This window comes from Amphibalanus amphitrite, unplaced genomic scaffold (genome assembly GCF_019059575.1).
Source record: "Amphibalanus amphitrite isolate SeventyFive unplaced genomic scaffold, NRLGWU_Aamphi_draft 000949F_arrow, whole genome shotgun sequence".
NCBI classification, from domain to species: Eukaryota; Metazoa; Arthropoda; class Thecostraca; order Balanomorpha; family Balanidae; genus Amphibalanus; species Amphibalanus amphitrite.
In genome coordinates this window covers 71062-142388 of record NW_024882443.1, presented here as the reverse complement: position 1 = coordinate 142388, position 71327 = coordinate 71062, and the positions used below count along the sequence as shown (strand labels likewise).

The 71327-nt window shown below is 47.2% G+C and overlaps 5 protein-coding genes and 1 long non-coding RNA gene across 8 annotated transcripts; 4 read left to right on the top strand and 2 right to left on the bottom strand.

Annotated features, from left to right (window-relative positions):
- Positions 1-14056: 14056 nt before the first annotated feature.
- LOC122368471 (adhesive plaque matrix protein-like) lies at positions 14057-15585 on the top strand. The gene is made up of 2 exons (XM_043342414.1): positions 14057-14287; positions 14483-15585. Exons 1-2 carry the CDS (start codon positions 14282-14284, stop codon positions 15398-15400), a joined length of 924 nt encoding a protein of 307 aa, XP_043198349.1. The 5' UTR covers positions 14057-14281; the 3' UTR covers positions 15401-15585.
- A 5599-nt stretch (positions 15586-21184) lies between these two features.
- Positions 21185-22763, top strand: LOC122368470 (adhesive plaque matrix protein-like). Its single transcript, XM_043342413.1, has 2 exons — positions 21185-21472; positions 21667-22763. The coding sequence occupies exons 1-2, from the start codon at positions 21467-21469 to the stop codon at positions 22582-22584; spliced, it is 924 nt and encodes a 307-aa protein (XP_043198348.1). The 5' UTR covers positions 21185-21466; the 3' UTR covers positions 22585-22763.
- An 8576-nt stretch (positions 22764-31339) lies between these two features.
- LOC122368469 (adhesive plaque matrix protein-like) lies at positions 31340-32901 on the top strand. Its single transcript, XM_043342411.1, has 2 exons — positions 31340-31627; positions 31816-32901. The coding sequence occupies exons 1-2, from the start codon at positions 31622-31624 to the stop codon at positions 32713-32715; spliced, it is 906 nt and encodes a 301-aa protein (XP_043198346.1). The 5' UTR covers positions 31340-31621; the 3' UTR covers positions 32716-32901.
- A 7794-nt stretch (positions 32902-40695) lies between these two features.
- LOC122368468 (transcription initiation factor TFIID subunit 4-like) lies at positions 40696-43930 on the bottom strand. 2 transcript variants are annotated; one of them, XM_043342409.1, is made up of 5 exons: positions 43818-43930; positions 43323-43462; positions 42818-42976; positions 41479-42565; positions 40696-41063 (listed from the first exon to the last, which is right to left on the bottom strand). In XM_043342409.1, the coding sequence occupies exons 3-5, from the start codon at positions 42914-42916 to the stop codon at positions 40762-40764; spliced, it is 1488 nt and encodes a 495-aa protein (XP_043198344.1). In that variant the 5' UTR covers positions 42917-42976; positions 43323-43462; positions 43818-43930; the 3' UTR covers positions 40696-40761. The 2 variants fall into 2 exon arrangements, with proteins under 2 accessions (XP_043198344.1, XP_043198345.1); XM_043342410.1 differs by lacking the exons at positions 43323-43462; positions 43818-43930 and having other exon boundaries at positions 41479-42480; positions 42818-42865.
- A 6-nt stretch (positions 43931-43936) lies between these two features.
- LOC122368467 lies at positions 43937-46594 on the bottom strand. 2 transcript variants are annotated; one of them, XR_006254244.1, is made up of 3 exons: positions 46124-46594; positions 45467-45624; positions 43937-44116 (listed from the first exon to the last, which is right to left on the bottom strand). It is a non-coding gene; the product is annotated as an uncharacterized LOC122368467 (long non-coding RNA). The 2 variants fall into 2 exon arrangements; XR_006254245.1 differs by lacking the exon at positions 43937-44116 and adding an exon at positions 44885-44945.
- A 354-nt stretch (positions 46595-46948) lies between these two features.
- LOC122368466 (adhesive plaque matrix protein-like) lies at positions 46949-48368 on the top strand. Its single transcript, XM_043342408.1, has 2 exons — positions 46949-47088; positions 47284-48368. The coding sequence occupies exons 1-2, from the start codon at positions 47083-47085 to the stop codon at positions 48181-48183; spliced, it is 906 nt and encodes a 301-aa protein (XP_043198343.1). The 5' UTR covers positions 46949-47082; the 3' UTR covers positions 48184-48368.
- The last annotated feature ends 22959 nt before the right edge of the window (positions 48369-71327 follow it).

The window sequence follows — 71327 nt, the reverse complement described above, 5'->3', positions numbered from 1 at the left end:
TACAAAAACTATGGCATGCCTTTCTGAAAGCTATTAAGCACCCCCAATGATTTTTGGAAAACTACACCCATGGATATAAGCCTCTCAAAAGCGTTACAGGCCGGGCCGGGCCGGGCCGGGCCGCTCATACTGAGATTTTTCCGTTATATTGAAAAGACTCACTTCGCTCGCTGCGCTCGCTCGCTCGTAATAAAGTGTGGTGGACATCTTATCCCAGCTTGGCGTCTTGCCCCCGTGTTACCCTATAGTTGGGTTCATATTGCAAATGACCCTTTGTGACCTAACGCTGTGACCTGACCTGGTAGCAGTGACCTCTTTAAGCAACATGTGTATTAAGCAACCGATGCTCTTCGATGATTTTCGATAGGATTCCTTTTGCTCGATGTCATAACGCATTCCATAGGCCAGTAAACGGTGATAATGCGACATTTGGCCTGACCTGTGACATGATCAGTTGCAACTAGGTCAATGAAATTTGGTCACAAGGTAGTTCCCCGTTGGGGCTATCGAACGCCGTTTGGATTTAGACAATCTGTCGGTACCTACCTACCTTTCCGAGATCTAAGGGGACCCCCACCACCCCACCCCACCCCAACGGGTGGCAGCGTCCGCCAATAGCCCATCGGAGCGCGGTTTAAAATAAGGCTGAGCGTGACCCTTTCTTGTCAGCTTGTCATCTGAAGTGTCATCTTTTAACGCCAGATGACCCAGGCGAGAAATTGGTTAACTGTTGTCGCTTGACATGGCCTAATTAATTTTCTTTCAACAATGTGAAAATGGAATGAACCTGCAGGCTAATAGCGACTAGCAAGATACAACGTGGATGTGGACTGACACTCATCACCTTATATTTTCCTATGATGAAGGGCTTGTGGCGGTCAGAATTAGGCAACGTTATAATTACCCACTGCTACCGTGCCAAGAAGCAACCGTGTTAGCCGCGCGGCAATTGCCAGACGCGATATTCATCAGCGTCTAGTGGGAGTCTGTTACGGGGAGAGACGTCGGCGGCCGCCCGGCCTCGGTTACCTCCGCTCTCCCCCCTGCGCGGCGTCACACGCCCGGGTCACACCGTGTCAGCCGGGGTCAGCGGAGCAGGGTCGCAGCCGAGTGGCGGGAGCAAAGTCGCCGGCCGCCGCCGCCAACGAGAAGTGTTACAAAAGAGCTGCGGCTGCAGCGGCTGCAAGGGCGGGCCCCGGTCCAGCTGCACGTGACCGATCTGTTGTGGCTCCACTGACAAAGGGGAGGGCCGGCGCGCTATGGGCACGGATGTGAGCTTTGAGGACCGGGACTTGACCGTCTTTGTGTTTTCGTTTCCACAAGTCATGGACGATTGAGGCTGCCTGGTTACGACCCATGTTTATCGGCTGCCAGTGTGAACCCAGGTGCGAACTGTGACGTTTTATTTAGCCGACCTTGATCCGACCACTCGCATTTCGCTTCGATAAGAAGTGAAAGTTCTATTCATAGTAATGGAACCAACGGTTAACTACGAAAATGGTTCCTCCCATAATGATAGGGACGTGGGACCCTTGAGCATGACGCGCACTGCGCCCGTGACGTTGCTGTTGCCCAACGCGCTTGGAGGCCCGTTAAACTGGGTGACCATCGGAGTAGGAGTGGGGAGGACCATGTGTGTCGCACCTCGTCCCGCGCCGCTCAAAGAAGGCACAACCAAGCGTGACGGTCGCGGCCGGCTGGCCCACCCGTGGTCCTCTCCTTGAGCCGGACTGAGCCCCGCGCCGCCACACAGGAGACCATCTGTCCAGACCGGGATCAGTCGTGTTCTTTAGCGGTGATCCGCACTCGGGCGCCGATTCTGAAACGCGCCCATTCATTATCCACTCATTGACGGCGAATGAATCGACTCGAGTCGTGACACCATTCGGTTGGCTGACGAGCGGCGCGCAATTACAACACACCTTTTAATCAGCGCAGGTTAAGTGGGCGGCCGCCGCCCGACCGACTGACATCGGCCGCCCACCGCTGTCTCAATGAAGCTATTCTGAGTGGTCAGCCCTCTGCAGAGTGCAGGGGTATGACACAACCGCGCCATTCCGGCCACACCGTGGGCAGGGGTCACTGGGTGGTACCGAGGGGGTGCCCTGGGGAGAATTCACACCCTCCCGAAGACTGCTATCGTCTCAGCGGTGTTACGGTGGTGAAAAAAACTCAGCCGAAATTGTGTATCATGCGTGAAGCGGTGAGAAAATGCCAAGCGAACACAACCGTTCCAGTTCTGCCCCATTCCGCTCATTGGTCAAGCTTATTTTTCAAATGAGCCCGTGAGGTGAAACAATTAATATTGTTGCGAAAAGTAATAAAAGCACGCCGGGCGTCATTTTACCGCATTATGGCGCATTTTTCATTGCATCTCACGCATATTTGCCTTCCTTAGATCATAGATGAAAATAATGAATTAAACTAACAACAGGAACTGTCGCAGGAGTGCAATGGGTCACCTCAAATGACTCCATAACACTACCCCAATACAGCCTTCACCTTGCCTCCATTTCGTTGCAGAGCTCCGTGACAACCGTCTACCATAAGTCGCCACATAACCCTGTAGTATCCTCCATCGTAACCTTGATCGGAGTCTGCGCCGTAACTCCCGCCCATTATCTGTGGTCGGCGTGTCCCGTTACATTGTGGCGCCGCCGCGGGGGACGCCTCGGACCGGGCGGGTCAGACGAGCGCCCGCGCATTATCAGCCGCCGCGGCCGCGTCACGACCGGGCCCGCGGCCGTTTGCGAGAGCGCCGCCCGGGGCGCGCTGTTTCGCCGATTGGAAATGGTTTTTGGTGGGGTATGTTCGAGACGGTTCGTGAGGCGGTGCCCTGCGCCTGTGCGCTGCAATGGGCAGTGACGCGGGGCCGAGGTGACCGAGTCAGGGCCGGGCCGAGACCTGTCTGGATCGCTGCTGATGGACGCCATAAATTTGGGAGGTGGTGATTAGCGTTCCGCTGTAGTAAATGAAAAGGATCAGATGCGTATCTGGCGCCGAGTAAAAAGTGTTGTGCATGCAGTGAATTAACGACTATTAGCAGAGGCTGTAACAGATAACCTGATTATGTCATATTAAGGCTGTTCAATGCGGGAAATAGGTATCTACAGACAAGACGGAAATTGCATCCGCTAGGCGCTACCAGGCCCATGTCACTCCACTTTTGATGGTGACATCCTAAGGGGGCCTCAAGACAATAATGGCCCGGTGCGCCACAATCGCTTCCAAGCTTCTTGCCAACAGCTGCCATTTTTGAAAATATTATTTTCAAATATTTTCAAAATAATATTTTATATTATATTTTCAAAACAATATAATTTATAGATGGCCGCCCCCCAAGGCCATCTATAAAATATTATCTATAGATGGCCTTGGGCGCTACGATGAAAGCGAATCTAGGGGTATTCCGTATTCGCTGAGGTGAACTGTTGCGATCAATAGGCCAACATAGTGCGAATTCGGCATCCGGAAAATCAGGGATAATTTTCCGGGATCAACGGGATCATTTCGTGTTTTAGGCTGACACCGTGCACAATGGACATGCCAACGAGTAAAAGAGCCATTACTGAAACAAAAACAATATAAAAATATGACCAATTGCATTGATAGTCCCTGCAATACCAAATTATTACCGGTGATCCCGGATAATTATCCATCATTTTCCGGATGTCGAACGCACGCATAACCGAAACTTGAAAAGAAAATCAACCACTGAACGATTGCTGCGTGTTCACTGAAAAATGGATTTGTACCAACGTGTCCTTCGCTACCTTGGCAATGGCGGCAAAATGACCAGTACCACTGTTTTTCATAAATGTAAAAATTGTTGATGTCACTACCAAGCTTTAATTACTGTCTCGCACATCAATTGCAGGTAGATTATCATTAATAGATGTCATTAGCGTCACGTAAATCCTGCTTGCAAACACATTTAAGAATGGAACAGCTGCGTCATTTCTGCCTTTCATCGATTCCTTCCATTTTAGTACCTATCAACTATGCCCTTTTCAACTAACTTTAGACTAAGTTTTAACCTGAGGTTAGTATGTTATTTCTGGTACATATAATTAAAAGTAACTGCTTTATGAATTTTGCTTTCCTCGTCATAATGAACTAGGTATTCTATTTTTTTCCATAAACAAAAATGTATATCACCTACTCTGTAACTCGTCCAGGTAAAATGGGCGCTTTCCGCGTCGTTGGCGTACCCGTTGTTCTATATACCCTGCAGGCATAAGGTGACATAACTAATGGAAGTGCATTTAACAATTAAATGTTCTTGCACGCGCCCACATTTTTTAGGTCACTTTAATTTCTATACAAGATTACCTACTATCTCATACGCCGATGCTTTTCCTTTCCAAAATGGTGAGGACCGATATTGCCATTTCACTAAGAGTCAAGAGACCACCTGAACCTGTTGCGCAGCATAAAAAAGTAGCCGGGCAATCACCGAAATCGCTCGCTGTAGCACGTGATCATCAGAGCTCAGTAGCTAATTGCCATGGCTACACAAGTAAAATAATGGAAGTTGCTATATTTTCTTAAACATAATACATACACATAGGAACAATAATAAATAACAGCACTCACTACCACACATTGTCGCCTCCCATCATGTCGTGCAGCGTTCCAGCCTCTTGACCCACTCCCCGGCAGAAGCTCGCGGCGCACTTGTTGATTGTTCCTGTATCCTTGATCTGGAAGAATTTTGGCATGTTTTTTCCCGAGATGTTCCACGCATGATTTTATTTTCAGTCGAGGGAACAGGAAAAAGTGCAGGGGCCAGGTCGGGTGGGTAGAGCGGCTGTTCTATGATGCTGGTATCCTGGTCCCTCAGGAAGTCGGCCGTAAGGTGCGAAACACGAGGCCGCGCAATGTCTTCATTGAGAGCAATTTTGTGTCGTCTCCTGTCTAATCTTTTCTTTGTGATAGTACCACGGTATATATGATAGCACGTAACGGTTTTTTCAGATATAAAACATACTGTGCAGAGTTTATTGTCTCGCCCTCGGGCAAGAAGTCATTGTACACAATACCTTCAGAATCAAATAAAATTGTGCACAAGCTTCTCAGCCACTGCGCCGATCTTCGGTGTCAAGGGCGTCCTTTCAGCGCTTTTCTTCCACTGCCGGGTTTCCCTCCTGGTCATTGGGTTATAATGCCTCACCCAGGCTTCCTTCACGTTAATCACAGGCCTGAGAAAGCGACCACTTATTTCGCGGAGCTCACCCATATCTTTTTTTGCAGCATGCACCCGGGCTCCCTCTAATCTCCCTGAAGGCAGATGTGATACGCACATGCAGGACACTTTCCTATTAGCAAGGCTCTTGATTATCCCGCGCCCGGCTGGGGGTCCTGGATTTCCACGCCCTGCTGGGGGGGGGGGGGGGGTGTTTGAACACCCCCCCTAGTAACTCGGCTCCTGGGCCACGTAGCGATACGCGGAAGGCGGCGTTCGAAAGAGCGTCAAAAATAATGACGAAATCACTTCGGTCAATTTTTTGCTCAGGTCAAAGGTCAGGTCACCAGAGGTCATTGAAGGCAAAATTTCGCCGATTTCCAGGTCGAATGTCGAAAATTTCCAAGAAGCCAACGCATAACTCGGGAACCAATAGAGCTACAGCGCCGCGGAAAAGCGCATTCGATAGCCCTATTAACGTCCTTTCTGAATAATTCGCTCAGATTTGACCTAACGTCAACGGTTTTGCCTGCAGGGGGCAAAAACTGCAAAAATAGCCGATTTTTTCGGAAACAGTTTTTCTGCAATAACTTTTGACCCAAGCCTTGTACGAGCTTACTTTTACCGGCATCGTGTTTCTCTCGTCAAGACGCATCGAATGAACTATAACTTGACCTTGAAAGGTCAACTTGAAAATTTGACCTCAGGTCAAGGTCATGACCTGACCGGAAAGGGTCATGTTGCATATCAGTCAATCCGTATCGTCGAGCTGAACACATCTAAGGCGTTTTCATTGCTCTAGCATGCCTCTATCAAAAGTTATTTGCGAAAAACTGTTAGATACCTACCATTCGTGACCTAAGATGACCTCAGGGCATAAACAAGGGTCACGGACACCATTTTCATGTTCTGTGTGTCTAAACCACTTGTAATTCGGTGTTTGGGAGTGTTTATAATGTCTTTCGTCCAAAAGAGGAGCATTTCAATTTTCTCCCATTGACTTATAATGGGGAGGTCGCAAAATTGACCTGACCTTAGGTCACCGATATCAAAATTCCGAGATAAACATTTTATAGATACTGTTACCCTTATCAATCGTTGAAAGTTTCAAAGCGATCGGTCACTCGGTGTAGCTATGACAGACATTGAAACTTTTTATGAGGTGAGGTCACTTCAAGTGACCTGGTGACCTGACCTTGAATGACCTTGGTCTGAAATTTTCACAACATGTGTAGAATTGATGTATGATAAGGTGTACCAAAAACGGCGGCGCTCCGCGCCGCCGTTTTTGAGATATTCGCGAAAAACCACAAGGGGGGGTGTTCAAACACCCCCCCCCCCCCCCAGCAGGGCGCGGGTTATCTGACGAGCAGTTTCAAGGGACACATGTTCAATGCTTCAGAGGTAGGTCGTCTGTAGGGAGGCTGCCGTCGCTCCATATACTTTCAAAATACGTTTGTTGATCTCGGCAGGCTTTTAGTTTTTCCCTGTCACAAACTAGGCTCCAAAGACCTCGCGCTCGCGCCCGATTTTGGCCATTTCCCCCACTCGCGGCTCATTTTTATGCTGCGCCGCAGGTTTGAGTGATCTCTATGGGAAAATATCGATAGCTCAGAGCAGATTGCAGAACATAGCTGAAGACATCTGGTCTTCACCATGGGATATAAAAAACAAAGACATCGGTACATGTGATGGCACAAAAAATGGCTTGAAAAAGTTATAATTGGTTAAGTTACTCGCATTATTTAAGTCATCCCTATAGTTGGTATGGGTTGCACAATTATCTGCAATTGATATTGCCGATGCTGTTGTTAAGTGGAGATCAACTTTTTAGTGACGTGTAATTCATTAATCATGAGGTTAAATTTTATTGTTTTTGTTTTTATAATTTTACCAAGTGCGCTGTTGAAATTTCATAAATTACGAGTCCTCGTCATATAGACCAATTTGTATGGATTTGCGCTTTGCACAATACCATGTGGCACTCGGCACAAGGCTATTCGTCAGTGCGAGGCGAGTGCCACCAGAGTAAGGTCTCTGGCCCACATCCCGTGCTCAGTCCACCTGTGTAGCATGTCGCAATGATCCGGCCGGTGCCGCGCCCGCGCCCGTGGACGCCGTGCAGCGCGGCCAGAGGTCAGGCCGTGTCACTGCACTGTGGTCAGCGACCGTCACCAGACGGGGCCGACGCCTCACTCCGGGCATAGTGTTGTAAGCACTACGGCCAACAGGGTGGCCACAACAAAAGCCAGGGCATTGCTCTGGAGAAACATGACCCCCGTTTCTTTTTGTGTCGGAAGGGTAACGGGCCTGTGTAAGTCTGAGGATTTTTAAAGTAATTGGGGTCAGATATGACCTCGTGGACAGGCACACACTGGCTGCAAGCTCCAAGTGATAATTCATGTGATCATTTGGATTGCATCCCCAGCCTTACGGCCACCTAACTCAATTGACATAAGTGGCTCGTAAACCAGCGTTATTATATCATAAACTGTTTGCATAATACCAGCGAAGAAAGCTGGATTGTATGTACGCAGAAATCGTTTTAGCTTCACACACAGTGCAGGAGAACGCAGCGAGGTGATAACACCAGCAAACGATGTGTCCTAGTAGTGCGGAGCAGTGCAATGCGTGCGTGAAAAGTCGTTAAACGTTTCTGGCTGGAGGCACTGCGTTGTTGCGGCCCGATGGATATCTGGTAGAAAATAAGCACCGAAAGTGACGAATACTGCTGCTGCTTCATTATGCCATGGCTGACATGTAACCGAAACATCACAAAACGCATCTCTCTCGCCTCGGTTAGCCAGACAAAGATGCATATTGCATATTGTTAAAGTGCATATAATCAGTAACTCTTGGCTCGTATGCGCATATAATTTCTCTGGTCCCTGACCTAACAAACCATAGCAACAGTTTCTGATTTTTTGGTGGTTTACCTACACAGAGCACTGGCACAACCCTGACCTGGAATTGCATATGGTTTCACTGTAATTATTGGGTAACCGCACATTAGTCGACAACCACCATTGTGCACGCGCTTATAGAGGACTGGACTGAGTGCCCACGAGCAGTGAAGAGGGCTATTTGTATTCTGAGTGGGCGTAGAATGAGATGCGTGATTCAGCCACCGGATCCCGACAGCAGTAGACATTAGCCTGCCAGGGTCTCCAGACAACTTTGTGTGGTTGCATGTTGCCTCCAGACACCTGCGGACCCCCACTAGTTGTCTGGCCTCCAGACGACTGCTAGCTACCACCCTGGCTGGCTATACCTCCTTTGTCGCGAGCAAACTGGCCGATGAGTAATGGGATCTAGGTATTTCAAACCAGCTACTTGTCCTTCTTAGCTTCCATTCTTCTCAGTTGTCACATCAAGCGAATTTTCACAATATTTAGGCATTCTTGTTTGATAAATGATAGCATCCGATTGGTTACCTTCAGAGCGGAGTGCACATGCAGACAAGATGAGACATGCCGTCCCTCTCAGGAAAAGTATAACTTAAGTTTGCAACGGTCAACATTCAAATTGATTTTCTCATCTCCGTTAACCCGCGCAAGACGGGGGGGGGCCTCTACAGAGCCCCCCTCCAGTTTTTCGGCAATATCTTCTAAACCGTTTCACGGATCAGCACGAAACTTGCAGTACCCTCAGCGGCATCTATTTGACACCTTGTGTTAAAATTTTAACTTTCTAGCTACCATAATTTGGCCGGAAATGACGTCTGAATGACGTCATGTCGGCCGATTTTGATGCAAAATATTGAATTACGTCAAACGCTCTCAAGAGCTTAGTTTTAAAGGGACCCTCCCACCTTAACATTAGATTTGAGTTGAGATAGCCAAAATGGGGTCCCTGGCTCACAATTACCGGTTTCGGCACTTACAACATCGAGAAATGCCTTAATTCGGAAATATTGAATTTCAAAATTGCAGCATTTTGATTCAGAGGGGCTAATGCATAGGAATACCCCTCTGAATGTGTGACGTCAGCGCAGATATCTAACGATTTTTAAATGTTTGACTAAAACGTTTTGTAGCACGCGGTGGTATATGCTGCTTTGGGCGCAACAAGTGCCGCACTTTCAGCTGCCAAACTATTGCTTCCAAATAAAGTCGCTAGGAACAGCGGAGATCCCAAAAGGTAAACAAAAGTAAAAGTCTAATATCTTGAAAACCGGTGAATATTTTTCGGTGAAATTTGGTAGATATTCGTTTTCGCTCTTTCTGAACCGAGCGACATCACTTTCATGCCAATTCATAAACTTTTTTGAAGGTGGGAGGGTCCCTTTAAAGCTAGATCCAATTTCTTTGCATCAGTGGACTACTGATACACGTAGCTGTCAAACTGCTATTTCAAATTTTCGAAATTTTAAAAAATTGGAAAAATATGTTTTTGTAATTTAATTTTTTTTGATTCTTCAAAAAGTTCTTGAATTTTCGCAAAAACCGAAACATATGTGATAGAACACACACTAATGAACTACTCTAGCAAGTTTGGCCAATATCTTCAAAAATAGCCAAGTTAGTTGCATTATTGTCAAAATTTTACAATTATATATTTTTCAAAACCATTTATCAGTACGTTCTAAACATCGCACAGCAACATAAATGGCGCCATCGGGTTCCTGAGCTCAAACTGCAACTGATAGGCACCTTTTTTGTTGAAAAATTTCATTTACGAAATTTGATCTTTTCTGACCTGAAATTGACCTGACCTCAAGTAAATTCAGCTGAAAATAACCTCAAATGACACAGACGACATTATTTTCGAAATCTACGTGTAAAATGGACCATAAAACATGCGTCACGTGACCGATGCATGATATACAATTTTCGTGACCTAGGATGACCTGGCCTTAACCTGAAAAATTCGAAGGAAACGTTCGGTACCCTCAGGGTATTTACGGCATATATCAAGGAGTGCGTAAACCAATGATGAGCCTGATCGGACTTCTCAGCCGGTGGCCAGAGCCTAAATTGTAAAAAAGCATTGGTGGCCTTACCAACTCGCTAGCTCAATTTGATCGGGAGTTATCCCGCGCCCCACTGGGGGGGGGGGGGGGGGAGAACCTGCCCCCTCGTTTTTCGTCAATAACTTCTAAACACGTTACGACAGTAACGTCAAACTTTCAGTACCTTATGATACATCAATTTGACGTTCCCTGAAAATTTGAGCGAAATCCGCCGCAAAATATTTGAGAAAATGACGTTTAAGTGACGTCATGTCACGCCATTTTCGCCTCAAAAACGGCAAAACTTCAAACGCCGCAAACATCTTCATTTTTAAAGAAATCAAGCCGTAATAAAAAGGTTATACGTGATTTTACTTTGTCTATCAAATGGCTATCTCGGTTTTTTGAAAATTTTTGATTTTAGCCCATTTTTTTTTCTAAAACTGACTTTTTTGGGAAAACAATGATAAAATCCAAAATTTTATCGAAAAAAAACGGAATATATGTCAGAGAGGTGGTCTATGTGCAGCTACATACCAATTTTTAAGAAGAATCGGCTGAAAAATGTGGGAGTTATTCAAAATTTTATGACGTTACGACTCACAATTTTTTTGAAAAATGATTTATTGGACGTTCTAGACCTCGTACGGAAACAAAAATAGCACCATTCGATTCGCCGTGAAAAACTGCATCAGATCGACACCTTTTTAGGTCTTAACAACCAACTTCAAAATTTGACCTCACTTGAGCTGACCTTGACCTGACCTCGACCTGAAATTCATCCAAACGTGGTCCATATCACTTATTGAGTGTGCCTATTGAATTCTATGAATAAAATGACCCATAAAACATGTGTCGCACGTGCCCTTTTCTATATTTCGTTTTTGGTGACCTGACCTGACCTGACCTTGACCTTGACCTTGACCTTGCATGCTATTATATGCAATGGATTTTGTCTTGGTAGCATAAGAACACGTTTTGGGCAACCAGTCTCAGTCCATTCTTCGTCAACTACGGTGCAAGGCCGATACTGTAGAAACTTGCATTTTGTACCCTTGACCTGACCTCTGACCTACTTAAAAAAAATCGGTTCTTAAGATCCGCTTTGTTGAGAGCTTTCGATTGCCGTTTTCCCCGTCTTTCTACGACCATCGGTTCGGAAGTTAGACGGAGGGGGGGGGGGGGTAGAATCTGCCCCCCCCCCCAGCAGGGCGCGTATGGCTGAATAGCCCAGCGGGTAGCGGGGCGCGGGTTATGGAAGAGAAACTCTGATGACCCTAGTGGTGTCAACGCAAGGTCAGCAATGCAAAGGTAAGGCATCGGACCATGCAACTGCAAGGAAGCATGAAGTCACAATTCCGTGTGCTTAAGATAGTTTGAGATCGTTTCCGGTGCCAAAATAGCACTTTCATTTGTCCCCATTGACTTATAATGGTGAGATCACGTGACCGGCCTGACCCCATGTGATCTTTAGGTAAAATCCGAGATAGACAATTTGTGAGACCTCTGGAGGATACTAGGTCTTGTAAGTTTCATCTCCCTGTGAATGCTGTTCTGGCACTGAGGGCGTTGCGAAGTTGATGCATCTCAGAATCGTGCAGAGATTCACTATGACGTCGTAGTTCAGTGACCTGACCTGACCGGAAAATGCAGTTGGCGTCACAAGATCCGGCTTGAATCAGAGGTCGGGTGTGCCAAGTTTCAGCTCTATCGCCTGCGTGTTCGGAGCTATCGCGAAAAACCTAGGGGGGGGGGGGGGGCACTCGTGACTCCCCTTTGATTACCTTACTACTCTAGCCTATAGCTACCTATAGCTATCTATTCAGCCATCTATTCCATGTACTACACCATCCCAGAAATGCGTTATCACGTAACTCAGGCGCTTCTATCTGACTGTGTAGTATCTTCTGTCTCCATTGTTGACATCTTCCTGCTTATGCGGCCGACGGCCGGGCGCATCATGGACAAAATACTCGGCACACTGCGGCGTGCGGTCCGCGCGTGCCGCAAGGTCAGTCGGCAGAGCCGAGGGCACGGTCTCTCAGTGGCTGGGAGCCGGCACGGCGCCGCGCCCACGGCTCACTTGTCGGGAGGGTCGATGGCAGAACTCCCACCCGGCCTGAAGACGAGACCGTGACCCCGTGACAACCACAATGTTTAGCACTGGGCCAGGAGCTGAAAGGCCACGTCGTTCGCCAGGTAGGATAAATGATGGTTTGAGAAGGCTAAGTCCCACACCAATGATATCAACTTCCTGCCTTCTGGCTTGCTTTGTGATAACGCGCGACCCGTTGGGGGGGGGGGGTCCAAAGGGCCCCCTGTGTTTTTTTTTCGCAGGTAACTCAGAACTTTCGACTTGAAACTATCAGTACCTCTCCGGACATCAATTTTACACAACTCCTGAAAAAATCAGGTCCCAGGTCATCTCAGGTCACGAGCTATAGAGGTCAAACTGAGGTCATGTTTGGCGATTTTTCGTCGAAAAAGTTGTTCACGAAGAAAAATCGTAGAAAATCAGACTTTCAACTTAGCGACTCAAAAATTGGAACATAGGTATAAAAAACATGGCAAACAAAATGGCTATCTCAAAATTTCCAAACTATAAATATCATTAGATCTAGGGATTTCTACCTCAATTTAGATTTCTTGAGATATTTTTGAAATTTGGGGAAAAACCGGAATGTATGTCAGAGAACCCCTTACGGGCTTTACACATGCCAAAAATTAACAAAATATCTCTAACAATGCCAGAGATATAGCCATTTGAATGCCTGAAAAAGTAGCGACTGTTCTTATGACGTCACAACATTTTAGGTATTCGTGCTTGAAATAAGTCAGGAGTAATATTTATGATGCTTATCAACCTCTACTTGACTGAATGTAATCCTTCACAACTCACTGTTACGTAAAAAATTGTTTTTCGTTGTAAACCGGTACAATTTGACCTTATTTGACCTTCCTGTAACGCCATAAGGTCCAAGAAAAATGATCAAGGATGTTTCTGTGGTTGTATACCTAATCCTTTATATGACATGTCTTCATAATGACTCTAATATTCACAATTAAACACGCCTTTCCTTACGATTCACGAAAGTGTTTTCTGATTGGTCGAGGCTGACCTCTGTTGTGACGTCACAGGTCATCATTCACTCAGGTGACTATCCACATGCCAGATCTATCATATACATCATATCCAGACTTATTTTGGAAACTTATATTTTATTTTTATGACCGACTTCTTGTCATTGTAAATTGGACTGATTTGACCATGTTTTACCTCCCTGTGACGTCACAGGTCAAATATCAAGGTCATCGATATTCCATCTTGTACATCTCGATAAGCTCTTTCGAATGCCGTTTGAATTTTTCCGATTCGACTTGAATTTTTCCGATTCGAGGCTGGCTGGGCCCTTTGGGTTCCGGAGATACGTACTACGTAGGGGGCCCTTTGGGTACCCCCCCCCCCTCCCCCAACAGGACGTGGAACCTGCCAGACCTCAACGGGGCGCGGGATAAGATACCAATTAGTGGGCCGTTGCCTAATTTCCAGATGCGTCGAATGTATGTATGTATCTGATGGTGCCCCGTCGAATCGCCGACGCCCTAGTATGGTCACTATGGTATGACTTAAATGATTGGTATGACTGGAATGGCATGATCTCACGATAACAATTTCTCGTCTTTGTGTTACAATTTCCGTGTCACTGATTCATAGCCTTCAACCTACTCGGCTTCTCATTGAAATGAGCAGTGTCGAGCATTGAGCTGGCTAGGAGATACAAGCTTGTGCCAGCCAGACAAATGTGCTCCACATTAACACCGGCACCCAGTCATCAAGTACGTCACGGTCAGACTTCAGGGCTCAGGCCCTGTTATCGCTGTCAATGGTGCCATAGTTCGCAGGAGCGGGAGAGGCCGCCCCGAGCGACCTCTTCCAGCGCCAGTGCCCCATTGGCGTGAGACCAGAGTACCCCGAGCTGAGAGTAGGGAGCGGCCCCATTCACGCCGTGGCCGCAGGCTGGCTGGCTGACCCCGCCCGGCCCACACGCCGTACAAAAGGCGCACCGCGCCGGCACAGAGCATCAGTCGCGCCGCAGACTCGGCGACGCAAGAACACAGACCCGAGGAGCACACACACGAACAAGATGAAGGTAAGATGCTGGAATAGTGGAATGCTGAGACTCAGCGGCCAGCAGGTGACCAACGACGGGTTTGAACGGAGAAGTAACTGCCTTGCGCGTATGGTTCACTGGCGTTAAGCTTCAGGCGATGCATAACTTTTTGTTCACGCAACACAAAGATAAACGCTGTGAAGTCTTTATACTAATCCGGTTCATGTGTTCCAGGTGTTTGTTGTTGCCGCCGTGCTGTCGGTGGCTGCCAGCGTCCGCGGCCAGTCCTACGGAGCTCCGCCACCGCCTGCCTACAGCCCTCCGGAGCCCGCCTACAGACCTAAGCCGGCTTACAGCCCCAAGCCCGCCTATAGGCCTGAGCCCGCCTACAAGCCGGCACCGTCCTACGCCCAGAGGCCCTCCTACGCCGCGTCGTACCAGGAGCCTCAGTATTACGCGCAGCCGTACCAGTTCGAGTACGCCGTCAACGACCACTACACGGGCACCGTGTTCTCGCAGAACGAGAACAGCGACACCAAGGTGGTGCAGGGCTCCTACTCGGTGAACCTGCCCGACGGCCGAGTCCAGCACGTCACGTACACGGCCGACAACGAGGGCTACGGCGGATACAACGCCGAGGTCACCTACGAGGGCGAGGCCCAGTATCCCGAGCACAGCGGTAGCTACTCTCCGGCGCCCTCCTACCGTCCTGCACCGTCGTATCAGCCAGCTCCCTCTTACAAGCCGGCCCCGTCTTACCAGCCCAAGCCCGCTCCTTCTTACCGGCCCGCTCCCACCTACAAGCCTGCTCCCGTCTACAAACCTGCTCCTGCCTACAAACCCGCTCCTGCCTACAAGCCTGCCCCCTCGTATGAGCCTGCTCCGTACAAGCCTGCTACATCTTACAAGCCTGCCCCCACGTACAAACCCGCTCCTGCCTACAAGCCTGCGCCTTCGTATGAGCCTGCTCCTTACAAGCCAGCGCCCTCCTATGAGCCTGCTCCTTACAAGCCCGCTCCTTCTTACAAGCCTGCTCCCGTCTACAAGCCGTCTTACAAGCCTGCTCCCGCCTACGAGCCTTCCACTTCATACGGCCCCGCTCCCAAGCCTGAGGAGTCGTACGGAGCTCCGAGTCCTGCTTACGGCAAGTGAGAAGTGACGATATAGTGAGGCTATAAAGTGTATCAGCATGAGTGATTATTGGAATGATATCACTTGCTTCTTATTGGTGAATGTTTGTAATATTTATGTGTCGTGTTGTGAGGATGTTCTATACATGTCCGTGATGTCCGTTGAAGCAATAAGCTTCATTTTTGAAATATATTGTGAATCTGATAGGTTTCGATACAATCGATAATCGATAAGTTTCTGAACAAAGACGCTTGCGCCCCTGCAGTTTCACTGTTACTGTGGTTTTGTCGCCCGCCGAACCCAGAGAAGTGACATTGCGTATTCTGGGAAAATACTACTCAGTACCCATTTCTGTTTTGATATTCCGAAACTCCTAGCCTCGATTTAAAAAAAGTGATTTTTTCGGATTTGCTGCGCAATGTGGTATGACCTCTTGATGACCTACATTGCTGCGCAATGTTGAAGGGTCATTGCACGCTTGCCTGATATCTTGCAAGCTCAACTGGCATCGTCAATATCTCAGGAATTCCCTAGCTAGTGCTAAGCCTATGGGCTCAAAGAGAAATTATTCAATCATATGAAACTCGTCGATAGAACTTAACCTGCGCCCCAGTGGCGGTCTCAGCCAACTTCGCCATAGTGGGGGGGGGGGGGGCATATGTTACCACCCACCTGTAACTCAAAAACTAAGAGGGCTAGAAAGACGCGGTAAAAGCAGTCGATAGCTCTCGGTGCGTATACGTTTGAAAGTATGTCGGTCATGTTTCATCTTAGAGCAATATTGGGGTCACTGGAGGTCATCAAAAGGTCAAAATTTGCCAAATGTCATTATATTTTTTAGAAAACATGCTTTTATCTCAGGAACTATGATAGTTAGAAAAACGCATGGAAGAGCAATCGATAGCTTTTGAGCTCTTCTTTCGATAACGTCATCATCAAAATTGACCTCAGGTCAACGGTGTAACCTCCAGAGGGCAAAAACTCCAAAAATAGCTGTTTTTACGAAAGGTGTTTTTCGACAATAACTTTTGATTAAAAAAAGCTAGGACGTTTCCATTGCCAGAATCGTGTTCCTCTCGCCGTGACGCGTCGAATGAACTATAATTTGACCTTGAAAGGTCAACTTCAAAATTTGACTTCAGGTCAAGGTCATGGCCTGACCGAAAAAGGTCATGTTGCATATCAGTCGATGTGTCTCGGCAAGACAAACACAATGAGCCAACCCCAGCGTTAGGTATATCTCTTTCCAATCGAGAGTTATTGGCAAAAAGCTGTTTGTAGCCTCAAATGACCTCGGATGACCTATATTAGGGCTACAAAACTGCTACCTGGAAATTTTGAAGTTTTCGAATTTTGACCCTTCTATTCACATATACCACATTTTAGATCGATAACTTTTTTTGACCAAGTTATAGCAAAAAATTGTTTAAAATTGATGACGTCAAATTTTCAAGCTCAATTTTTAGCAATTCTAGACCACGTAGCGCAAACCAAAGACCACCATTAGACTCGCCGTGATGAGCTGCATCGATTCGATACCCATTTTAAGCAAAAATATCAACTTACAAATTTGACCTTTTTTGAGCTGACGACTGACATTGACCTGACCTCCACCAGGAAGTGATTTAAACCGTTCCTGATGTTCTTATAACCAACACCATTGAGTTTGAAATGAAAAATTGGCCATAAACATGCATCACACAGCCCTAGTGAAATTGGGTTAACCCTATTAGTGGCAGGGGGGTTGTTTTCACCCACCCCTCAGGTTTTTTCGGGAATATCTCCGAAACCGCTGAAGCTACGATGCTGAAATTTTCTGACTTTTCCTAAAACTAAATTGGGCACATTCCCTCAAAATTTCAAGTTCACAACTTTACCAGGGGCGGCTCCAGAGCACTGGGAATTGGGGGGTCTTATTCGTGAAGCGAGTCATTTGGGCGAAGATCACGATGCTGATGTATTATAACTGTATGCACCAGTTTTACGAACAGTGAATGAAAGGTACCTATCATGTGATAACATATACAGAGTTATTGTGCATCCTCTTTTGACACGTTTTTGCTATAATAGGCGGATCCAGGCGTCCAAAAAGGGGGGTTTCATACTGAAATGTACAGTACCATTTGATGAGCGGTTTCGTAGTAGTTACATTGCCAGAAAGCGATCAAATGCACCATACCATGTATTTGTGAACACTTACAAGCGATGTTTTCCCCTAAAATCATAGGCGCGTCCAGGTGCTGAATATTGGGGAATAATTAGTAATTACATCTGTATCCGCCTATGATTTTTGAAAATGCATATTTTTAGGATCCATGTGAATTCCTGGTTCATTCTCTATCGATCGGCAAAAGCTGCGTTAAGATTGGTTCAGAAACCTGGCCGTGATAAACAGTCTAAAATGTATCTGCAATGTCCCCGTTTCTACCCCCCTCTACCCCCCTATTGACATTTTTTAATTTTTATTTTCAGAAATGTAGATCACGTTGAGCGAAATCGAATGCCGTTTGAATTTTGAAAATCGGCCCGTTAGATCTCGAGATATCAAGGGGGGGGGTCGTAAACAGCCCCCCTGTCACTAATAGGGGTAGCCAGGAGCCTGCCACTAATAGGGTTAATGTGCTGACCCTTGGTGACCTGACCTGTGACCTGACCTGGTATTATCAGTGACCTCTAATAGCAATATATGTACTAAACTACTAAGCAACCGACTCCCTATCGCTGATTTTCGATAGAATGCGGTTTACTCGATGTTATAGCGCATTCCCTAGAGGACCCGTGACCGGCAAAACATTTCATCTTTGACCTGACCTATGACGTCATCGGTGACCCCGAGGTCAATTAAATTGGAGTTCGCTCGACAAATGTGACAGGACTTTCGAACGCCATTTGAATTTTGCGGATCCGTCTATCAGTTTCGGAGATACGAGGGGGACACATAATAGCCCCCCCCCCCCACCAGGTCGCGTTTTAAACAGACCCCACCAGGGCGCGGGTTAAGGTCAAATTATAGTTCATTGGACGCGTCTCGACAAGAGGAACACGATGTCGTGATAAATGTCGTGCCAGTTGCGAGTCAAAAGTTATTTTCAGAACAGCTTTCCGGAAAAAACTTAAGTTTTGTTTATGTCCTGGAGGCAAAGCCGTTGATCGTAGGTCAGATATGGGACAAGCCTTAGAAGGAACATTAAAAGAGCTATGGAATGCTCTTACCGCGGCGTTATAGATCTATTCGTTTCCGAGGTATCTGCGAATTTATCGACAATTTTCAAAATAGGCAAAATTTGACCTTTGATTGCCTCTGGTGACCTTACATTTGACCTGACCTGAAATTATATCTATACTTTCGTCATTATTTTTGACGCTTTTTCGAATGCCGCTTAGCGTGTGTCGTCCGTGGCCTAGAAGCTGAATTAGACGGGGGCGTGAAAACGCTCCCAACGCAGCACTCCAAATTCAGACCATCTGCACGGCACGGGATAATGAAAGAATCGCACATAGACAAATATTATTAACCCGCGCACCGACGGGGGTCTGCGCCAACTTAGTACCGACGGGGGGGGGGGGGCGGATGACCGCCCCCCCCTGAGATCTCGAGAACGAAGCAAGATAGCGACAAGCGGTAAACGGCATCGGATACGCATGGTCAAGATCTACAATTTTTACTAAGGTCATTTTCAGGTCAGGTCAAAGATGACGTCACAGGGGTCGAAAAAGTCAAAATGGCGGCGCTGAATATCGAGAGAGTTTTTCTCGAATAACTTTCGAATTAGTCAAGATAGGAACAAACTAAGGGCATCATCGTGATCCTCTCGTCAATCCGCATCGAATGATATATATGTTGACCTCGAAAGGTCAAGGTCAAAGGTTGACCTCAGGTCACGTGACCTCGAGGTCATCATGTATATCATTCGATGCGTCTTGACGAGCTGAACACAATGAGACCATCCACGCGTCTGTATCTTGTTCCTGTACGGAGTTATTGGCCAAAAACCTTTGGTGACCTTTGATGACGTCACATGACCTCACAGCTGCCCAACAGCAAAACAGACCTCAAGGTAGTGAAGGTTGATCGTATATGAAGTCATGTATGGTATATGGGGCCATTCCGACCCGTTTTAGTGGTAAAAACAGGGAGTTGATTTTTCCCCCATTGACTTATAATGGGGAGGTCGCGAAATTGACCTGACCTTAGGTCACCGATATCAAAATTCCGAGATATACAAATTGTAGCTACTAATGACCTTATAACATCCTGCGACTTTCAAAGGCCTCCGACATCTATTGTAGCTCTGGCACGGTGACAAAGTTGCAAAAAAGTGACTTGAGGTTGGGTCATTCAAAGTGACCTGGTGACCTGACCTTGAAAGGTAGGAGGTTCAAACTTGCACACCATGTGTAAAATTGATAAGGGAATAGTCATACCAAATTTCGCGGCGCTACGCGCCGCGGTTTTCCCGCTATTCGCGAAAAACCTCAGGGGGGGGGGGGCGGATATCCGCCCCCCCCGTCGGTGCGCGGGTTAAAGTTTTAATGCCAGGATCGGCTGCAGCATACAACACTTGCTATCTTACACATAATTACAAAAGAATATTCTGCTAAGTGCTAGCCCCTGGCCCCTGTGCATAACACACGAATTGAACCTTAACACTTCCGCCCTGCAATTAATGCTCCATTAAGCTTAACCTTCTATTACCAAATTGCTGCAGCCTGAGCCAATCGGTTGCTATAGACATGAATGGCAGCTTATTTTGATCATTTGACTATTGCAAACGAAATGTTTGCATGAATGGCTTCTATTTTGCGCTTGCTTAACCCTCGCCCGCACATGGGGGGGGGGGGGGTTGCCACCCCCCCCCCCCCCCAGGTAGTCTTTCTGCTCTTCACTCAACATTTTTCAAGCTAGAAGGCTGATTTTTCGTATAGCTGCTCGTCTATCCTTTCTTGATGTTCGCTGAAAATTTCAAGTTTCTGTGATTTATGGTTTCGGAGATATGACATTGTTTTTCAGGTCATGTCATGACCCAAATGGCCAATTTTCAGCATCTTGCGTTTGCTATGGGCCTTGTGAGCTTTTGACACCCTGATTTCGGCCTTTTTTGCCAGTCTTACCTCCCACCTATCATGGAACATGTTGTTCGACGATGTACAGATGTCAAGGTCAAGGTCAAGGTCAACCTAGGTCATCTAAGATAATTGCGTTTTAGGCAAGCTGAATTTACTTTTTGTGAAGTTTTTTGACTGCATTGTTGGTAAAAGCTTCTCAGATCATGATTTCATGTAATATGGACCCAAAAACAATCGGTGCACACATCAGTATACACACAGACACACACAGACATACAAACACATATAATTGACCTTGACCTAACTTGACCTGAAATGACCTCAGCAGCAAAATTCTGGTCGGGTAGTGTGACAAAGAGGTTCTAGCTGGCTTGGCACCAGAAAACAGCATCGTCATCGGTATTTGATAAGCAGCGCACTTGATATCCAACGGTGACCCAAAACAGCAACATTTTTTAGTTTGACCTGACCTGGAAGGTCAATGACTGACCTGAGAAGGTAAAACTGGGTATCATTGGATTCGTCTCTTCCCAAAGAATCTTTTTGGTCTCTACCGCTAAGCTCTATCTCCAACAGGAACGAAATGGCGCGGGGGGGGGGGTGGCAACCCCCCCCCATGTGCGTTCTAGGATGGGAAAATGGCATGTGCGGGCGAGGGTTAAGTCATGAAAAGAGAGGACTTGACGCCATGATAAAATAATGAAAAATTATTTTATTTCGCTTATTAATTGAATGAAGATATGAGATGAGATTCAGTCAAAGCTTACGATGTACGAAAACTGTTTTATGTAATATGTTGAGCAGATGTCATATCTTTTTCAAGACACTAAATAGCTGTGATAGCGCGCCGAGCTGAGAGTAGGGAGCGGCCCCATTCACGCCGTTGCCGCAGGCTGGCTGGCTGACCCCGCCCGGCCCACACGCCGTACAAAAGGCGCACCGCGCCGGCACAGAGCATCAGTCGCTCCGCAGACCCGGCGACGCAAGAACACAGACCTGAGGAGCACACACACGGACAAGATGAAGGTAGGATGGTGGAACAGTAGACAGTCGAGACTCAGCGGCCAGCGGTGACCAACGACGGGCTCGAACGAAGATGTAACTGCCTTGCGCGTATGGTTCATTGTCGTTAAAATTCAGGCAATGCATAACTTTTTGTTCACGCAACACAAAGATAAACGCTGTGAAGTCTTTATACTAATCCGGTTCATGTGTTCCAGGTGTTTGTTGTTGCCGCCGTGCTGTCGGTGGCTGCCAGCGTCCGCGGCCAGTCCTACGGAGCTCCGCCACCGCCTGCCTACAGCCCTCCGGAGCCCGCCTACAGACCTAAGCCGGCTTACAGCCCCAAGCCCGCCTATAGGCCTGAGCCCGCCTACAAGCCGGCACCGTCCTACGCCCAGAGGCCCTCCTACGCCGCGTCGTACCAGGAGCCTCAGTATTACGCGCAGCCGTACCAGTTCGAGTACGCCGTCAACGACCACTACACGGGCACCGTGTTCTCGCAGAACGAGAACAGCGACACCAAGGTGGTGCAGGGCTCCTACTCGGTGAACCTGCCCGACGGCCGAGTCCAGCACGTCACGTACACGGCCGACAACGAGGGCTACGGCGGATACAACGCCGAGGTCACCTACGAGGGCGAGGCCCAGTACCCCGAGCACAGCGGTAGCTACTCTCCGGCGCCCTCCTATCGTCCCGCACCGTCGTATCAGCCGGCTCCCTCTTACAAGCCGGCCCCGTCTTACCAGCCCAAGCCCGCTCCTTCTTACCGGCCCGCCCCCACCTACGAGCCTGCTCCCGTCTACAAACCTGCTCCTGCCTACAAACCCGCTCCTGCCTACAAGCCTGCCCCCTCGTATGAGCCTGCTCCGTACAAGCCTGCTACATCTTACAAGCCTGCCCCCACGTACAAACCTGCTCCTGCCTACAAGCCTGCTCCTTCGTATGAGCCTGCTCCTTACAAGCCCGCGCCCTCTTATGAGCCTGCTCCTTACAGGCCCGCTCCTTCTTACAAGCCCGCTCCCGTCTACAAGCCGTCTTACAAGCCTGCTCCTGCCTACGAGCCGTCCACTTCATACGGCCCCGCTCCCAAGCCTGAGGAGTCGTACGGAGCTCCGAGTCCTGCTTACGGCAAGTGAGAATTGACGATAGTGAGGCTATGAAGTGTATCAGCATGAGTGATTATTGGAATGATATCACTTGCTTCTTATTGGTGAATGTTTATAATATTTATGTGTCGTGTTGTGAGGATGTTCTATATATGTCCGTGATGTCCGTTGAACAAATGGGTAATTTTTGAAATATATTGTGAATCTGATACAATCGATAAGTTTCTGAACAAAGAAGCTCGCGCCCCTGCAGTTTCACTGCAACTGTGGTTTTGTTGCCCGCCGAACACAGAGAAGTGACATTGCGTATTCTGGGAAAAAACAACTCAGTACCCATTTCTGTTCTGATATTCCGAAACTCCTAGCCTCGATTTTTACCCGGCAGGCGGTGGGCCTACCAGCCACCTTCCGCGCGGTGGGGGGGGGGGCACTTTTTTGCCCCCCCCCGTATCTCCGAAACTACTGGACGGATCCGGAAAATTCAAACGGTGTTCGATAGCCCTGTCAAATTTGTCGAGGGAAACCAAATTTCATTGACCTCAGGGTCACCGATGACGTCACAGGTCAGGTCAAAGATAAAATGTTTCACCGTTTACGGGGCTTCTAGGGAAAGCGCTATAACACCGAGTAAAACGCATTTTATCGAAAATCAGCGATAAGGCGTCAGTTTTCTAGTACATATGTTGCTATTAGACGTCACTGGTCATACCAGGTCAGGTCACAGGTCAGGTCACAAAAGGTCACCAAGGGTCACCACATGAGCCCAACTTTACTAAGGTTATGCGATGCATGTTTTATGGCCAGTTTTTCATTTCCAACTCAATGGTGTTGGTTATAAGACCATCAGGTACGGTTTAGGTCACTTTCTAGTGGAGGTCAGGTCAAGGTCAGAGGTCAAAAAAGGTCAAATTTCAAAGTTGATATTTTTGCATAAAATGGGTATTGATTCGATGCAGCTCGTCACGGGGAGTCTAATGGTGGTCTTTGTTTTGCGCTACGAGGTCTAGAACTGCTAACAATTGAGTTTGAAAATTTGACGTCATCAATTTTGAACAGTTGTTTCGCTATAACTGGGCCAACAAAAGAGGTATCGATCTCAAATTTGGTATGTAGATAGAAGGCGGTAGGGGCTATCACATATATTCCGGTTTTTTTGAAATTCAAAAAACTTTTTGGATTTTTTGGCTATTATATTCAAAAAAATCTATTTTTTATTTTTGGGGGTCAAAATCCAAAAATTTCGAAACACCGATATAGCAGTTTTGTAGCTCTTTTAATTCCACACCTTTTATGTCTGAAACATTTTTCTGTATCTCTAAAGCTGTAGGCCTGACAGCTCTTCCCGCGAAACCTTTTTTTGGGACGAAAATGGCAAAAATGACGTCACTCTGACGTCATTAGCGGCCAACCTATCATAGCCTTTGGAAAAATTTTTGGTCACCATGTGCGCTAGCTGCTCCCGGGAGGGTACTGAAAGTTTGGTGACGATCGGCGCAGCGGTTCTCGAGATATATCGAAAAAACTAAAGGGGGGGGGGGGCAAAAAAATGCCCCCCCACCGCCTGGAAGGTTAAAACAGTGATTTTTTCGGATCGCATTGAAAGGCCATTGCACGCTTGCCTGACATCTTGCAAGCTTAACCCGCGCCCGGCTGGGGGTCCTGGATTTCCACGCCCTGCTGGGGGGGGGGGGGGGTGTTTGAACACCCCCCCCTTGTAACTCGGCTCCTGGGCCACGTAGCGATACGCGGAAGGCGGCGTTCGAAAGAGCGTAAAAAATAATGACGAAATCACTTCGGTCAATTTTTTGGTCAGGTCAAAGGTCAGGTCACCAGAGGTCATTGAAGGCAAAATTTCGCCGATTTCCAGGTCGAATGTCGAAAATTTCCAAGAAGCCAACGCATAACTCGAGAACCAATAGAGCTACAGCGCCGCGGAAAAGCGCATTCGATAGCCCTATTAAAGCCCTTTCTGAGTAATTCTCTCAGATTTGACCTAACGTCAACGGTTTTGCCTGCAGGGGGCAAAAACTGCAAAAATAGCCGATTTTTTTCGGAAACAGTTTTTCTGCAATAACTTTTGACCCAAGCCTTGTACGAGGTTACTTTTACCGGCATTGTGTTCCTCTCGTCAAGACGCATCGAATGAACTATAACTTGACCTTGAAAGGTCAACTTGAAAATTTGACCTCAGGTCAAGGTCATGACCTGACCGGAAAGGGTCATGTTGCATATCAGTCGATCCGTATCGTCGAGCTGAACACATCTAAGGCGTTTTCATCGCTCTAGCATGCCTCTATCAAAAGTTATTTGCGAAAAACTGTTAGATACCATTCGTGACCTAAGATGACCTCAGGGCATAAACAAGGGTCACGGACACCATTTTCATGTTCAGTGTGTCTAACCCACTTGTAATTCGGTGTTTGGGAGTGTTTATAATGTCTTTTGTCCAAAAGAGGCGCATTTCAATTTTCTCCCATTGACTTATAATGGGGAGGTCGCAAAATTGACCTGACCTTAGGTCATCGATATCAAAATTCTGAGATATACGTTTTGTACATACTATTGCTCTTAGCAATCGCTGAAAGTTTCAAAGCGATCGGTCACTCGGTGTAGCTATGACAGACATTGAAACTTTTTATGAGGTGAGGTCACTTCAAGTGACCTGGTGACCTGACCTTGAATGACCTTGGTCTGAAATTTTCACAACATGTGTAGAATTGATGTATAATAAGGTGTACCAGAAACGGCGGCGCTCCGTGCCGCCGTTTTTGAGATATTCGCGAAAAACCACAAGGGGGGTGTTCAAACACCCCCCCCCCCCCAGCAGGGCGCGGGTTAACTGGCATCGTCAATATCTCAGGAATTCCCTAGCTAGTGCTAAGCCTATGGGCTTAAAGGAAATAGTTCACTTTCCTGAAATTAGTATTTTGCTATGGATTTATGTTTTTTTATGCTCAAAATGATCAGAAAATAAAACAAAACGTTTTTGTAAAAAGGATTATTTTCTATATTTTAGTATAAGAAGAACTATATTCTATATGAAATAATGTTTGACGCGGAAGCTTATTACGCGTTGACCAATCATATTGCGTAGGACAAACCCATGGGCTGTAAGCAGCATTCTGATTGGCTGACGATGACGTGACTGCATTCCTCAGCAAGGCACGCATTCCTCTGCAAGGCACTCTTTTCGGAACGAAAAATGGAATATCTTCGTCTAGGGTGATCGTTGGGCCGTTAAAGCTTCTGATTTGTGCTAGTCTCAGCGCAAGCAACAAAACTGCTATTCCAGTTCCAAACCCCATGTTAAAAGTGAACTATTTCCTTTAAAGAGAAATTATTCAATCATATGAAACTCGTCGATAGAACTTAACCCGCGCCCCAGTGGCGGTCTCAGCCAACTTCGCCCTAGTGGGGGGGGGGGGCATATGTTACCACCCACCTGTAACTCAAGAGGGCTAGAAAGACGCGGTAAAAAGCAGTCGATAGCTCTCGGTGCGTACGTTTGAAAGTATTTCGGTCATTTTTCATCTTAGAGCAATATTGGGGTCACCAGAGGTCATCAAAGGTCAAAATTTGCAAATTGTCATATTTTTCAGAAAAAAACTCCAAAAATAGCTGTTTTTACGAAAAGTGTTTTTCGAGAATAACTTTTGACTAAAAAAAAAAGCTAGGACGTTTCCATTGCCAGAATCGTGTTCCTCTCGCCGAGACGCGTCAAATGAAGTATAAGTTGACCTTGAAAGGTCAACTTCAAAATTTGACCTCAGGTCAAGGTCATGGCCTGACCGAAAAAGGTCATGCTGCATATCAGTCGATGTGTCTCGGCAAGACAAACACAATGAGGCCAACCCCAGCGTTATATCTCTTTCCAATCGAGAGTTATTGGCAAAAAGCTGTTCGTAGCCTCAAATGACCTCTGATGACCTTTCTAGAGGCCATCAGCAAAAAAGACACCTTGGTCGTCACGGGTGGTCCAAATCATTGTGATTCTGAAATATTTGGACTGTTCCTATGCGTACACACGGATCTAGAGGCATTTTCGTTTTTCTCCATTGATTATAATGGAAAGGTCACGCCACTGACCTGACCTTAGGTCACGCACATAAAAAATCCGAGATATACAAATTGTAGGCACCCATACTATCATGCAATCCACCAAGTTTAAACCTCTCTGACAAACACTGCAGGCTGGACATGATTGCAAACTTTTTTAGGCTTGTTCAGTTAACGTGACCTGGTGACCTGATCTGATATGACTTGGGGTCAACATTTTCACACATTGTCGAAAACTGATGTGCAAAAAGCTACTCTAAGCGGCGCGGCGCTACGCGCCGCGGTTTTTTATTCACACGCGAAAAACGCGACAGGGTGGTAACATATGCCCCCCCCCCCCACTCGGGCGATGGACCCGGGCCCTGGTTGGGGGGTGGGGCTGTTTTTTGCCCCTCCAGACTTTTTTTAAATTAAAGAAATACACCGCCACCCATGAAGAGGTGACCAGGAGTGCCCCCGCCCTCAAACCCAGCGACAACAGAACCCTTACGTTAACACCAGAACAACTGAGGAGATTTGACTTTTCGATATATCTCCAGAACCGCTGCGCCAATCATCACCAAACTTTCAGTACCCTCCCGGGCATCACTTTTACACATTGTGACCATTTTTTTTCCAAAGGCTATGACAGGTTGTCCGCAAATGACGTCATAGTGACGTCATGTTCTGCCGTTTTCAGCCCAAAAAAAAAGGTTTCGCAGGAAGAGCTGTCAGGCCTATAGCTTTAAAGATACAGAAAAACGTTCAGGTCATACAAGGTGTAGAATTATTAGGGCTACAAAACTGCCATCTGGAAATTTTGAAGTTTTCGAATTTTGACCCCAAAAATCAAACAAATATTTAAAAAAAAATTGCCGAGAAATCCAAAAAGATTTTTATTTTCGAAAAAAAACGGAATATATGTGATACCCCCTAACGAATTCTATTCACATACCACATTTTAGATCGATAACTCTTTTTTTGACTAAGCTATAGCAAAAAATTGTTTAAAATTGATGATGTCAAATTTTCAAACTAAATTTTTAGCAATTCTAGACCACGTAGCGCAAATCAAAGACCACCATTAGACTCGCCGTGACGAGCTGCATCGACTCAATACCCATTTCATGCAAAAATATCAACTTAAAAATTTGACCTTTTTTATCTGACATTGACCTGACCTCCACCAGGAAGTGATCTAAACCGTTCCTGATGTTCTTATAATCAACACCATTGAGTTTGAAATGAAAAATTGGCCATAGACATGCATCACACAGCCCTAGTGAAATTGGGTTAACCCGCGCCCCGCTGGGGGGTGGGTGGTGGGGGGCGGGTGGCAGAATCTGCCCCCTCCCGTTTTTCGCCAATAACTTCTAAACGTGTTACGCCAGCGACGTCAAACTTTCAGTACCTTATCATACATCAATTTGACACGTTCCCTGAAAATTTGAGCGAAATCCGTCGGAAATTATTTGAGAAATTGACGTTTTAGTGACGTCATGTTCGCCATTTTCGCCTCAAAAACGGCAAAATTTCAAACGCCGCTAATATCTTCATTTTTAAAGGAATCAAGACGTAACAAAAACGTTTATACGTGATTCTACTTTGTCTATCAAATGGCAATCTCGCCTTTTTGAACATTTTGGATTTTGGCCCGAATTTTTTTCTTCAAAAAACTGAATTTTTGGGAAAATAACTATAGAATCCAAAATTTTGAGTGTATCGAAAAAACCGGAATATATGTCAGAAAAGTGGTCTATGTGCACCTACATACTAATTTTTAGATGAATCGGTTCAAAAATGTGGGAGTTATTCAAAATTTTATGACGTCATCACACACAAAAATTTTGCAAAATGATTTTTTTTGGAAGTTCTAGACCTCGTACGGAAACAAAAATAGCACCATTCGATTTGCCGTGAAAAACTGCATCAGATAGACACCTTTTTAGGCCTAAACAACCAACTTCAAAATTTGACCTCACTTGACCTGACCTTGACCTGACCCCGACCTGAAAATCATCCAGAGGTGGTCCATATCACTTATTGAGTGTGCCTATTGAATTCTATGAGTAAAATGAACCATAAAACATGTGTCGCACATGCTCTTTTCTATATTTTGTTTTTGGTGACCTGACCTGACCTGACCTGACCTGACCTTGACCTTGACCTTTGAATGACATTGTGTGCAACGAATATTGTCTTGGTAGTCTAAGAACACGTTTTGGGCAATCAGTCTCAGTCCATTCTTCAGCAACTACGGTGCAAGGTCGATACTGTAGAAGCTTGCATTTTGTACCCTTGACCTGACCTTGACCTGACCTCTGACCTACTTAAGCAAAAAAATTTGGGCTCTTAAGATCCGCCTTGTTGAGAGTTTTCGATTGCCGTTTTCCCCGTCTTTCTACGACCATCGGTTCGGAAGTTAGGCAGGGGGGGGGGGGGCAGAATCTGCCCCCTCCCCCCAGCAGGGCGCGTATGGCTGAATAGCCCAGCGGAGCGTGGGTTCATGTGCTGACCCTTGGTGACCTGACCTGTGACCTGACTTGGTATTATCAGTGACCTCTAATAGCAATATATGTACTAAGCAACTGACTCCCTATCGCTGATTTTCGATGAAATGCGTTTTACTCGATGTTATAGCGCATTCCCTAGAGGACCCGTGACCGGCAAAACACTTAATCTTTGACCTGACCTGTGACGTCATCGGTGACCCTGAGGTCAATAAAATTGGAGTTTGCTCGACAAATGTGACAGGACTTTCGAACGCCATTTGAATTTTGCGGATCCGTCAATCAGTTTCGGAGATACGAGGGGGACAAAAAATAGCCCCCCCCCTCCACCAGGTCGCGTTTTAACCCTATTCCTGGCGGGGGGGGGCCTCAGGAGCCCCCCCTGAGGTTTTTTGGTTATATCTCCCAAACGCGTTGAGCTAGGAAGCTCAAATTTTCTGACTTTTCCTAAAAGGCTTCTACGCAACATGTCTGAAAATTTTGAGTTGATCTGACCTCAGGTCAGGTCACCAGAGGCGGTTTGGTGACGCTACCTCAGAAAAGTTTGCAATCACGCCAGAGCTAGAGTTTTTGACCGATCAATTTCTTCTCTTCAGGGTTTAGTTAGGGTACCAGTATGTGCAATTTGTATATCTCGGAATTTTGATATCGGTGACCTAAGGTCAGGTCAATTTCGCGACCTCCCCATTATAAGTCAATGGGGGAAAAATCAACTCCCTGTTTTTACCACTAAAACGGGTCGGAATGGCCCCATATACCATACATGACTTCATATACGATCAACCTTCACTACCTTGAGGTCTGTTTTGCTGTTGAGCAGCTGTGAGGTCATGTGACGTCATCAAAGGTCACCAAAGGTTTTTGGCCAATAACTCCGTACAGGAACAAGATACAGACGCGTGGATGGTCTCATTGTGTTCAGCTCGTCAAGACGCATCGAATGATATACATGATGACCTCGAGGTCACGTGACCTGAGGTCAACCTTTGACCTTGACCTTTCGAGGTCAACATATATATCATTCGATGCGGATTGACGAGAGGATCACGATGATGCCCTTAGTTTGTTCCTATCTTGACTAATTCGAAAGTTATTCGAGAAAAACTCTCTCCATATCTAGTGCCGCCATTTTGACTTTTTCGACCCCTGTGACGTCATCTTTGACCTGACCTGAAAATGACCTTAGTAAAAATTGTAGATCTTGGCCGTGCGTATCCGATGCCGTTTACCGCTTGTCGCTATCTTGCTTCGTTCTCGAGATCTCAGGGGGGGGGCCGAATCGGCCCCCCCCGCCAGTTTCTTGTCCCGGCGGAGCCCGCCAGGAATAGGGTTAAACAGACCCCACCAGGCAGGGCGCGGGTTAAGGTCAAATTATAGTTCATTGGACGCGTCTCGACAAGAGGAACACGATGTCGTGATAAATGTCGTGCCAGTTGCGAGTCAAAAGTTATTTTCAGAACAGCTTTCCGGAAAAAAAATTAAGTTTTGTTTATGTCCTGGAGGCAAAGCCGTTGATCGTAGGTCAGATATGGGACAATCCTTAGAAGGAACCTTAAAAGAGCTATGGAATGCTCTTACCGCGGCGTTATAGATCTATTCGTTTCCGAGGTATCTGCGAATTTATCGACAATTTTCAAAATAGGCAAAATTTGACCTTTGATTGCCTCTGGTGACCTTACATTTGACCAGACCTGAAATTATATCTATACTTTCGTCATTATGTTTGACGCTTTTTCGAATACCACTTAGCGTGTGTCGTCCGTGGCCCAGAAGCTGGATTAGACGGGAGCTTGAAAACGCTCCCAACGCAGCACTCCATTGAAAATTCAGACCATCTGTACGGCGCGGGATTATAAAAGAATCGCACATTGACAGATATTATTAAGTTTTTTTTTAATCAGGATCTACTGCAGCATACTACACTTCCTATCTTACACATAATTACAACAATATATTCCTGCTAAATGCTAGCCCCTGGCCCCTGTGGATAACACGCGAATAGAGCCTTAACGCTTCCGCCCTGCAATCAAAGCTCCATTAACCTTCTATTACCAAATTGCTGCAGCCAATCGGGTGCTACAAACATGGCTGATACTTATTTTGATCATCTGACTATTGAAAACGAAATGTTTACATGAATTACTTCCATTTTGTGCTTGCTTAAGTCATGAAAAGAGAGGACTCGACGGCATGATAAAATAATGAAAAATTATTTTATTTCGCTCATTGATTGAATGAAGATATGATATAAGATTCAGTAAAAGGTTACGATGTACGAAAACTGTTTAATGTAATATGTTGAGCTAATGTCATATCTTTTTCAAGACACTAAATGGCTGTGATAGCGCGCCGAGCTGAGAGAAGGGAGCGGTCCCATTCACGCCGTGGCCGCAGGCTGGCTGCCTGACCCCGCCCGGCCCACACGCCGTACAAAAGGCGCACCGCGCCGGCACAGAGCATCAGTCGCTCCGCAGTCCCGGCGACGCAAGAACACAGACCTGAGGAGCACACGCTCGGACAAGATGAAGGTAAGATGGTGGAACAGTGGACAGCCGAGACTTAGCGGCCAGCAGGTGACCAACCACGGGTTTGAACGGAGATGTAACTACCTTGCCAGTATAGTTCACTGGCGTTAAGCAATGCATAACTTTCTGTTCACGCAACACAAAGATAAGCACTGTGAAGTCTTTATACTAATCCGGTTCATGTGTTCCAGGTGTTTGTTGTTGCCGCCGTGCTGTCGGTGGCTGCCAGCGTCCGCGGCCAGTCCTACGGAGCTCCGCCACCGCCTGCCTACAGCCCTCCGGAGCCCGCCTACAGACCTAAGCCGGCTTACAGCCCCAAGCCCGCCTATAGGCCTGAGCCCGCCTACAAGCCGGCACCGTCCTACGCCCAGAGGCCCTCCTACGCCGCGTCGTACCAGGAGCCTCAGTATTACGCGCAGCCGTACCAGTTCGAGTACGCCGTCAACGACCACTACACGGGCACCGTGTTCTCGCAGAACGAGAACAGCGACACCAAGGTGGTGCAGGGCTCCTACTCGGTGAACCTGCCCGACGGCCGAGTCCAGCACGTCACGTACACGGCCGACAACGAGGGCTACGGCGGATATAACGCCGAGGTCACCTACGAGGGCGAGGCCCAGTACCCCGAGCACAGCGGTAGCTACTCTCCGGCGCCCTCCTACCGTCCCGCACCGTCGTATCAGCCAGCTCCCTCTTACAAGCCGGCCCCGTCTTACCAGCCCAAGCCCGCTCCTTCTTACCGGCCCGCTCCCACCTACAAGCCTGCTCCCGTCTACAAACCCGCTCCTGCCTACAAGCCTGCCCCCTCGTATGAGCCCGCTCCGTACAAGCCTGCTACATCTTACAAGCCTGCCCCCACGTACAAACCTGCTCCTACCTACAAGCCTGTTCCTTCCTATGAGCCTGCTCCTTACAAGCCCGCGCCCTCTTATGAGCCTGCTCCTTACAAGCCCGCTCCCTCTTACAAGCCTGCTCCCGTCTACAAGCCGTCTTACAAGCCTGCTCCTGCCTACGAGCCGTCCACTTCATACGGCCCCGCTCCCAAGCCTGAGGAGTCGTACGGAGCTCCGAGCCCTGCTTACGGCAAGTGAGAAGTGACGATAGTGAGGCTATGAAGTGTATCAGCATGAGTGATTATTGTAATTATATCACTTGCTTCTTATTGGTGAATGTTTGTAATATTTATGTGTCGTGTTGTGAGGATGTTCTACATATGTCCGTGATGTCCGTTGAAGCAATGGGTAATTTTTGAAATATATTTTGAATCTGATACAATTGATAAGTTTCTGAACGAAGACGCTTGCGTCCCTGGTTTCACTGTTACTGTGGTTTTGTCGCCCGTCGAATCCAGAGAAGATGGCATTGCGTATTGTGGGAGAATACTACTCAGTACCCATTTGTGTTTTGATATTCCGAAAATTCCTAGCCTCAATTTTGAGATAAGTGATTCTATTTGTTTAGAATTAGCTGTGCAATGTTGAAGGGTCATTGCACGCTTGCCTGACATCTTGCAAGCTTAACTGGCATCGTCAATATCTCAGGAATTCCCTAGCTAGTGTTTAAGGTTATGGGCTTAAAGAGAAATTATTCAATCACATGAAACTCGTCGATGCAACTTGAGCTGGGTTACAAAAATCCTGTAGTGAATTAAGTTGGTGTAGGCATGACGAGGATTCAGACTTTATCTGAGGTGAGGTCACTTGACGTGACCTGGTGACCTGATCTCGAGAGCCCTGGGTCTGAAATTTTAACAACATGTGCGGAAAAGATGCTTAAACAGGGGTGCCAAAAACGGCGGTGCACCGTGCTGCCGTTTTTGAGATATCTGCGAAGAACCACAAGGGAGGGGGGACGGTTTAGATTTAGGTTTAGGTTTAACCCTCGCCCCGCTGGGGGGGGGGGGGGCAATGTGGCCCCCCTGTGGTTTTTCCTAAATAGCAAGAAAACGGCGGCGCGCAGCGCCGACAAATTTTCAGTTCCTTTCCGGGCATCAATTTGACACCTTCACACTAAATTTCAAGTCTTAGGTCACCTTAGGTCAGGAGTTATTGAGGTCAAACTGAGATCATGTTCGAGCAAAAATGAGCAAAAAACATGAAATTTTGAAACGCTCACAAAAGCTACAGCTAGCAAGCAATTTTAAAGTTCTTTATATGGTCATGTAGACAAAAGAACAGTGCTACAAAACTGCTATCTCGCATTTTCAAAATTTTTGGATTTTGATCCAAAAAAATTCAATAAATTGATTTTTTAGAACAACTGAAAAAAAAATCCTAAAATTTTTCCGAATTTCGAAAAAAACGGAATATATGTGATAGTCCCTGCGCTCTTCTATATACATACCAAATTTTAGATTAATGCTTCCTTTTTTGGCCAAGTGTTATAGCGAAAAAACTGTTGAAAATTGACGACGTCATATTTTTAAACTCAATTTTTTAGCAATTCTAGACAACGTAGCGCAAAAAACCACCATTGAACTCTCCGTGACGAGCTGCATCGAATCGATACCCATTTTATGCAAAAATATCAACTTTGAAATTTGACCTAATTTGACCTGACCTTGACCTGACCTTGACCTGACCTTCCCTGGAACATAATCTGAACTTACCTCAAAGGCTGTCTGAACCACATAATCGTATTTGGCATATAAAATGGACCATAAAACATGCATCACATGATATTTTCATATTGTGACCCTCAGTGACCTGACCTCTGTGATCAGTGACCTCAAATAACAAAAATGTGTTTGACGAACATTTCTCCATCGATTTTCAACGAAATTCATTTTACTCGATTTTACAACGCATTTCTTGTAATGCCTGTAAACGGTGAAAATTCGACATTTGACCTGACCTGTGACGTCATCGGTTTGACCTAGGTCAACAAAATTGGGTCACAAGGTAGTTCCCTGATGGGGCTATCCAACACCGTTTACCGCTTGTCGCTATGTTGCGTGGTTCTCGAGATCTTAGGGGGGGGGGGGCAAATTGCCCCCCCCCCCAGCAGGACGCGTTGGTCGGCAGACCCCAGCGGGGCGCGGGTTAATATGATGGGCTGATGTAGACTGTGTGTCTATTCGAAGCCCACATCAAGTATAAGGTATACTGGATTGGTTTTGAGCTAGGTTACAGTCGTTTGAGCCATGAATAGGTCAAGCCATGAACAGGTTAAAACACTCCAAAACATCGGATAACAGGTCAGCATGATGTACTGAATCAGAAAATTGCCATTCACGGTCCTTCCTTTTGCCCCTCAGGTCACCTTAGGATATAAGATGTTTCCAGCGGTTTTTTTATACCATAACTTTCGTTAGAGACATACTGGAGCCGGGAGCGATGAAAATATCAGAGTATAGGGGAAGCGGGGGTAACACCGCCCCCTAAGCTTTTCGCCAAAATGAGAGAATATGTGTGAAGTCTCTTGGTAGTTATTGTCTTGGTTACAATATTTAAACATTTGCTCACGTGTTTTAGGTACTTATTTTGCATGCTCCTAAAAGGTTTTCATGTATCACGACTTTTAAAAATACCTTGCATATTTGCCGCCTACAAATTGTGTGGGTAACCCCGCCACCGGTGTTGATGTTAACCCGACCCATCCCTACGAAAGCTTTTAATTGTTCAGCGATCGCGTGCGATGAGTTTCCTGTCGGTAAGTGGTAATTTTCGCAAATAATCGGTAATGGACACCTAAATAGGTATAGGTTCATCAGCTGTTTGCCAGTTTTATACAGCTGGCAAGTGCTTGGTCGGGATGCATGAAAAATATAAAGTAAAAAGTCAAATAAGCTGCTTATTCCCGACTTAGGAGCATCTACGAACATAAATAAAGCGTGTCTTTGGAATTTCATCACTTATCACGCTACGAACAGGAAACACCGCAACCATTCAATTGGGGTAAAACCGCCACGGGGTGGCGGTGTTCCCCAATAAGTGATCACAAGCAAAAATCGCCAGCGGCAAGAATGTACTACACGGTTCAAGCAAACCTATCTTACTGGACAAAGCCGATCAGTTATTTTTTCGATGTAATCAAGTAAATCAAAATGAGTCTCTACTTAAAGACATTCAAAAGTGCTCCCAACTCATCGAATTTTTATAAGAGAATGTGCATTTTTCTTTAAATGCCCACAATGAGCTTCGATTACACTGAAACACCGGAACACAAATCAGAAGACGCTTACCTTCGTGCGGTTAACAGGAAATAACGGATTTTTACACTTTATAGTTCATACTTTCGCCGCCAGATGGGGTGGCGGTGTTTCCCACAGTGGCGGTGTTCCCCCCGCTTCCCCTATAGCCAACGAAAGTATTTTGTAGGTGTTTACTTCGACGATACGGATCGATTGGTATACGTTATGACCTTTTCGTTCAGGTCATGAGTCATGAATTATTGCATTGACCTATAGTCAAGCGTTTAAAATGACCTTTTAACCCGGGCCCTGGTGGGGGGGGGGCTATTTTTTGCCCCCTCCAGACTTTTCGATATATCTCCAGAACCGCTGCGCCAATAATCACCAAAATTTCAGTACCCTCTCGGGCATCAATTTTGCACATTGTGATCAATTTTTTCCGAAGGCTATGATAGGTTGTCCACAAATGACGTCAGAGTGACATCATGTTCTGCCGTTTTCGGCCCAAAAAAGGTTTCGCGGGAAGAGCTGTCAGGCCTATAGCTTTGAAGATACAGAAAAACTTTCAGGACATACAAGGTGTAGTATTATTAGGGCTACAAAACTGCTATCTCGAAATTTTGAAGTTTTCGAATTTTGACCCCTAAAAATAAAAAAAAAATATTTTTTTTTTCAATATATTTGCCGACAAATCCAAAAAGTTTTTCGATTTTCGAAAAAAACCTGGAATATATGTGATAGCCCCTACCGACTTCTATTCACATACCTACTAACTTTTAGATCGATAACTCTTTTTTTTGGCCAAGCTATAGCGAAAAACTGTTCAAATTGATGACGTAAAATTTTAAAATTAAATTTTTAGCAATGCTAGACCACGTAGCGCAAAACAAAGACCACCATTAGACTCGCCGTGACGAGCTGCATCGATTCGATACCCATTTCATGCAAAAATATCAACTTTAAAATTTGACCTTTTTTGACATGACATTGACCTGACCTCCACCAGGAAGTGATCTACACCGTTCCTGATGTTCTTATAACCAACACAATTGAGTTTGAAATGAAAAATTGGCCATAAAACATGCATCACACAGCCCTAGTGAAATTGGGTTAATGTGCTGACCCTTGGTGACCTGACCTGTGACCTGACCTGGTATTATCAGTAACCTCTAATAGCAACATATGTACTAAGCAACTGACGCCTTATCGCTGATTTTCGATAAAATGCGTTTTACTCGATGTTATAGCGCATACTCTAGAAGACCCGTGACCGGCAAAACATTTTATCTTTGACCTGACCTGTGACGTCATCGGTGACCCCGAGGTCAATGTAATTTGGTTTATTTCAACAAATTTGACAGGGCTTTTGAATGCCGTTTGAATTTTGCGGATCCGTTTAGTAGTTTCGGAGATACGAGGGGGCAAAAAATGCCCCCACCAGGTCGCGTTATAAACAGACCCCACCAGGGCGCGGGTTAAAGGGACCCTCCCACCTTCAAAAAAGTTAATGAATTGGCATGAAAGTGATGTCGCTCGGTTCAGAAAGAGCAAAAATGAATATCTACCAAATTTCATCGAAAAATATTCACCGGTTTTCAAGATATTATACTTTTACTTTTGTTTACTTTTTGGGATCTCCGCTGTTCCTAGCGACTTTATTTGAAAGTGCGGCATTTGTTGCGCGCAAAGCAGCCTATACCACCGCGTGCTACAAAACGTTTTAGTCAAACATTTAAAAATCGGTAGATATCTGCGATGACGTCACACATTCAGAGGGGTATTCCTAACATTAGCCCCTCTGAATCAAAATGCTGCAATTTTGAAATTCAATATTTCCGATTTAAGGCATTTCTCGATGTTGTGAGTGCCGAAACCGGTAATTGTGAGCCAGGGACCCCATTTTGGCTATCTCAACTCAAATCTAATGTTAAGGTGGGAGGGTCCCTTTAAGGTCAAATTATAGTTCATTGGACGCGTCTCGACAAGAGGAACACGATGCCGGTAAAATTAATGTCGTGCCAGTTACGAGTCAAAAGTTATTTTCAGAACAGCTTTCCGGAAAATGCTTAAGCTTTGTTTATGTCCTGGAGGCAAAGCCGTTGATCGTAGGTCAGATATGGGACAAGCCTTAGCCCTCGCCGGCACAGGGGGGTTGATGCAACCCCCTAAGGTTTTTCGCGAATAACTCGCGTAAAATGCGGCCGATCGCGACGAAACTTTCAATACCCTCGCATTGATCAATTTTACACCTACCCTGAAAATTTCATGACCCTGACCCAAATGACCTTTGACCTGTGACCTCTTTTCTGAGACCATATTTGGCCGGAATCGCGATTCGGCGTATGTAGGCTCGCATTAGCCGCGCGTTTGCAAGCTTTTCGTGGTTTCAAACGTTCAAACATGTGATTTGATGTTGCTCCCATACATTTGGGTGGGTGTCAAGGTCACCTGAAGGTCAGGTCAGGTCATTGACCTTTGGTGACCTCGGGTGACCTCGGTTCACTTTTTCGAGTTTTACATGTTTCTAGGCTAGTTTTTGGAGCTCAATTCGAATTTAGCAACCATTTGAACATTTACGAAGTAGTTTTGGTGCCTTCGTAACATGTTACGAAGCTGTCAGAGGCGGTTGACACGTATTACGAATACCCGTCACAACCCCTACCGGTTGACCTGACCTGACCTGACCCGACCTGGTCTAAATGCTTGAAGACATCATCTCTGATCAAAACTGACACGATATTCGTGATCAGCACCCCGCAAAACCACATAGCAGCCACACTTTACGACTTTCTAACAGGTCCCGATTTTCCCGGTTTTCGGGTCATTGACCTGACCTGGAAGGTCACCCGATGACCTAGGACCTTAAAATTGGGTATCATCGGCTTCCTCTCGTGACGGGCAGCACGCTCGTTTTTTCTGCGAAGCTCTAGCTCGATCAGGGGCCAAACGCGAGGGGGGGATCGTACCAACCCCCCCTTGTGCCGTCGAAGGACGCAAAATGGCCTGTGCCGGCGAGGTTTAGAAGGAACCTAAAAGAGCTATGGAATGCTTTTACCGCGGCATTATATATCTATTTGTTCCCGAGATATCTGTGAATTTATTGACAATTGTCAAAATAGGCGAAATTCGACCTTTGATTACCTCTGGTGACCTTACATTTGACCTGACCTAAAATTATATCTATAGGTACTTTCGTCATTATTTCTGACGCTTTTTCGAATGCCACTTAGCGTGTGTCGTCCGTGGCCCAGAAGCTGAATTAGACGGGGGCGTGAAAACGCTCCCAACGCAGCACTCCATTGAAAATTCAGACCATCTGCACCGCGCGGGATTATGAAAGAAACGCACATTGACAAATATTATTAGTTTTTAAAATCAGGATCGACTGTAGCATACTACACTTGCTATCTTAAACATAATTACAAAAGTATAATTCTGCTCCCCTGGCCACTGTGCATAACACGCGAATAGAACCTTAACACTCCCGCCCTACTATCAAAGCTCCATTAACCTTCTATTACCAAACTGCTGCAGCCAATCGGGTGCTACAAACATGGCTGATAAGTGATAGCTTATGTTGATCATCTGACTATTGAAAACGAAATGTTTACATAAATTACTTCCATTTTGCGCTTGATTAAAGGGATTATCAGGGTTTAAAAATTGAAAGGAATCGGAATGTATTGCCTATCAGGTAAGTCTCCAGACTCTGCCGATTTCAACGATATACATAAAATGCCTATTGATGCTATACTTTGCAAGTTATAGCCGTTTGAAAAACGACAAAAATGTACTTACTCCCGCAAAACAAGTACTTGAACGGTCAGATTGGCCCATCACTATAATGTAAACAAAGAGCGGCCTTGCGAAATTTTGCGGGATTGAGGATTTCTACAAGATTTCGGTGATAGGCATTGGTTGTCGATATACGATGGATTTTTGGTGAAGAACTCGACTGAAATTGAAACAAATTGAAGATTTGCTTGTCTAAGGCAGCAAGATTTATAAACATCGCCAAATTTATCATATGCAATTGGAGCTTGTTTCAGGTTTTTATAGCAGGGTCATGATAGAATTTTCTTTCAATGGTAGATTCGTCATGGTACAGTACAATTTAAATGGTAATTTCGAGTAATTTATGTCATTGAATTGAAACTGCAAGTACATCCCACAAAAGAGCTTATCCTCTTCAATTTTCAGTCTTGATCTGACTGATTAGTGATTTGTCAAGAGTGCGAAAAGTGAGGTGACAAGAGAGCTACAGGTTTTTCAAGATTTAAGTGTTCTTGAATAGCAGGTTGTACAACATTGTGCTGTGACATAACCACTGGGCCTTGTGCCCCCTGTGACAGAGCCCCTGCATCAGCTGGTCTGACACGGCTGGGCTCGCAAGTCGCAAAGAACGTCTTGGTGCTCTTAATTATGATTGATGATTGTGATGTGAAAGGAGGGTACCTACATGGCAAAATACATTTGTATGTAATTTCTTGCCACAGTACCCACCTGCATGTACATTTTTGTTGTCTTTGTGTGAAAAATGAATATATTTTAAGGAAAATTAAGGCATTTCTGTTTGAAGCATGCAGAAATTCATGTGTGATGCTGTCCCGGCAACTCATGTGGAACAGAACAGACTGCAGAGTGCCAGATCGTGCTTGAACAGAGAGAATCATCAGCTATCTACATATGCGCATGCTTTGAAGTTCCCTGCCTTTTCCCACATTCTACTTGCTAGTTGTGAAAAGGATCGGACAAGGCGAGGTACTCATGCTCATGGTGCCACCATGTGCAATTACTGACTGGTGAATTCGGTGGCTAAAATCCTTAACGCTCTATGGATAATTATTCTGCTCTTATGTTCAGTATGTTGATATCAGAAACTCACCAAGGTAACCTGCCCTGTGGCATTTCTTAGTTCAAAAATGTAAGCATTACACTCATCAGTCATGTAACTTGTATTTACATCCATGAACAAACAATGTGCAAAGGGGCTACCCAACAAGCATTACTGTCTACAGCGTAGCGCGTACCGCCTCCGCAAGGGGCGCGCCCCTCTACAATGGGCATGCGCGAACCCCTTCTCTGCAATGGGCGCGCCGGCGAACGTACGCGAGCGATCACGGGTCGCCACCACCAGCTGGCGACTGACGGCGCAAGGCCATAAAACTACGACGGCGGGCCCGGCAGCAGCGCGCGGTGTGGGGGGGGGGGGGGGCGTTGGACACGGGATGGACGCACAGTCGCGCACCACGACCGACGGCGACATCACCTGCTGCGTCTGGCTCGGCAAGCGCAGCTGGGAGCCGGCTGGAACAGACAGAGCGGAGTCAGCCGGCGGAGAGACCCGGGGGACGGGAGAGAGACACGGGCCAACAAACTGGGAGAGATTCGAACGCCCGCACGACAGCAAGGAGCAAACATGCCCGTTATATTCACGTGTCGATTGTCATGACGTCAGTCTTGAGCACAAGCTGACTTCATCCCTACATCCCGTTTTACTTATAATCATAATTGAGGTCCTGGATCGGTACACCGGCTCAGTCACCTGTTGACGGCGGCGCGCAGCGTGACCTACCCGCCCTACAGCCGGCCCCAGCAGGGTGAGTAGTGAGTACCAATACCCGCCCCCATGCCAATGCCAAAATCACTAGCACTGAGAGTTTTATGGAAAAGCCCTCCTCAGCGGCCGGTATGAGCTGGCCGTGCGGCGGCCGCGACTGACCTGCGGCCGCTGAAGGTCTGGTGAGTCGGACGGGCACCTCCGGCACTGTCGGCAGGGCGGCCGATTTGAGCGCAGCGCTGTCCAGTCGGACTGACGGCAGCACAGAGACCAGCTGTCCGTGCAGGCAGTACCGGTGGCCCGAGTCGCTGCTGCTGCGGACCCGGCCCGGTACCGGCGCCGGGTGGTGGCCGGCCGCGGCCGGGAGCGGGTCCGCCGTCCGCTCCGCGTCCCCGGCCGCCCCGCCGCCGCTCTCTGGACCGGCCGGAACGGTGACGGTGACCGCGCTGATCTGAAGGCGCACCTCCAGACGCTCCAGGGCCGGCAGCCAGGCCAAAGTCGGAGCGGCGGGCGGCGCCGGCGGAGTGGGGGAGACGGCCGCCGCAGCGGAGGTGTTGGGTGACACTGCGGGTAGGTTCCTCTCCGTGGTGTGGCTCCGTGCCGATCGCGAGGTACCCGAGTGTCCTTGCGGCCGGGGCACATCCATGGCGGCGGCGGCGGCGGCGGCTCGGGCGGCTGGGGTAGTGGCGGCGGCGCCGGGCCACTCAGCTGCTGGCCAGCTGAGTGGCCAGGGACAGCCAGAGCAGCAGTGCCGGCTGCCAGCAGAGCAGGGCCGGCTCGGAGACGACCACCAGCAGCGGGCAGCTGTCCGCGGCGGCGGCAGCTGTCGGCAGCTGCAGCAGCGCCCGTACCGCCCGCTCGCCGCCGCCGCCGGGAGCCGGCGCGTCGGCCGCCTGGGGCGCGGCCAGCACGGGCCGGCCGTCCAGCTGACAGCGCACCGGGCGGCGCCGGCCCAGCACCAGCCGGTCTGACACAGCCGCACGTCCAGGTCGCACAGGTCCGTCTCTAGTGGCAGGTCCAGCTGCGAGCCGGCCGGCTCAGCGCCGGCGGTCCCCCGGTCGTCGGCGCAGTGCAGCCAGTCGGCGTGGCACACCTGCTCTGTGAGCGGGTGCTGGGAGCCGGCCCACAGGGCCGGCGCCAGCAGCGCCTTCCAGTAGACCGAGGCTGAGGAGAGCGAGGCGACCTGGTGCTCCTGGGCGGGCTGGCCGTCGGCCGCGGTCGAGACCAGCACCGCCTGGTCAGCCGTCACCTGCGATAGGGCGCACGGGGAAAAGGGATACAGTCAGGAGCCGCGGCTGTAGTTATTCATTTCCAATCGACAATAGGGCATTGGGGCAGTGTTCCCGCCACTTCTAATGAGTAGTAATGTCGAGCCTACCACAGTGTACTTCACAACTAGAAAACGCACTCAACAATAATCACACAACAAAGGCACACTCTCAGGGCCATTCTAACAAAACACCCGCGGTTATAATTAGCATTACTCGGTATAATGACTGACCGTGCATCGTGTGTGGACGTGGCAGTTGTAGAGCAGCGCAGCGGTCGGCCGGCGCTGCTCAAGCTGGGAGACACACCGGCACAGCCGGGACGGGTACATGGGCTGCTGCTCGTTCCACTGGATCGTCTGACAGCGCAGCTGGAGACGCACCTCACCGGCCTGAGGACGGGGGAAGACTGGGTGATACAACCGGGACAGACAAATAACACAGCTGCTGTAGACGTATATACCTCCCCGGCCTGGTGACCGCGGGCGGGTAATACGACCTCATAGAACAGCGATCAGCCGGATCATCGGAGCAAAAAAAAAGCACGCATCTCAGGAGCCCATCTCCTTGCAAGTCTGCGATCGTATCTCAACGCCCAACTGCAGCAGCTCTTCAAACAATGCAGCTGATGCTGTCCTTTCGAACATCCCCGCTATGCATGGACCCACGCCGCCCAGCTCCCCGTTGGCGGCCACCACTGTCAGCCGCCGCCCCTTCCTCCGCTGCGCGGAGACCCACCTTTTCCAAGTCTCCATGGCCAGCCAACACGGTGACTCGCGGCTCCAGCACCGTCAGCTACAGGTCGCGAGCCGGGGTGTTGGCCTCCAGCGCCACCGCCTCTCCGTGCGGCACTGGGCCCGGGCGGGCCTCTCCGTCCGCTGCGGGAGAGGGCAGAGGGTAGAAAAGAAGGTCAGGGCGGGCCTCCCCGCCTGCAGCAGAACAGGGGGAAGGAGCGGTCAGGTGGGTCTCCCCGTCCGCTGCAGGAGAGGGCAGAGGGGCGTTAGTGGTAGTGGGCAGATGAAACGGAATGTTTATTTCAAAGATATACACTTTTTCACTAGTACGGCAACTATACATCTCAGAGGTGAAAATCGCTGCTGGGACGCACTGCCGAAAAAGAAGGAACTTGCAAGTCACAAGCAGCGATGGGGACGACTCATGAAGAACAGTGCATCATGTTAAACAACTTCAAGCTAACTCTGAGCGCTACTCAGTACTCAGTTCACTACTCACCCTGCTGGGCCGGCTGTAGGGCGGGTAGGTCACGCTGTGCGCCGCCGTCATCAGGTGACTGAGCCGGCGTACCGATCCAGGACCAGGAGCCCAAGCAGGCCCTTGTCCAGTTTTGCAGCAGCAGCGTGTGCCGTCACCGGCAGAGCTGTCGCTGCCAGACGACTGCCGTCAGCGCCCGGCGCACGCGCTATAAACACTGCGCCGCGGCGAGCGAGCACGGCGCGCTGCATCAGCTGGTAGCTGCTGAGCGCCGCCAACCCCAGCACAGCAGCTGGCGGAGCGCCGCGCTACACGACGACCTGTCGGGGCGCGCGGGCGGGTCAGAGGGTGGGGGAGGGGGGGCCAACAGGGTCAATCACATCACCTCTCTCTGCAATGGGCGCGCGCGTGCGCACCGGCGATGGGCGCGCGCCGGCCGCCGCTGCCGATGGACGCGCGCCCGCCGCCGGTGCCCGATGGGCACGCGCTGGCCGCCGGTGCCGATGTGCGCGCGCCCGCCGCCGGTGCCGATGGGATGGGCACGCACCGGCCGCCGGTGCCGATGGGCGCGCGCCCGCCGCCGGTGCCGATGGGATGGGCGCACGCTCGCCGCCGGTGCCGATGGGATGGTCGCGCGCCTGCCGCCGGTGCCGATGGGATGGGCGCGCACCGGCCGCCGGTGCCGATGGGCGCGCGCCCGCCGCCGGTGCTGATGGGATGGGCGCGCTGGCCGCCGGTGCCGATGGACGCGCGCCCGCCGACGGTGCCCGATGTGCGCGCGCCCGCCGCCGGTGCCGATGGGATGGGCGCGCGCTCGCCGCCGGTGCCGATGGGATGGTCGCGCGCCGGCCGCCGGTGCCGATGGGCGCGCGCCCGCCGCCGGTGCTGATGGGATGGGCGCGCTGGCCGCCGGTGCCGATGGACGCGCGCCCGCCGACGGTGCCCGATGGGCGCGCGCTGGCCGCCGGTGCCGATGGGATGGGCGCCGGTGCCGATGGGATGGTCGCGCGCCGGCCGCCGGTGCCGATGGGATGGGCGCGCACCGGCCGCCGGTGCCGATGGGCGCGCGCCCGCCGCCGGTGCCGATGGGATGGTCGCGCGCCGGCCGCCGGTGCCGATGGGCGCGCGCCGGCCGCCTATCAAGTTTACCTGTCCAGATGTACAGAAAGAATGTTTAGTCTGTCAAATACATGTACAGCTGGTATATCTACCCTGTAGCTGCAACTGTTTTGACCATGTGGCCCAGCAAAGTTATCTGGCCTAGGTAATGATTGTGATTCAGGGATGAATCCCTGGGAAGAAAATATAGATGATGGTGCTTCAGGAGACTGGAGATTGTCGTGAAGAAGCATTCCTTAATTAGTGGTAGTCACCATCCAAGCCATATGACCAAAACACACCACATCAATATTATCCCAAAATTATATTTAAAAACTTTATGGTTGGTTACACACAAGTTTTTTAGGTGACCACACTCAAACACGAGACTACTAGGGTGCCAACGTCACTTGTCAGGCTCAATGCACCAGCTGCTGTTCATACAATTTGCAAGACTCAACATCAGCTATCAGGTTCTACATCACATCAAGTGTTCAATGTAACAATGTTCGTGCCACTTTTACAAGTTGTGCTAAAAACCAGTTCAATTACAAAGGAAATGCCAAACCCACCTTCCACGACTGCTATTGACGGTACGGCATGTGGTGACGTTCTAGCCCTTTCTCCAAGCAAAAGATCTTGAGGGTTGAAGTGGCAGTTACACACAAGTGCTTCGTCAACCTGCTTGTCCGCCAAGCCATCTTCTAGGACAGCCACCCAACCAAGTCTCCTAAAAACAGCATGACTTTGTGATCAAAGGTCTGGGAAAATTGCAAGGCTTGCCATTCCAGTACAAGTAACAGATAACAAGTAACCACAGATAGTACATTGAGTACTTAAGTTATATGTGTAGATGAACTCCGAGTTGTAGGTTGTAGGTTGTAGGTTGTAAGCTGAAGCATGTAGGTTGTAGGTTCGTGGGAGGCTGTAGTTTAGTAGGTTATTAGGTAATAGGTAATATTAGGACTTAGGTCAAGTTCGCTTGTTTTTTTTTTCCTCGGACCACTCAGACTTCATCCACACAATTTACTCGTACGCCTTACTGTTTGATGTATGAGTAACACTTCAAACATTTGTGTGTTCAAACACTTCAAACACTTCAAACATTTGATCATTACATTTGTGCATGTTTGACATAAAAACATATATTAATACAATTTCGTAAAATATGCAACTGTTTTTCACTTAGTGCCTGCCCCGCAATCTCCAGCATATCAAATTGGACTTACTTGACACGGTTTTTCGGAACATGGAAGAAGTTGAGATCGGGACAAATGACAATCAGCCTTTGTTTTTCCACAACCCTTCAAACTACACCGCCGATTTCGCACTTGGCGGGATGGCGCCATTCCGTCCAACTCATACAGCCTCAGAAATTACAACACACTCAACTAACGGAATATCCGTCAAACAAATCTTATTTACGACGACACGAGCCAATGCTAACAACGCTTGCCAGTTGCGGAGTGGAGACGTCAGAGAGAAAAAAGTCTTTAGATTTCTCCAATTTCCCCACGTAACGTTGAACGGCCGTTGCGGCCTTATCTGGTATGCGACGGCCTTATCTGGCATACAAAATATCTCTAGAAGTCTCTAGCTAGTGTTAAGCCTATGGACTTATAGGGAAATGTATCCGAGTACTTGGTACTGCCTCCTCCAGGTACTGGCTGGCAGACGGATCAACTTTGGAGGCCCACCATTTGGAAATTAGGCAATTTTGAGACGAATGACTTCGGATCGGGGCCTCAGCCACCTTCATCTACACGTTTCACTGAGTAACTCCGAAATTTCGGAAAAAACCCTGATAATACCTTTAAGTCATGAAAAGAGAGGACTTGACGGCATGATAAAATAATGAAAAATTATTCTATTTTGGTCATTGATTGAATGAACTAATGAAGATATGAGATGAGTGAGTAAAAGCTTACAATGTACGAAAACTGTTTTATGTAATATGTTGAAATGATGTCATATCTTTTTCAAGACACTAAACGGCAGTGATAGCGCGCCGAGCTGAGAGTAGGGAGCGGCCCCATTCACGCCGTGGCCGCAGGGCGCAGGCTGGCTGGCTGACCCCGCCCGGCCCACACGCCGTACAAAAGGCGCACCGCGCCGGCACAGAGCATCAGTCGCTCCGCAGATCCGGCGACGCAAGAACACAGACCTGAGGAGCACACACACGGACAAGATGAAGGTAGGATGGTGGAACAGTGGAGTGTCGAGACTTAGCGGCCAGCGGGTGACCAACCACGGGTTTGAAGGGAGATATAACTGTCTTGCGCGTATGGTTCACTGGCGTTAAGCTCTAGGCGATGCATAAGTTTCTGTTCACGCAACACAAAGAAAAATGCTGTGAATTCTTTATACTAATCCGGTTCATGTGTTCCAGGTGTTTGTTGTTGCCGCCGTGCTGTCGGTGGCTGCCAGCGTCCGCGGCCAGTCCTACGGAGCTCCGCCACCGCCTGCCTACAGCCCTCCGGAGCCCGCCTACAGACCTAAGCCGGCTTACAGCCCCAAGCCCGCCTATAGGCCTGAGCCCGCCTACAAGCCGGCACCGTCCTACGCCCAGAGGCCCTCCTACGCCGCGTCGTACCAGGAGCCTCAGTATTACGCGCAGCCGTACCAGTTCGAGTACGCCGTCAACGACCACTACACGGGCACCGTGTTCTCGCAGAACGAGAACAGCGACACCAAGGTGGTGCAGGGCTCCTACTCGGTGAACCTGCCCGACGGCCGAGTCCAGCACGTCACGTACACGGCCGACAACGAGGGCTACGGCGGATATAACGCCGAGGTCACCTACGAGGGCGAGGCCCAGTACCCCGAGCACAGCGGTAGCTACTCTCCGGCGCCGTCCTACCGTCCCGCACCGTCGTATCAGCCAGCTCCCTCTTACAAGCCGGCCCCGTCTTACCAGCCCAAGCCCGCTCCTTCTTACCGGCCCACTCCCACCTACAAGCCTGCTCCCGTCTACAAACCCGCTCCTGCCTACAAGCCTGCCCCCTCGTATGAGCCCGCTCCGTACAAGCCTGCTACATCTTACAAGCCTGCCCCTACGTACAAACCTGCTCCTGCCTACAAGCCTGCTCCTTCGTATGAGCCTGCTCCTTACAAGCCCGCGCCCTCTTATGAGCCTGCTCCTTACAAGCCCGCTCCCTCTTACAAGCCTGCTCCCGTCTACAAGCCGTCTTACAAGCCTGCTCCCGCCTACGAGCCGTCCACTTCGTATGGCCCCGCTCCCAAGCCTGAGGAGTCGTACGGAGCTCCGAGTCCTGCTTACGGCAAGTGAGAAGTGACGATAGTGAGGCTATGAAATGTACCAGCCCATGAGTGGTCAGTGGGATTATTGCACCCGCTTCTTTATATTTATGAATGTGTGTGATATTTATGCTTTATGTTGAACGGGTGTTATCTGTCCGTGATGTCCGTTGAAGCAATGATATAATTTTTTGAAATATACCGGTCTGAGGCTGATACAACTGATAAGCTGCTCAACAAGAACGCTTGCGCTCCTGGTTTTACTGTTACGTGTTTTTTTTTTTTTTTTGCAGCCCGCCGGACCCAGAGAGGTGGTACCGGACATTATATGGGCATACGTGCCAATACCAAAGGCCCCAAAGGTCCTGTATAGGAGGTATGCTCGTTAGGCCCAAGCAAGGATCTCCGTGACGTCACTGGTACGAAGGGTCGGATGGCTGCAATGTTATCCTATGGAAAGTGACCAAACTTTATCGCTCTCCCAGATAGGTGCCAAATCTGAACATATGTAGGGTAGACCGGGGCAAGTCGCCCCGCCGAGGTAAAACGCCTCACCGATGTTTCTCGGAACTGGCAGGGTTCTGGGGAAACATCATCTCTTCTATAAAACGTGCACTATATGATCATTATATGAGCAGACTGGAAAGAAATTGTGATGACTCTTTCGGGAGATATAGCTAAAAATGTGTTTTTTGAGTGATTTTTATGTTTTGTTGTCAGATTATGAATCATGGCGTTCTTTTATGGTCCACATTAGGTTAACGACTTTTATGTATTTTGAACAACTATTGTCTGACGCTTATCATGCCGGGTTGGTTCGTGTTAAATTATGTCTTACTGGAGTGCAAGGCGTTGTTCTCTGACCGAACTACGTGATGGGGTAAAACGCCCCAGAAGGTCGCGGGGCAAAAAGCCCCTGGGGCGTTTTACCTCTTGTGTTGTTGGGGCTACCCACTTTCTAATGTTCGGTAGCTGGCGAACAGTAAGTTTCTATGCCTTTATGTGTATTTTTCTCAGCAACTGGATGGCAAAGGAAGTATTTTGTTAACATTTGCATTGCAATAATTTATTATTTGGTCTTATGAGGTAGGTGAAAAACCTGCTCATACAACAGTGTCATATGCTGAGCACCTGAAAGGATGGAATGTGCTAACTTCAGTGCCGTGCCTCCAGAGGTCTAACGGACCTCTCACATAAGATTTAGCCAACTACCATGTTAAATCTTTAATCTAAGGTATGGGGCTACTTGCCCCAGGCCGTGGGGCGTTTTGCCCTGGGGTTGGGGCAAAATGCCCCATTTGCAGTTGCTTCACAAATCACTTCCTAGCTTGGAGTCCGATCATAAGTGAATCAATTTGAGGGGTGCAATTTAAAGTAAAATGTCCAAAGAACGCATTGAGCACAAATTTGGCCTTTCAGGTGATGTGGGACAAAATTTACGTAGCAAAATAAATTATCTGGGGCGTCTTGCCCCAGGCTACCCTAACTATAATGCAAAAGTTGATTGCTTGAAAAGTTGACAGTTTAAAGCAAGACAAACAAGAAACCTATTTGACGTTCTTACGGACATGCCAACGACTTAGCCACTATACAAATCAAGATTCAAGTGTATTTAGGGCCTTGGATTCAAGTATAACCAGTAAAACGCCTTTTGGGCGAAGAACGAGCGAGCGAGATTGTGAGCCCTGCACGTGCGCAAGGGCGAGAGGGCACTTCCAACGGGCTTGTGCAAAGCACCCTTCTAACTGGTCGCTAGCGGTGTGCCAAATTTGAACGCAATCGGCCCAGCCGTTCCTGAGATCTGGAAGCGGCATTCTGCACGTGCGCACGCGCAAGCGGGGTCCAAACTGACTTTTGCACGGCACCCTACTAACTGGTCCCCAACCGTGTACCTCTTTAGTGCCCTGCCGTGTACCAAATTTGAGCGCAATCGGCCCAGCCGTTCTCGAGATCTGGGAGCGCCCCCTGCACGTGCGCACGTGCTGTAGCACCCCAACCTTAACACATGCAGATGAATTATCTGATGGAGACCTAACTGTGTACCGAGTTTCAATTCAATCGGCCCAACCGTTGTGCCGTTATTGAGGTTGCAATTTTGGGGTTCTTAAAAAATGTCCAACTTTACCACGCGCCACGTGCGGTGGTTGGCAAGAACGCATGGTGGCCATCACACCACAGAACTTTTACGTCCAAATGACATTCAGTAAAGAAGACCGCTTGTCAATCGGATGTCCCGTTCCTAAGATATTAGCTTTTGAAGAGCGTCCCCACGGCCGCTCATACTCAGGATTTAGTATGAACTCGCTCGCCCGCTGCGCTCGCTCGCTCGTAATCAGAGCACTGCATCAGTTCTAATGTTTGCCAGTGCTCTGGCGAGGAACATGATTGATACAGTTATATGAAAGAAAAACATTGACCTAATTCCTCGAGTCAATACCAAAATTAATGCAAAGCTATCCTTTTATTTACTTGATATTTCGGCCAACAGACCATTATCAAACGAAAGAAAGAACAATGTAGAAGACAAAAAAAAAATTATTTACTTATCACAAACACTTATCACAAACATCACATCACATAAATTATCACAAACATTTCTTTGTCGAGATCTAACGGGCCGATTTTCAAAATTCAAACGGTATTTGATTTCGCTCAACGTGATCTACATTTCTAAAAAATAAAAATTAAAAAACGTCAATAGGGGGGTAGAGGGGGGGGGGGGGGTAAAAACGGGCAAATTGCAGATACATTTTAGACTGTTTATCACGGCCAGGTTTCTGAACCAATCTTAACGCAACTATTGCCGATCGATAGAGAATGAACCAGGAATTCACATGGATCCCAAAAATATGCATTTTCAAAAATCATAGGCGGATACAGATCATTGAGATTGGGGGTACACAAAAAGTATAGTAAATAAGGATTTTGTTGGTACTGTTTCTAAAAAGGGTGACAATGGTCTTGTTATGTTACAATTTTCTTATGAGAGAACGACTACAATTGTATTGGTCATGCATAGGCGGTGTCAGGGCACCTATGTTGGGAGGTAAAACATAACCCCCCCCTTTTTGGACGCCTGGATCCGCCTATTAAAGCAAAAACGTGTCAAAAGAGGATGCACAATAAGTTTGTATATGCTATCACATGATACCTTTCATTCACTGTTCGTAAAACTGGTGCATACAGTTATAATACATCAGCATCGTGATCTTCGCCCAAATGACTCGCTTCACGAATAGGACCCCCCCCCCCAATTCCCAGTGCTCTGGAGCCGCACCTGGTAAAGTTATGAACTTGAAATTTTCAGGGAATGTGCCCAATTTAGTTTTAGGAAAAGTCAGAAAATTTCAGCATCGTAGCTTCAGCGGTTTCGGAGATAACTATTCCCGAAAAACCTGAGGGGTGGATGAAAACAACCCCCCTGCCACTAATAGGGTTAAGTCACACTTGAAACAAGACATCCTCTAACATGTTAAGGGGGAGGGGGCGGCCCCTGCAGTGATGCCTCTGCTCCCCCTGCCACCCAATGGAGCTGAAATCCCGTCACTAGGGGGGGGGGGGGCAGTTAAGCTAATCATATAGAAACGTGATATAACGTTTATTATATATAACGTTTATTATATATATAGTAAATAACGTGATAAACGTTATTTACTTTCACTTTTAGGTAACCAAACAAACAATCCCCAACAATCCCCGTTTTTGTCATGATCATCCATCTTTATTATGGCTAATTTTAGTTTTCTTAGTACCTACCTATCGGCTATAGTTGGGTTTGGAGCCCGAACCCAACTATAGACCTTCGGTCTACCGAAAACATTTCAGACCTGCCTAGACGAGCGTATGGATGCCAAATTGAACATAGACTGACGCCCAAAGGCGGACAAGTCCGTCCCTCTGAGAAAGAGGCGTCCCGGTGGGTCGTCCTCTTAATCAATCAAATGCTCAACGCGAAGAAGTGAAATTATTCTTTCGGGTGTGCTCATTTTTTTAGATGAAACTTTTTCGGTCAAATATGAACATCACAGGCTGAACTATAGGATGAGGGATGATTGCTTCCAGCTTTTGGGAGGGATTAACCCGCGCACTTATTGCAGGGCGTCGGATGTATGTAACGACCTCTTGGTTTTTCGCAAAAAAAAACTCGCGTACAAAATAGCCGATCGTGGTGAAACTGTTAGTATCCTTGAGTTAATCAATTTTACACATTTCCTGAAAATTGCATGACTCTGACCTTGATGACTCTTGTCTTGACCTGTGGCATGTTTCTCGAGACCATGTCAGGCCAGAATAGTGATTTGGCGTAGGTCAGCGCACATTATCTTCCTACATATGCGATTCCAGACTTTTCTGTGTCTTACAAACGTGGTAACATCTGAAATGATGGTAGTCCCATGCAGTGATGCATTATGGTGGGTGTCAAAACCACGAAACACCTACTGGTTGGGCGTTGGCCTTACCTAACCTGACCCGTCCTACCCCAAGTGCTAAAAGGGAATTCAGACTCTACGCAAAATTTTGAGCCGAATAACATTAAACTGGAAGTTCGTATTTTTGATTTTTTACTATGTGGTGTGTCAATGTGAGGGGGCTACAACCTAACATAAAAGTATGTGTCAGAGACCTATCATTTGTCTACTTTTTTTAATGTTAACCCGCGCACCGACGGGGGTCTGCGCCAACTTCGTACTGACGGGGGGGATGACCGCCCCCCCCTGAGATATCGAGAACGGAGCAAGATAGCGACAAGCGGTAAACGGCATGGGATACGCACGGACAAGATCTACAATTTTTACATAGGTCATTTTCAGGTCAGGTCAAAGCTGACGTCACAGGGATCAAAAAAGTCAAAATGGCGGCGCTAGATATGGAGTTTTTTCTCGAATAACTTTCGAACTAGTCAAGATAGGAACAAACTAAGGGCATCGTCGTGATCCTCTCGTCAATCCGCATCGAATGATATATATATATGTTGACCTCGAAAGGTCAAGGTCAAAGGTTGACATCAGGTCACGTGACTTCGAGGTCAATCGGGAGGTCGAGAAATTGACCTGACCTTAGGTCATCGATATCAAAATTCCGAGATATAAAAATTGTAGCTACTAATGACCTTATAACATCCTGCCACTTTCAAAGGCCTCCGACATCTACTGTAGCTCTGGCACGGTGACAAAGTCGCAAAAAGGTGACTTGAGGTTGGGTCATTCAAAGTGACCTGGTGACCTGACCTTGAAAGTTGGGAGGTTCAAACTGGCACACCATGTGTAAAATTGATGAGAGAATAGTCGTACCAAATTTCGCGGCGCGTGAGCGCCGCAGTTTCCCCGCTATCTAAGAAAAACCTCAGTGGGGGGGGGGGGGCGGATATCCGACCCCCCCGTCGGTGCGCGGGTTAAAGAGAAAACTTTCATCGTTGGGCTTTGACAAAAAATAGGTGGCCTTAATCCAACGGAAAAACAGGATATGGGAATTGGGGTACCCAATTGGACCAAGGTTTAGCTCCGTACGCCTCTGCCCCCCCCCCCCCCCCCCGCCCAATGGAAACTCCTTTGTGAGGTTTCCCTTTTATAGGCTCCCTGGGTTAAGTACGGTACCTAAAAAGGTCACTGATTTACATAAAAAAAATGAGAGGAGACATTGCTTCAAGCCAGTTAGTTCATAGAACTTTGGAATTGGCTGTGATTAGTGAAACCGTAACGCAATCCGTAACAAAGTCGCTGTTATTCCCGGCCAAAAACTCACTCGCTGCACAATGCACATACATAGCGCTGACGGGTGTGTACGGCAGCCGAACTGGCGATTAGAGCGTGCTATCTAGATCATCTTTCACGACCGGTTGCGGGCAATAGCGGCTCGTTGTGGCCTCGCGGCGCGCGGCCGGCGGTCGCGGCCAGTCGCCCGCCAGTGGCACCGTCGCAGCGCCGCGGCACGGAGCTGCAGACCGCTCAGGCACTCCGCAGCGCATGGACCTCTGTCTTGGCGCAGACGACACGTTTTCGCCGTGGACGACGTGCTGAACGGAGGAGAATCAGCCAACAGCCATCGACTGAAACTGTGGAGTTGATTGTCGTCAGAGAAGCAATGTGAGTACCCACAGCTCAGTTACAGAAACGAGCACCACGACGTGCTCAATGCTTGAAGCTTTCGTTGCACGAACAATGTTAGCTGTGATTTAGCCTGAACGCCGCGCCGGTAGGAGGGCCGAGGGGGGGGGAGGCAATTGGGCAATGGGCATGGGACCATTGAACTTTATATTAGACCTGGTTTTTAATATTAACCCTATGGCACGGAAAGTACACACATGTAATGAACGACCGACGTTTTGCTGTTAACATTTGTCACTGTCTCACGCCCCTCCCGCTTGCCCTTGATCTCGGGCTGCCGGTGGTCGGACATGAACAACAATGCAAGAAAACAGTTGGAAGTGGCTAAATGCAATAATTCTTGAGTTGCATTCACCACCAAATTCGGGATGCGAAATGAGCTTCAAAACAAATCGGAAGCCATCCAAAAGGAACGAAGGCGGCAGTAGTGATCGATGAGAAATTAGAATGCAAGCTAGCTGTCGCGGTGAAGCCGTTTACACTGTACAGGTGCACGGCAATATAAATACAGCTGATTCGCGTGAGAAAAGGCTACCGAGTGTCCCTGAACAGCAATGACTGGGTCGGCAGGCGTGAGGTCCGGAAGTACAGCCTCGAGTGGGTTAACTCCCAAGGTTGCCGCCTACGCGACAATCGCTGTTTTCAGACGCTTGCATTACTCTCGGTGCCATACGAATTACCTGTGTGGATGAAATTTATGGTGTTCAGCATGTTTTGACCTGCGAAATAGCATAATTTGAATTATACAATCCGGTCGATTTAAAATTTAAATCGCAATTCCCCATGCAGGTATTCTTCCCCTTCAAATAAAGAATACCTACTCTTATTTACCTCTTCTGGCTTCTTATGCCTAGCAATATTTTATAATTCATACAACTGGTCACTGGTTTAAACTTTAAACCCCTCGGATCAAACGTTTTACTAAGATTTGGTTAGCATAATATAACGCACAAAAATAGCGCGTACTTAGATCCCACTCATTGTCTCGCATCATGATGATGCGGTCCGGTGGCATCCTCCGCGTTCCAGCTACCTAGACCATGACCAGTGACCATCGCAGCCATTTAGACCGTGCTACACTATCCACATTGAATGTCTTTCTACAATTTACCTGGAGCTGGAAGGGTTACACGAATGCAAAGCCCCATGCACAACCGCCCTGACATTGTTAGCCAGATCGCCAGCTTGTGCGAAATAGAGTGATCCATGGAAAGCGTTATCCGTCATTAAAGGGACCCTCCCACCTTAACATTAGTTTTGAGTTGAGATAGCCAAATTAGTGGCCATAGCCTGCAAATACCGGTTTGGGCACTCACAACATCGGAAAATGCTTTAATTCGGAGATATGGAATTTCAAACTTGCAGTTTTCGGATTATAAGTGGCTAATGCATTAGGATGCCCCCTTAGAATTTGTGACGTCAGCGGTGATCTAACGATTTTAAAGCCTTATACAAACATCTTTGTGAAGCAGTGGTGGTATATGCTATTTGCGCGCAACATCTGCCGCAAACGCCGCACTTCCAAAATGAAGTCGCTAGAAACAGCGGAGATCCCAAAAAAGTAAACAAAAGTAAAAGTCTAATATCTTGAAAACCGGTGAATATTTATCGGTGAAATTTGGTAGATATTCGTTTTTGCTCTTTCTGAGCCGAGCGACATCACTTTCATGCCAATTCATTAACTTTTTGAAGGTGGGGGGGGGGGTCCCTTTAAAAGTAGAATATTACATTTTTTTTCTACAAAATCGGAGTTAAAGTGACAATCCCACTTTAACATCAGTATTCAGAATTGAGTTTAGATAGTGAAGTGGGAGTCTGGCTTGCTATTACCGGTTTGGACACTCCCAGCATCGAAAAAGTGCCATAACCAGCGCCGGACCGGTGCTCGGAGCTAACCGCGTCGAAAGTACTTCGGCGAAGAAAGTAGGTACTTCGGTCATTTTTAGGTCAGGCCAATTGGTCAGGTCGCGCAGAGGCCTTCACAGGTCAAATTTTACCCATTTCAACATTTTTTGACTAATCGGCGCATAAATCGGAAGCCAATAGAGCTACAGCGATGCAGAAAAGCGAATTCAATAGCTCTGTAACGCTCTTTCAGTTCTGATCATAACGTCGGCGGTTTAGTTCTTAGGAGGACAAAAACTTAAAATAGCTGTTTTTACGATTTTCCTATACTAACTTTTGACTCAAGAAGGGCATGACATTGCGCTAACCAGCATCGGTTCCGCTGGTCGAGACGCGTCGTATTTGAGCTGTAACTTGACGTACCGGGTGTCCCAAAAGTAAGGTCATCATTTGTTTTGGCCACACTGCCAAAAATACGCGATGGATAGATATAAATAGGACATCATATGAAAGAGCATTTTATAAAATTTTATTCTGACATACATATGAGTCAATACATTGGCTCGTAGCCCCACATTTGCTGCTTTTCTACATGGCTACCATTTTGGGCCGCGTGCATGAATAGACTACGTTTGACTTCCTCCACTATTCTGGAGCGATTCTCTGGTGAGATGCCGCCTATGTTTGCTCGAAGGGATCATCCTTTAGTTCTTCCCGGCTCGTTGGGTTGTCCTAAAAGACAATCTTTCTGTTGTGTATCCAGAGAATAAAAATATGAAGGTGTAACGTCAGGTGACCGCGGAGGCCATTCAATGGCGTTGCCCTGACTGAAAATTACGGGATCTCACATCCACTCTCGGAGACAATGCATGATCTTCAGGACGGTGCAAGCATAGTCTCCATCCTGCTGAAACCACTGCTGGCTGATGGTGTCGGCACAGCTGCGTTGCGACGAGCGGAAGAACCAGTGGGAGGACTCTCGGCCACCTCTCTTGATTTATTGTCACCCGATTCCCGCTGTCGTCCTCAGGACCTCGAAGCACACGTGGCTAAGTATACATGCCCTGTGCGTACATTATACCTTTTTTCTGACGTTTTACCGGTTGAGGCGAAACTATGCATGAGTTCAGAGATAGGGCGAGCTGATAGGGTCTGCTTAGGGCCGAAAACTGGGCGGTATTTACCCTTTGTTTTAATGACGGACCCTCTCTAAGAGTTGAATTTCGACCTTCTCAGTTTTATGCCTACTGCTCGGTGTAGTTATGATCAAAAATGGTTTAAGCATGCAAGAAAATAATTTTATGGATGTACCTTGCACGTGTTAAAATTGGAAGTCATTCGGACTCTTACTTCTCGAGATATTTAAGTTTTAAATCATGACCTTACTTTTGGGACACCCGGTAAAAAGTTCAAATGTAAAAGTTGACCTAAGGTCAAGGTCATGACCTACACCGAAAAGGGCATGTTGTGTATCAGTCGATCGTCTGCATCGTCGACCTGAACATATCTAAGGTGTTTCATTGCTCTAGCAGGTATCTATCAAAAGTTATCCAAAGACTGCTGGAAACCTTTTATGACCTGATATGACCTCACGGACGTAAGGAGGAAGGTGTGTACGGTTGATGCGACCGCGATTTAATGCATTTGAATAGGCTTTCGGTGACGTTTTCCTGACTGCGGAGAGTCTGTTTCAGCCACTAGACTTTCAGCGTAATTAAATATTTTCACCCTTTACTAAAACCTTGGTCAAAGCTTTACACTAAATGGCTATTCGCTAATGGTAAACACAACATACGCTCAATATTTTTCGCATTTCATGAGATTCGAAACTATTTCTTCCAATCTACATAAAGAAAAGCCTTTATGAGGTCTCAGGAGAGGACTCTGCCCTTGCTGAAACCGCATTAAGGACGAAATAATGTTGTGCGGGGCACCTCTGCAGCTGAGATGGACCGACTTCTGGCCCTCCAATTCCGCCCATTTAAGTCCAATGAATTTCTATGCATAGAGTTTTTTATAGAAGGCTAATGAACGTCTCATCATCAGTAAATATGCTCTTTGGCGTAAGGAACGAAGGTAATGGATGATAAATGGGCAAACAGTATGCATTCGGACCCGTCTTGAGGCCACAGACGCGGAGGGCGGTCACATGAGATGACATATAGGTAGAATGTGACCGACTTATAGCACGTTGAATTAGTATTTGGATGTGTATCTTAAAGTCCACAATCAGATAAACCCGTTATTATTTTTTTCCACGATAGCCTCACCCTGTTTACCAAACGTGCAGAGAAGCACACTTACCATGCAATGCCTGAATAGATATGAATTGATGTTAGCCATGCATCCTGGGGTGTTTTAACTGGTATTGTTTCTGGTCGTTTTGATGATTGTTACCATGCAACCTCCCCTAAGGCTCAGAATTCAGAGAGTTTTTTGCTGTCTCATGTCCCGCGGCCCAAGGCCGCCTTAGTGACCGTGTTTGCGGGCCCAGCACAGGTCGCGCTCAGCAAATGTTGAATGTGCATTGTGCAGCGTATTCTCAGCGGGTGCACGGATTTTCCCCATTGCAGTGCTGCGGCATGTCAGCATTACGGGATGGTCCGCGGCTTTCGCCTCTTTTGGAGTTAGTTCGTTAGACAGTTTGTGAGTATGTACATAAACTTTGTAGGTATCGATGTTGCTGCATTGTGCATCAGTTGCAAGCAGTGCACCATTTTTGTTGCAGGTTGTGAATAATTTTTATTTATTTATTCCCCTCAGGCAATATCTTAATTCTGCAGATTACCATCTGTTACTGCTGAAATGCAAGCGATGACATGTAGCCTTCTTGGCTTAGAATGCTTCAGCAAGTAACTTAAAACCTTTTTTCCGAACAAAAAGAGAGTTGAAAACAATTTAAAACTTTTAGCAATCAATGAATGTTTCGGAACTCTGTGTTGATTCGCTGTAGCCACATATTGCTTTTAATCGTCTGTATTTCCTAAACCAATACCATTTCTTAGCGCTGATAGGTCAATGGCATATTTATTATATGTAAAAAAACTGACCAATGGTCAGTGACCATGCCCATGACTGTATCCTATTGCGTGACATGTTCTTTGTAAGGTTACAACACTCCCGACTGCCAATCAGAACGCTAACCGATTGCCGTAAAAGGCACCTGTCAAGATGCCCGTTAGCCGACATATATTCGCACTGGCGGATCCAGACTTGCGTTTTGGGGGGGGCAACTCCTGCAAGTAACCAAACCTAGGGTACCCCCAAATCCTGTTTTCTCATCGGATTTAGGCCACTTATTTTTTCGTCACAGCCCTGAAACGATATTTTTTTTTTAAACTAAAAATAAAAAATAGAAATGGTAGCCCACCCAACCCTAGCCTAAATATTACTTTGAAAACACTTCAAATTGCTTTTGTCGACCAATTAGCCCGCTCCGGGTCGGTGCGTGGCGCAGCCTTCGCGGGCTGGGAGGTGTCGGTTGGACCCCCTGCCGTTCGGCCCCTGATTAAGCTAGAGCTCGCGGAAAAAAAAACAGGCGTGTTGCCCGTGAGTGACGAGACGAAGCCGATGATACCCGATTTTAAGGTCCTTGGTCATTGGTTGACCTTCCAGGGCGGTGTTTCACGGTCGTGCTGACAGCCGCTGACAGCGCATTCCGCGAGCTAAGGTCAGCCTTCGGTAGTGTTGTGGGTATAGGCTTGTTGATGTCTCCATTGAAACCAAAAGTGCCATCAGCGCTGGCAGCGGCTGGCAGCGTGCCGTGAAACACCGCCCAGGTCAGGTCACAGACCCAAAAGACGGGAAAATCAGGATCTGTCAGAACCTCCTAAAGTAAGGCTGTAATACGTTTTTTTTTTTGTGCTGATCACAAATTTCATGTTAGTTTGGATCATAGATAATGTCTTCATGCGTTTAGACCATGTCGGGGCAGGTCAGGTCAGATCAACCAGTAGGAGTACTTATGGGCGTCCGTATAGCAGGTGTCCACTACCACTGGCAGCTACGTAACATGATACGAAGGCATCAAAACTACTTCGTAAATGTTCAAATGGCTGCAAAATGCTAAATTCAAAATCAGCTAAACGAAACTATCCTAGAAACATGTTAAACTCGGAAAAGTGCACCGAGGTCATCAAAGGTCAATGACCTGACTTGACCGTAAGGTGACATTGGCATCCGCCCTAATGCGTGGGAGCAACATCATATCACATGTTTGAGCGTTTTAAACCACGAAAAGACTATAAAAGCGCGGATAATGTGAGCCGACATACGCCGAATCGCTATTCCGGCCAAACATGGCCTCCAACATGGCCAAACAGTCTCGAGAAATAGGCCACAAGTCAAAGTTCACTTGGGTCAGGGTCATGAAATTTTCAGACTTTGTCACCATGAGGGTACTAAAGTTTCGTCGCGATCGGCTTCATGATACCTTACACGATAACTTCACACGTCGATCGAGAGTTAAAGCATGGATGAAGGAGAACCAGGGGATGAAGGTTCTTTCATCCATGGTTAAAGTGTGCAATAAGAACTTCTTGGGTGAAGACAAGACCAACACTTTTATCAAGCTCACAGATTTTTAATGATACGGTATTTTCTCTCTACCTACTACGCCCTTCTCACATTCATTTTTCTTAAGTGTTTTTGGGGACAAAAAATATATGTTGTTCCCCTTTCAGGCTTGGGGGCATGACCCCGTGGCCCCCCTGGATCCGCTAGGCCGAAACTAACTAGGTCGTTTTCAAACGGTCTGATATTTCAGGTCATAGTTTGCAAACGGCCGGTGTTTTCAGGTAGTTTCATATGGCCTGACTGGGCCAGGCCGTTTGCAAACGGACCGAATTTTCATACGGCCTGTAACATATATTCAGATTTCGACATCTGTCGTAGCATCAAATGCTGATGTGGCGCACTCAAAAGCCGGAATTGGTCCTTGGATGCCGTAAGGACCCTTTTAAGAAATAAGTGACCCGACTGACCCTTAGAGATTGGCCTGAGCTGTGACCGAAATAAGTCTTTTACCGTTTCGCAGGAAGGGACAAAAAGGTCCCTCATATGCTTCTTGTACAATTACGAAACAAAACAAGTTTTTTTCAACGAAAACTCAGTGAGTTTTCCTAAAAAATTTATTGCGCATATTCCGTGAATGAAAAGTTGCCGGGTCATGTCAGGTCAGGCTGCCACAGCAAGTTTGTTAACTTGACAGCTCAATCGATATTTATGCAATAAGACCTTCTCGGGTGACGATAAGACATGACGACACTTTATGAAGGAAGCTAGTAAACCCGGTAGTTTCTCCATAGGCGCGGGAACCGGGGGGAGGGGGCAGTGGTGGCAGCCAGACTTGTGCCAAGGTCCCAAAAAGATCCGAGATCCAGGGTTCGCAGAGTCCAAGGTCTGGGACCTTGATGGATCCTGGACCTTGCATTGTCATTTTTGTCGCGAGACCTTGGAAACCCAGGACCTTAAAACATCCATATGCCGCGAGACCTTGGAATCCCAGGACCTTAAAACATCCATATGCCGCGAGACCTTGGAATCCCAGGACCTCAACATTTGCATATGTCGCGAGACCTTGGAATCCCAGGACCTCAACATTTGCATATGCCGTGAGACCTTGGAATCCCAGGACATCAGCATTTCATGTGACATGAGACCTTAGAAACCCAGGACCTCAACATTTCATATGCCGTAAAACCATGGAAACCCAGGGGTTAGGACCTCAAAATTTTGGTATGCTGCAAGACCCTGCAGAATGCAGACCTTCAGTACCAGTTTTATTATTTGTCATGGGATCTTAGGAGAACGGTCTGGACCTACACCACCATTTTGTTGAGGGACCTCAAGAATCCTGGAAGCTGGACCATGAGGTTTATGTTGCACATGGGCCACTAAGGACCCTGCACTAGGTTTTGTCTGTAAGCACTTCAATAAATATCTATGGTTGAGCGACCAGCTGCAAGGGGCTAGATAGCTACACGAAAGAGAAAACGAACCAGACTGTGTAGACTAGACATATATAGAGCAAAATCATTGCCATGGTTGTGAGGCAGAACTGGAACAAGAGACCTGGTAGCTTTTTACATTATCAATGTTATGGATTTAGGATTATGAAACTGTCAAACAGTGGACAGTGGTGGTTTGGAAAGTTCTTTTCTAATCTCACCTCACATATTTTCTGGGTTGTGATATGCCGGGCTTGAAGCTACTTGGAAGCTACCCACTGACCAAGTAAGTGTCAAACTTATTTGTTTTGCAATTCATCAAATCACCATTGAGCGACTCTTTAGTGCCCTGCATTGAGCGGACACGCCTAAGAGCTGGACTTTTTGATGACGTCTTCGGGTGACGTCATGTTGTGTGTGACGTTTCGTGAGCAGGTAAGGAAAAGTCACCACCGCTGGCGAACATTGGTGCGGTAAATGGCAAACACAAATGCTGCGCAGAAAAGACAAATGTGTAACTTCACAACATTCGTTCGGACGTCAAGGCGAATCAAGAAGTTCTTCATGCGATTGTTAGTTATCTGTCGTGCTATTTTAGTATGATTGTTATTAGCAGTTGTTTTGTGAAATGTATTATCAAAATCAATGTTTATTGAACGCAGATTCAGTTTATTTTCAGATGTACCTAGGTACCTTTACACTTCACTCATCTCAAGCTGTTCAAACACCCTTGACAAAGTCGATTAAGATGAAACGTTGGCTATAATTTATACTGTGTTTTCTCTGCATTATTAACATATTCATCATATATACAATATAAGGGCCACATGCTTTTTACAGGGAGACATGTCACTTGTCAGACAGCCCAGTAGGATGAGGCTTCGTCAAGCGTCATTTTTAGCAACGCTTTTCTTGCTTAAAATCCAGTCTGCAAAACATGGCAGGGCTTACACTTTGGCTTACACTTGACTCCCAGCTGTTGTGTCTTTGCTATGCGATGTTAAACATATAAAACATCTTACTATTCATGTATGCGCCATGACTCATGTAATCTTTTCACAGCCAAGACGCTCCTAAGGTACTGGGAATGTGGGGAGTGCAGCAGCATCAGTGCAGCACCGATGGTCGGATGCGACAGCTGGTAAGCGCAAATGTTTTCTGTCTCAGTATTTTTGTTGCAGCTATAGTGATCAATGAAATATTTTCCGCACTGTTCAGCTAAACATGTATTTCAAACAATCTGCTTCCCAACTGAGGGCGTCGCCACAGGGGGGGGAACGGAGGGGATCTTGTCCCCTCCACTTTTTAAAACTTTAACATTTCGCCTATGGCGTTGCATGGAAAGAATCGACTTGAAATGGTCCTCGTCCCCTCCAAAATGGTCAATGTCCCCTCCAGTCGTCGCACCGTGGCGTCGCCCCTGTTCCCAACTACACAAATTTCGTCAAACAATGTGCCAATATGGAATTTTCAGGTTCAGTTGAATGAAATAGGAACAATGATAATTGTAGATTACGTATACCTGCAAGAGAGGAAAACAGAATTCATTGTATTGCTTGTCCTTCACCGATACTGTTATTTTTCCATTTCTAGAAACACCGACATGGCGATGCAGGTGGTACTGCCTGGTGAGGCCGCGGTCTCCGGAATCGCCTGCAGACGAAGTCACCTGGCGTCCATCTGCACATCACTTGCAGCAGTGAGGCCTGCTGACAGCGTCTGGCAGTGTCGGCAACGTGCCAGACAGCTATCTGGAGTCCTGCTCACCGCAGGTCGCCGACAGGAGGGGCGACGCATCGTCTCCGAGGTCGCCTCAGCAGCAGTGAGACCCCACTGGCCGTCTTCTTAGGCTTCAACTAGATTGCGAACAACCTATGCTGAGACAACGCCCATGACGTGTGATCCGGTACCGCTACCGCACTGCGTGCCTGTGCCCGCCGTGAGCCGCTAGTGCATGGGTTCGACCATGGGAATATGTGTTTATGTTGCTTTTACTATTGTTTATACGTTGAAGTGACGAATTGTTTATTTTTCGCAAGCCTCCGCTGTCCGGTTGCCTGCAGCTCCATGCAACGCCAGCTGTACTGTTGTTTTAATGTTGTCTCTCCGCTCAGCTGTACTGTTGCCTCTCCGCTCATAACAACCTATGCTGAGACAACGCCCATGACGTGTGATCCGGTACCGCTACCGCACTGCGTGCCTGTGCCCGCCGTGAGCCGCTAGTGCATGGGTTCGACCATGAGAATATGTGTTTATGTTGCTTTTTATACTATTGTTTATACGTTGAAGTGACGAATTGTTTATTTTTCGCAAGCCTCCGCTGTCCGGTTGCCTGCAGCTCCATGCAACGCCAGCTGTACTGTTGTTTTAATGTTGTCTCTCCGCTCAGCTGTACTGTTGCCTCTCCGCTCATAACAACCTATGCTGAGACAACGCCCATGACGTGTGATCCGGTACCGCTACCGCACTGCGTGCCTGTGCCCGCCGTGAGCCGCTAGTGCATGGGTTCGACCATGAGAATATGTGTTTATGTTGCTTTTTATACTATTGTTTATACGTTGAAGTGACGAATTGTTTATTTTTCGCAAGCCTCCGCTGTCCGGTTGCCTGCAGCTCCATGCAACGCCAGCTGTACTGTTGTTTTAATGTTGTCTCTCCGCTCAGCTGTACTGTTGCCTCTCCGCTCATATATGACACCCTCTATATGAATGCACTACTGATTGTCACACCCACTGTCCGTATTGTCCGTAGTGGTGTCTACGCCCATGTTAATACAGCGTGCAGAATCCATATTCTATTGAGGAGAGTTGAGCCAATTCACCATAGGCTCGGGAAGAGAGCAACGTGGAGGCCCACTGCCCCTTCCCCGGCCCCCATTGGGGGCGCCAGCCACTCCAACTTTTGACTGGATGTCAAGAGCGTCGCCACGAGGGGAACGAGTCGCCGGCCAGCCAAGGTAGCCAACGGCGTGTGAAGGTTGCCAGACCTCGAGGAAACTGAGATGGCACCAACGGAGGTTTTGTTAAGTAGGCGACCAAAATTCGAGCGGCAGCAACCTGGGCACCTTCACAGATAGCAGTGCCGCGTATCAGGGCGCCTTCGACGTTGAGCTGGGCGTCGATCATCAGGACGCCGGGGGAATATGACCCAATATCCCCCGTAAATATGTGCCTCGGAAGGGAGACCCAACCATAAAACTGAAAGCTCGCCGTATTTTATCCACTATTTTTCGAGCAGGTCCATAGATTTCCGTCCTCAAAAGTGCGGGGATATTCCCCAGTGTTTGAGTTGGATGGGACTATAGTGGCGTTTACACCGACAGGAGATTCCCATTGCCGGCTGTGGGAAACTACTGTCGGTGTAAACGTCATTCATATTTCCTGCGTCACCCCTGTGGGGACGCCCTTACTCCATGGTGCCGAGCTTATCAATTTGGATATCAATGGAATCAAAATCTCTTATCGATCGATGAAGAACTAAATTACCCCGACCCGGAGAGCGTCTTTGGAATCAAAGCAGTAGCACATGACGCAAGACTTCAGGCAAATAAATCCTTCTTGTCTGAAATAAAACATTTGTGTATTGATAAGCACGTTTTATAAGCAATGGTAGCGAGATTCTCCATGTATTTGGTTAAAGTGATAATTTAGTAGCAGATACTTACCGTCGCATTTCGTTTTTTTTTTAATAATTTATATTGTCAGAACTAGCAACATGTCTCTTCACTCAACAATAATTACAAAAGTGAAAAAGAAATGATAAATTGCTTATATTTTGGTGAAACTAAAAATTAATTCAGCACATATTTTTTTTACAGCGTTGAAGTCCAGCTCCAAAGGACAGCTGACGATCGTAGCCGAGCAGCGTATTTACAAATTGCAACCGAGCTCCGCCGTAGGGTATTTTATTTCCGCCGTAGTGTATTTCACTTGGGGGATTTTCTACCATACATCTGCCTGAGCTTAGGGTAATTACAATTTGTCGGCGACGTTAAAAAATGATGCACCTTTTTTTCGCAGTATAGGATATCGCATGTGCATATTTCTGCCTTTTGGGTGCGCTTCATCGGTTTTTCGTGAGTAACTCGCGTAAAAACCGTCCGATCGCGACGAAACTTTCAATGCCCCCGATTTTATCAATTTTACACCTACCCTGAAAATTTCATGACCCTGACCCAATTGACCTTTGACATGTGACCTATTTTTCGAGACCATGTTTGGCCCGAATCGCGATTCGGCGTATGTCGGCTCGCAGTAGCCGCGCGGTTGCAGTTTTCACGTGGTTTCAAGCGTTGAAACATGTGATATGATGCTGGTCCCATGCATTAGGGTGTGTGTCAAGGTCACCTGAAGGTCAGGTCAGCTCAATGACCTTTGATGACCTCGATTCCTTTTTCGAGTTTTACATGTTACTAGGCTAGTTTTTGGAGCTGATTTCGAATTTAGCAACCATTTGAACATTACAGGGGGTGTAACGAAATTATCCGGACACCTTTCTTCCCGCTGCATAATTAAAAAGCAAAACAATCTGGTACTTTTTCTTTTAACTGAGCTTGTAGCCACCTTTCATAAAAACACAGTGATGAATGTTCTGGAGCATTTCAGCCAATGGATTCTCCACCACACTGGCTTTGATACGGACCAACACCGTCTAAACCTGTGCCTGCGGTTGAGCAGTGCTTATGGCGGGTGGCCCTTCATACACCTCCTGCTGAACAAGAGCCGACAGGTTTTCGGACTTTTTCCAAGTCATAAGCGTTAGCCCAGAATGATTGAAGGTTCTATCGGCATCACTTCCCGTTCTTTTAGGGACTTTTAAGTAGCGCGCCGCCCCGCATGAAGACAGCGTGGCTTGAATCAGGCATCAGTGCGCGTTCAGAAACCGTGCCCTCCTATGCCGTCTGGTTGAGCGCCTCCAATCATGCTCCACCACCTTCCCTGGAAAAGCTCCACCCTTGCCTATGGGGCAAAATATAAGGGACAAAAACACAAAACAAGACAGATAAAAACAAAGCAAAATTAACTCATTACCTAATGAAATTCAGGCTTGAGCAAAAACATAGGTAATGGGTATCTATGTCAAATTAGAATGAAAGATTAAAATCAACCTGACCAGGCCTTACGGTCTGACCTGGTCCTAACCACCTTACTTCGCCTAACTTAACCCAATTCAACCTAGCCAATCACAACACCTGCAGAGGTACCTTCCTGGAAAAATGACGCCCAGGGAGGTGACTGTCCAACTTATTGGAATACTACCATGATTGCCTGTCAAAATGTGTGTCATCATGCTCTTGTTTGACAAGTGATGTATAATAAATGTGATATTCAATAATTATCTCCTGACTGCTGACTGTTGAGTGATCAAAATATTCAAATAATCAGGGTACAATGCTGTGCATAGTGCACACTAATCATGTTGTTTTTTGTGTAGGCCCTCTGCACATTGTTGTGTGCACTGCAGTGCTATGTGCACCTTAAGTAAAAAAGTGACTGGTGGTACATGACAAAAGGTTGTGCAACTGTGAAGTTCATGCCCTTGGTCAAGCTGGTGCCAAATGCCTATAGCTATAGCAGGATCAGTGAGGGTCGTAGACATGCTACATACATTGCGCATTGAACATATTGGCACAAAGTTCATCCGTAATTACTATGCTTAACTCCTAATGTAAGAAGCGACATAAATGCCCAGATGATAAAACTCTCTGGCCAACATCACACAAATTTATTGACATACTTTGCAGGTACATATTTACATTCATGGCAAAATATACTTTCGATTTGATTCAGAAACTAGTTGCTAGTAAGCTTGCATTTTTGTAGGTACAGCTGAGCAACGACCATACAGGGTGGACCAAAAAGGATGGAAACATTTTAAACTCGTATAAAACATGCAATATTGCATGCAGGTGACTGAAAATGATACCAAACGAGAGTACATTTTGTGGAAATTCATAATGACATCATGTTCAGCTGCTTTCTCTCGTTTTCAGTCTCTCACAGTAGATGTTCGAGGAGCCCACCTTTGCGAGACATGCACAGATCGGCCCGCCTGCCGGCTGACGCGATAGCCCGACGACACATGTCCTCTGGTATGACTCGCACAGCCTTGGTGATCGCTCTCTTCAGGTCACTAAAGCTTACAGAACCTTCTTTATAGACCTGACCGGTGACCCTTGAGATGACCCTACAGGAAAAAAATCCATAGGGTCAGGTCGGTTGAGCAGACAGGCCAATTCCACTTCGGTTCGAGGGTGGGAGCGACGTGGCTGACCTACCAAGCGACGCTTAAGAAGTTCTTGAAGTGAGATCAAGCGACGTATGGCAGTATCTTGGACCTCATGTGGCTCCAGCACGGCGGTGCATCTCCTCACATAGCAAAACAATGGTCAAGTGGATCGAGAACCACTCTGGTGACCGGCTGATATCCCGCAGTGCCAGTCGGAACTGGCCCGTCTGCTCACTTGACTTGACCCCTATGGATTTTTTCCTGTAGCGTCATCTCAAGGGTCAGGTCTACAAAGAAGGTCCAGCAAGCTTCTGTGGCCTGAAGAAAGCGATCGTCAAGGCTGTACGAGTCATACCAGAGGACATGTGTCGTCGGGCTATCGCGTCAGCCGCCAGGCGGGCCGATCTGTGCATGTCTCGCAAAGGTGGCCTCCTCGAACATCTACTGTGAGAGACTGAAAACGAGAGAAAGCAGCTGAGCATGATGTCATTATGAATTTCCACAAAATGTACTCTCGTTTGGTATCATTTTCAGTCACCTGCATGCAATATTGCATGTTTTATACGAGTTTAAAATGTTTCCATCCTTTTTGGTCCACCCTGTATACTGAATCATAAAAAACATTCTCATGGCATTCATCACATACCTTTTTACTGAACAAGTACCTATCTACCATGCAATGATTCTAAATTTTGTCCGCAATCCATCTATATCTCAACTGACACATTGAAATTGAAATACCCTAACAAAACCTGGAAATGTACATAAGGAGAATGCAATACTACAAGAACTATGAAGTTCTGAAGTTATTCTCACATGCCGGAACGTTGAAACTCTACTTTTGTCGTCCATTTCCATTTTCCACGTTTGATTGAGCCATCATACAAAACTGTTTTCGATCTTCAGTCACAAGCTTTCGCACAAATCTTGAATTTTTACACATCATCTTGAACCATGCTCCAGTCTTTCCAACAAGGTACTATGTAACATCAAAGCAATTTTGATTTGTTACAACAGCTTCAGATCATGATAGGCTTGAGGTTTGTTACACCATTTGCCAGACAAATCTCTACAAAATGTGTATCAATTCCCAAACTAAGTAATTGATCATATCAGTATTTGCAGTTTCCACACAATGTTTCATAATACTATTCTATGTTTATATAAAGAAACTCAAATAATCACAAATTGTTATTGAAACACTCCCACTTCAAGAATTCACAGCAATAACAGTACAAGTTCAGAAGCAAACAAACATTGCGCCAGATTTCGTATGAAACGCGCCATCGTCCTGAAGTTTCTACCACAGACGGTAGTTCAACCGCAGCCGTAGTGCGAAAACCCCTGCCCACCTTACCCCACGGCGGAGCTCGGTTGCAATTTGTAAATACGCAGCCGAGCAGGCTGTTTGGTACTTCTTCACTACTTCTTAGAAGTACCCGTTAGTACCGATCATGTCTCACATAATAAGCTATTGGAACAAAAATATCCATGTTCTTCTAATTATTCTCCTTTCACACTTTAAATAAATACTTTTGAAATGCATTTACTAATTAGTTTCACAAAAACGGCTTGAAATTTTACAACGTCAAAATACTTATTCCAATTTCCACCATGAAACCACCACTATATTACTTGCTTACAGACCCGTGCGCACAGTGCGCGCAGTTTTATCGTGACGTCAGAGGGTGCTTCCTCAGTGGCGCCCCATGGCGGGGAACGCGTGCAAAAAGTCCAGCTCTTAGGCATGTCCCATTGAGCAATGAGCAATATCAATATAAGCAATCATTCCATGACAGTTCAACTTTTTCGTTTAGCAGGTTTTCGTCGGACAATTTTTCGTCCGCAGATTTTCGTCCGCAGACTTTCGTCTATGCATTTGTTCGTCTGTGCATTTTTAAGTCCGCGCATTATTTTCATAATGACATTTTCCGCCTCGTCCAGACGAAAAAATGCCGGACAGAAAAATACTCAGACGAAAAATGCACCAAATTAATTCCAACAGACGAAAAATGCAAGACGAAAAAGTCAGACGAAAATCTGCCGACGAATAACCGGCTGACGAAAAAATTGTCAGATGGAATTTTGTTCAGAGCCTTCAATCTAATGTGAATGAACAGTAAGTAAGGTTTGCGCTCGCTGATACTCTAATTCTATTGGCTTAGTCGATCAGTTTTTCTGTGAGCGCTCGCGCAAACAAGACTTAGAACATATTTCACTTTTTATCCTAGGTATTATGTAACTGAATGTGCAGAAAATCGAAAGCTATACCTATCCAATTCAACTTTTCCATTTCTATGAAGCCTGTAGGTTTTATTTCTGGTTTTTTTATATTGCCTGAAAGAATACTTGAATGTCTGTCTTCAATAACTGTAAGGTGCTATCCTACATTCCTACTGATAAGGTAAGATTGAATTGAAAGGGACATGACAATACAAAGTGCAAGGTACCTATTACCTACCGATATTTTTTTACGAATTTGTCAGGTTAAAGAAGGAGAGATTGATATTATGATTCATTTTTAACTTGTGTTGAAGCTCCCCCTACCTATGTTGGTTAACGATAAAACCACCACAGTCCACAGGTTTGCATAGGTTCTGCCCCTTTAAATGTTGCTGGGCATCCATTGGCAGAATATTTAGAAGGAAGTCTGCTCATCAGAATGTTAGTTTGTTTAAGTTCTTGTTGTGGGACCCTGAATACTTTGGATCCTGAGATGTATTCTTGCCGTGGGACCTTGAGGACTGTGGACCCTGAACTCTGAAGTGTGTACTTGTCATGGGACCTTGGGGACTGTGAATCCTGAAATTCACACTTGTCGTGGGACCCAAGGGACTGTGGATCCTGCAATGCATTCTTGTTGTGGGACCTTGGGGACTGTTGATCCTGCAATGCATTCTTGTCGTGGGACCTTGGGGACTGTGGACCCTGCAAAGTATACTTGCTATGGGACCTTGGAAACCTTGGATTCTAGAAATTGAATTTGCCGTGGGACCTTGGAAACCTTGGATTCTAGAAATTGAATTTGCCGTGGGACCTTGGAAACCTTG

Excerpts from the sequence above, each read along its gene's own strand:
- LOC122368468 (XM_043342409.1), bottom strand. The coding sequence starts at position 42,916 with ATGTACCCGTCCCGGCTGTGCCGGTGTGTCTCCCAGCTTGAGCAGCGC. Across the intron at positions 42,566-42,817 it reads ACGTCCACACACGATGCACG|GTGACGGCTGACCAGGCGGT; the intron begins GTCAGTCATTAT and ends GCCCTATCGCAG. Across the intron at positions 41,064-41,478 it reads CAGACCTTCAGCGGCCGCAG|CCGGCTCCCAGCTGCGCTTG; the intron begins GTCAGTCGCGGC and ends TGTCTGTTCCAG.